The sequence below is a fragment of the Humulus lupulus genome, chromosome 8, assembly GCF_963169125.1.
Source record: "Humulus lupulus chromosome 8, drHumLupu1.1, whole genome shotgun sequence".
Taxonomy (NCBI): domain Eukaryota; kingdom Viridiplantae; phylum Streptophyta; class Magnoliopsida; order Rosales; family Cannabaceae; genus Humulus; species Humulus lupulus.
In genome coordinates, this window is record NC_084800.1 from 61,011,156 (window position 1) to 61,083,244 (window position 72,089).

The following is a 72,089-nucleotide window of genomic DNA, read 5'->3' on the forward strand; positions in this document are numbered from 1 at the left end:
GCTCCTGCACGATGATAGATAGAAGGCTCTCAAGGAGGAGGTCGACAGGTTAAAGGCAAATCGATTCATACGAGATGCCTTTTATCCTGATTGGATTGCCAATCCAGTGTTGGTTCCAAAGCCCAACGACAAATGGCAAACCTGTATTGACTACTCAGACCTTAACAAGGCATTCCCTAAAGACTGTTTCCCCTTACCTCGGATAGATCAGCTCGTAGACGCCACTGCAGGTCACGAAATCATGTCATTCACGAATGCTTATTCTGGATATAACTAGATTTTCATACACGCGTCGGACCAAGAACATACGAGCTTTGTAACCAATAAAAGGTTGTACTGCTACAATGTCATGCCTTTCGGGCTAGAAAACACTGGAGCCATATACCAAAGACTGGTGAACATGTTTTTCGAGCAGTTAGGAAATATCATGGAAGTTTATGTTGACGATATGCTGGTCAAGTCCCAACATAACAGTAACCATGTGGATGATCTCGCAGAATGCTTCACTGTACTACGAAAGTATAACATGAAACTTAACCCACAAAAGTGCTCTTTCGAAGTGTCTTCGGGAAAGTTTCTGTAACGCACTGGTTACCCTAGAATAGTTACGATGAACGATGAACCGGAAATTTAACTCGCTACCCGAGTTCTTTGGTTAAAAACGTGTTTCTAAGTGTTATTAACAGGCTGAGGTAGAAAACCAATCAAAAGGAAATGATATATTTTATTTAAAACATAAAGTTGTTCATGGGCCCATAAGAAAATATTTACAAGTTATTTACAACTCAAAATGGTCATTACTGTATAAATTTTACAACCTGCCGACCTAAGCGGCAAAAATAGGGTAACCCCTTAGTTCCTCTGAGAACTCCTTGGCCGTGGTGGTCAAGCGGCCGCATATGTACACAGCACCACCTAAGCTCTCCACTCAAGGCTGGGTGAGCTTATCTTTCCCTTTACCTGCACCACATAGCACCCATGAGCCAAAGCCCAGTAAGAAAACACAATATATCATGAATATAATATTAGTCCAAAACAGATGAGTGAAAGTTGCAAAAGTCAATAAGGTGGGTTTCATTCCCTCTAGCCATATGACGATAGGGTCACCGGGGCTTTACAAATAAGTGATCCCTTCACTAGCTTAAACATGATATGTGCTTGATGACTAGTCACCAACATAACCTACCTCATGACCATAGAGTCATAACCATGGGATTCCGCTCCCTAGCCATGTGACAAGCAGTCACCTAGGCCTTAGGCCCTGGATCTGAGTAACTAGTCTTAGACTAGTCAAGCGCTTACAAGTTTCATCGATCTTAGGGTCGGTCCAGCATTAATGCCCCTAGATTCATTCAACGCTGATATCGATTAGATCTAATATTTTATTGGCCCTGCGTTCAGGACGCTTATGCCGTTTCTGAATCTTAGGTCAGTAATATGCGACCAGTGCCATACACAAGCAAGCAAGCTCTGCTAAGCATTTAATATGCAATCAATGTCCACATTTATCAACCAACATGCCTCAACAACAATCATGCATGTCATATACACAAGGTGCAATTTTCTTACCTCTGATTCGAGCGAGAATGAATAAAAGAACGACCCCTGAGAATGATCTGACTTTTAGTCCTTTAGCGGTCACCTAGTCATAACCAAATATGAGACACCATCAATAAAATGAATGATAAAATATTCCCGGACCAAGACCTAGCCTCCGGGACATAGAATCCCACTAAATCGGGTAGTAGGATCGATCCCGAGGCCTAAGGTTTGAATCCCTAAGTCAAAAACACACTTTTGGCCAAGATAGCCCTCAAGCGCCGCGACCCTTCCCCAAATGTCGCGACCCTTCCCAAAAAAAATAGAGGCAACAGCCTCAAGCTCCTGCACCCAATGTCGCGACATTGCCTCCCAAGCGTCGCGACATTGCCTCCCAGCCGCCAAAAACCCATGTTTTCTCCCATTAAAACCTCATTTTTTCCTTCTTTCAATCCTTCCAAAAACTTACTCAAACATCTCCAAATCGAAAACCAAGTATTACCACAATACAATCAACATACCAACAACAAAACCCAAGCAAATTTTCTCAAAAACCTCCATGAATTCCCAACTAACCACATCAAAATCTCTTGACTAAAAACCATAAGAAAAACAGAGCAATTCTTGAAATTCATGGATAAAATCTTACCTCAAACTGGTTTTGAATCCCTTTCAATGAATGAATCAAGTTCCTAAGCTCGAACCTTTAGTTTCCTAGCTTAATTCCTCAATTTGGCTTCAAAAATTCCTAAGAAGAAAATAGAGAAAATGATGAATGTGAGGAAGAAAGCTTGGCTCTGTTTTGTTCTATTCTTTCTATAGGTTTCTACAGCCAATAAATCATATATATCCATGCCAAATGACCTTAATTCCCCTAGGTCATTTAAAAGCTTCTAAAGTCTCCCCAAGGGTAAAATTGTCATCTTCCACCTATTTCGTTAATCATAATTAACACTCTCCAATTCTCGTTATTCTCGATATTCTCAAATACCAATAATTCAAATCTCGTTACCCTTTTATTCCCGGTAACGCTCTAATCACCAAAACACCCCGAGACTCACCCCGAGCCCCGATCTTAAGCCTGGTATGACTAAACCGATAGTTTATACTCAAAGATCGTCTCATGCCGAATAGCTCGAAAAAATCCACATTATAATGTGGCCTCAACAATATATCACAAGCATGCACCAAAATATACAAATATGCCCTCAACGGGACAAATTACCAAAATACTCCTGTAATCAAATGTGGACCCACATGCATGCATTTAACATCATATTATAATATAATTCACATAAACATGCATATAATCATTTAATGCTATAATAAAACAATTATGACCCTCCCAGCCTACTAATCCAGCCATTAAACCACATTAGGGATTTTTGGGGTATTATAGTTTCTTGGGTTTATAGTAAATGCACGAGGAATAGAGGTTAATCCAGACAAGATTAAGGCATTGATTGATATTCCCTTATCTCGAAGCATAAGGATGTCCAGAGCTTAACTGGACGGATGGCGGCATTAAGTAGGTTTATTTCGAAATATACAGACCGTTGTCTTCCTTTTTTCAACCTTTTAAGATAGGGCAAAAAATTCGAGTGGTCAGAGGAGTGCGAGCTCGCATTCCAAAACCTGAAAAATGAACCTCGCCGAACCACCAGTCTTGTCGAAACCTGTCACGGAAGAATTCTTGTATTTATACCTCACTACAATCGAGCATGCCATTAGTGCGATGCTCGTCAGAGAAGAGAAGAAGGTATACAAACCAGTATACTATGTTAGCAAAAGGTTACTGGAGGCAGAATCGAGACACCCGTTAATGGAAAACTAGCTCTCAGCCTGATACATTCATCTCGAAAGCTCCGACCTTATTTCCAAGCACACCCCATTCATGTGCTAACTGACCAACCACTACGACAAGTATTGTCCAAACTAGAGGCGTCCGGAAGATTGTTAAAGTGGGCTATCGAACTCAGACAATTCGAGATCACATACCACCCGAGAATGACCATCAAGGGATAGGCCCTGGTGGATTTCATTGTCGAGTGTACTGGAGTGTCTAATGATGAAGTTGTAACCCCAGCCCGCGAGCTGTGGAAACTTTATGTTGGCGGTTCCTCAACTAAAAATGGATCGGGGGCAGGAATTATAATGATTACTCCAGCAGGAAATCGATTCCACTCCACTTTAAGGTTCAACTTCGAAGCGTCAAATAATGAGGCTGAATACGAAGCATTACTAGCAGGACTTCGAATAGCCAAGGAACTCAAAGCAAAGGCTATACACTACTATAGTGACTCACAGCTGGTGGTCAACCGAGTTTTAGGGGAATACCAAGCTCCTGGCGTAAAAATGGCCGCATACCTAGAGAAATCCAAGGTTGCTCTCGAACAGTTTGAATTCTACACTATAGAGCAAGTTCCCCGAGAATAAAATTCAAATGCAGACGTATTAGCTAGGCTCGCTACAACCGGCAAGGCCGATACATTAAACGTGGTCCCGGTAGAATTTCTATCGACCCCGAGTATCAGCGAGCCTGACAAAGAGGATGTATGCATGGTCGATTCCAATAGTAAATTACCTCGAAATCGGAAATCTCCCAGCAGAACGGAACGAGGCTTGGAAACTGATGTATTAAATCTCGAGATGCACTATTGTGGAAGGAAGGTTGTATCGAAGAGGGTATTTTATGCCATTACTCCGATGTGTAACTCCACCCGAGGCGAAGAAAATTTTGGAAGAAATTCATGAAGGATTTTGTGGAGATTACATTGGGGGCATAGTCTATCCAAAAAGGTGATAAAATAGGGATATTTCTGGCCCACCGTCAAGGCAGACGCGTTTGAATAAGTCAAAAGATGTGATAATTTCCAGCGATTTGCTTCAATTCCATAAGCTCCACCTACCGAGCTTACCATGTTGACCTCCCCATGGCCATTTGCGGTGTAGGGAATCGACCTTATAGGCTCGTTACCAACTGGCAAAGGTGGAGTAAAGTACGCTGTGGTCGCGGTCGATTAGTTCACGAAAGGGACCGAGGTAGAACCCCTGGCCACTATTACCTCGAAGAAATTTTTAGACTTTGTGGTAAAAAATATCATCTGCCGATATGGGATGCCAAGAAAGATAGTGTATGACAATGGTACCCAGTTTGACAGTGACCTGTTTACCAATTTCTGCGAAAAAATGGGATAATAAAAAGCTTATCCTCCGTCGCCCATCCCCAATCAAATGGCCAGGTCGAAGCAGTCAACAAAACCCTAAAAAACTCCATAAAGAAAAGGTAAGAGGAGGCTAAGGGAATGTGGCCCGAGGAGTTACCTCAGGTTTTGTGGGCTTATCGAACCACAACTCAAACTTCATGAGGCATACTCCATTCTCCCTAGCATATGGATGCAAGGACATGTTGCCTATTGAAATCGAAATACCTACAATACGGAGCCATGCCTACAATCAGGCCTCGAACCAATCCTAGCTTGAAGAAAGTCTAGACCTCATTGAAGAATGACGAGATGAAGCTCATTTGAAAAATGCTGCATACCAGCAACGAGATACTAGGTATTTCAATAAGAGGGTTCGAGATAGAAAGATCGGATTAGGAGACCTGGTATTAAGACGTGAATTTCTGGCTACACGAGACCCGTCTGCTGGTGTACTCGGACCTAACTGGGAAGGACCTTACCAGATCGAGTCCGTCATTCCGCCTGGGCTGTATAAATTGGCGAGATTAAACAGAGAGTTGGTTTCGCGAGCTTGGAAATGTGAACATCTGCGACCTTATTATCAATATTTTAGGAATGGTGTTTTCATTAGAACCAAGCGAGTTTATTTTTTCTACTTTTTGCCAATAAAGTACTAAGTTTTGTTCAGATGTTGTATCCTTTTTCAATATTGTATTTTTTGCAAACTCTCTTAATTCAATAACCTATGGTCACACTCATAGGTTATTAAGGGGGCATCAGTGGTATACAATTATACCATAAGTTTGAAAAAAATAAATAACATAAGAACAAAAATGTCTGAATCTAACTCGACATAAAAATTATAAATATATGGATTAATAACCAAACACGCGAGCTAAGATGGTCTGGACATAACCAGATTATAAAAATGAGAAGTGTATGGATTAATAACCAAACACGCGAGCTAAGATGGTCTGGACATAACCAGATTATAAAAATTATAAGTGTATGGATTAATAACCAAACACGCGAGCTAAGATTGTCTGGACAACCAGATTATAAAAATTATAAGTGGATGGATTACAAACCAGACACTAACTAAATAAGTTTGGAACAAACCAGCTAAAACTAATCGACAAGAAGTTGGAGTGTAAATACACCAACTACGAATTAAGTCGAGCCCGAGGCTGGAAATCTTTGCAAAAATTAGTTTTGACCTCACAACCTCGAGGACATGCTCGAGGATGAGAAAAAGTGACTAGAAAAGAAAGATATAACTAAACTACTAAAATTACATGCCATATAAGTACTTTCGAGTACATGGAAAAAATAAGGTTCGACCTTGATAATAACGAGATTGGACATGGTTATATCGAGTAAACTGTGCATGAATGCATTGAAACTTGAGATTAAATCCAACAAATGTGTTTGTATGCATAAACAAACATAAAACCAAGCCTTTAGTATAACATGCTTGAAATATTTTCACCCAGAAATGTAAAGCAAAAATATTAAAGCAAAAGCTGAAATTAAAATCAAATCCAAGCCAGTCATGACCAACTTTACTCAAACCACTGAGGAGTCCTTTCATAACCCAACTCATCACTTAAGTTGCCAATTCCATGCTGTGTTCCCATCACAACATAACCATGCGATCAACATATCCACTTTATGCCTCTCTATATGCAACAGACAAAGGAACAACATGGCACCAAAACCAATCAGCATAATACAAAACTTTGAACTAGAAAACTGACATGCCACTCCCGAGGAGCTAGTTTCGGTCTCAGACTCTGACTACCTCAGAAAAAACACTCGAGCTGGAGTCGAGCTGTCTATCCCCTTTTGTTCATGCACTCTTAGCCTTGGGCAATCCTTTTTTAAATGCCTAACCATGCCACAAGCAAAACATGACCTTGCTCGGCATTCTCCCAAATGATGCCTCTTACACCGAGCGCATTCTGGGTAAGGCTTCCAACTTTTCTTCTTACTTGCTCCAATAAGTGGAGGTACCACTATCTGAGCTCCATGCTCCGTGGCACTCTTCTTCTCATCTCTGATGCTCTCAACAACAAGAGCCTTCTCTACCACTTGAGCATAGGTAGAGACTTCATGCACTGGGGCAACTCTAATGCCCTGAGCTATTCTAGGATTCAATCCTTGAACAAACCTTTCCTTCCGAGCTACATCTGTGGGTACCATGTCTAAAGCAAACTTGGTCAACCCATAAAATCTGTTAACATACTCGGATACTAATGCCTTTCCCTGAACGAGATTCAGAAACTCATTCATCTTAGCAGTCTTAGCTGCATCACAATAGTATCTTTCGTTGAACAGCTGCCTAAACTATTTCCAGTCCATCACAGCTGTGTCTCGTGTCTGGGATACTACTTCCCACCACGTCCGGGCATTATCCCGCAGTACATATGTAGCACAGATCACCCTATCGTGACCTACCAGTCCCATACTGTCAAGAATGGAACTGATCATGCCCATCCATTGCTCAGCTTCGAATGGATCTAGGCCTCCCTCGAAAACTGGAGGGTAATACTCCTGGAATCTTCCACAAAGAAATTCCCATCTGCTCTCAACCCTAGGCTGAGCCAAAACTGGTGCCACTTCTGGCACAACATAGGAAGAGGTGCTCCCCAACAGATTCTGCTGTTGCCTCAGTCACCTGATCTCTTCCTCATGCCTCTGCAATCTCGATTGCAAATCTGTGAACATCTGTTGAAAACTCTGAGGGGCAGATGAAGAACTTAACCCCTGGCTGAAACTCCCAACCTCTGTATAACCACCATCAGGCCTCATTATCTGCCTTGGCTATAAACCTGCTGATTGAATCTGTAGTCAATACTTAACCCATTAAACATGATGAGCATATCAAAAGTTTTCCCCCACGGGATCAATCTTACCACACTACAATCACAAACCACTGCAGTGCTATAAACATTCCCATGGCATTCATACATCAATCAAAATCCCCGCTCTTCCAACATTCACACCATGCCTCCAATTGAGTTGTCTCCAACTAAATCCTCCGGTTAATAAGCTTCTAATCTTTCCTAGGATCACTATGCCTCAATCTTTGCGTGAATCCAAGTCCTAGGACTCAAGATACCTTCGAAAATGTGATCGGGAGACGAAAATGGAACTTTTAGGGAGAGAGAGCGTACAGAACATTCTTTTATTCTTTTAAAAGGTTACTTCGAGCTTAAGTAGCTTCCAATAAAACCTAGTGCTCGGGGTCCCGAAAACACCCCTGGGGACATTATAGTCAAAACTTCCAGAATTTCCCCCTGATCTTACTAACTCCCAATTTATCACCAAATATTAATTCCCATTACCCAATAACCCGGTAATGCTCTAAATACCCCTTGACTTACTCCAAGTCAAGCTTAAATCTCGTTGTGACTTTCCCACTAGCTTACCTCCTAGGATCATCTTGTACTGGGTAACCCTGGCATAACCAAACAATAATAAAGCACCACACATGTAATGCCCCAAATTTCCTAATAAGGTTTAGGACCTTGATTAGGAGGCCGGGAGGGCCATAATTGATTTAATATGTTATAAAATGAATATATGCATGTTAATGTGAATTATATTATTATATGATGATAAATGCATGCGTATCGGAGTATTTAAAATGATAAGGGCATTTTGGTAATTTGGCCTGTTGAGGGCATATTTGTAAATTGGGTGCATATTGTAATATGTGAATGAGATTTCATTATTATGGAGATATATTCGAGCTATGTGGCATGAGACGATCTTAGTTTATGAGTTAGCGGTTTTACCATAACGGGGTCAATTTTGGGGTAATAGAAATGTTATTTGGTGATAGATTGGGAATATTTGAGATCATGGTGAAATTCTGGAAGTTTTGACTATAGTGTCCCCGGGGGTGTTTTCGGGACCCCGAGCACTAGGTTTTATATAAGGTTACTTAAGCTTGAAGTAGCTTGACAGATAAGAACGTACGTTAGAAACTTCTCGTTCTCTCTCAAAACAGTCCGTTTTACCGTTTGAGCCTTTTTGAGGAAATCTTGAGTTCTGGGAGTCGAAATCAAGCGAGGGTCGAGGCATAGAGATTCTAGGAAAGATTAAAAGCTTCTTAACCGAAGGATTTGACGAGAAACAACCCAATCGAAGGTAATCTAAGTTTGAAGTTTTAAGTTTTTAAAGTTTTAAAGCTTAGAATTGGACTTTGTTGATTGTTGAGTTTTTGGTCGGTTTGAGCTTTGGGTTTTGAGGGTTTTGGAGTATTGGGAAGTTTGGGAACTTTGATTTGATGATTGGGGAATGTTTGGGTATGTTTTTGGAGGATTTGGAGTGTTTAAAACGCGTTTGGGAATGGCCCAGGGTTAGGGGCCGCGGCCCTGTTCTTGTGCGCCGCGGCCCTAGTTCGAAGAAGCAGGTGTCAGAAAGTGAATCTTGCTGGGCGCCGCGGCCCTAGATGGAGGGCGCCGCGGCCCTTGCCTCAGAGAACCCTGGGGGCCGCGGCCCAAGGTGCTAGGGCCGCAGCCCTTGCCCTGTTTTCGCCCCGTTTGCTCGTTTTGACCCCGGGAACTTAGTTATGGGCCTCGGGAGTGTCCCTACTACTTGGATTAGTTTGGATTGATCTCTTGGGGGCTAGATATTGGTGTGGAACCTTTTATTATCATGTTATTGATGATGTTCCATATTTGGTTATGATTAGGTGACCGCTAAGGGCTTAAAGGTTGATCGTTCTCAAGGGTCGTTCTTATATTGGTTCTAGCTCGAATCTAAGGTAAGAAAACTGCACCCTGTGTATATGTGACATGCATGGCTATTATGATGCATGTTGGTTGATTAATGAGTATGACGTGCGTGGTTATTATATGATGCATGTCGGTTGATTATTATGTATGACATGCATGGCTATTCTTGATGCATGTTGGTTGATTACGAAACGTGACATGCATGGCTGTTATTGATGCATGTTAGATTGCTGGATATTGCATATGATGCATGTGAAACATGTGATTGGGACATGCTTTATATACTGAGTATGACATCGTTCAGAGCTTGAGTCTCTGTGTTGATGCATGGCCCTAATAGTACTAATACTTGTTTAGTAAGCATGCTAAATACCTCGTTTATGGATATGGAATATGTGATATGTGATTGGTGGCATGTCTTACTAGTGAAAGACACTGACTAGTCAGGGACCAACTCTAAAGTCGAGTATCACGCATTGAATGGCTCTATAGCATTAATGCGGGACCGACCCTAAGGTCGAAGAACTTATAAGCGCTTGCCTGGTTACGACCAGATGACTATAGCCAAGGTATATGACCCCGGTGACCGTTTGTCACATGGCTAAGGGACGTTGTCCATAGTTTCGACTCTAGAGTCGTGAGGAAGGTTATGTTGGTGACTAATCACCTTGCACCTATCCTAATCAAGCTTAAGACGAGAATCATCCATTGAATGGCTCTATGGCATTAATGCCAGACCGACCCTAAGGTCGAAGAACTATTAAGCGCTTGCCTGGTCTACGACCAGATGTTTATGGCCAAGGTGTATGACCCCGGTGACTGTTTGTCACATGGCCAGGGACGCTGTCCATTGCACGACTCTAGGGTCGGGAGGAAGGTTATGTTGGTGACCATTCACCATGCACCTGTCCTAATCAAACTTATGAAAGGATCACTTGTTAGTTAAGCCCTGGTGACCCTATCGTCACATGGCTAGAAGGAGCGATGCTCAGTATTGTGACTTTTGGCTATTGTCACCTATTTGTTTGGACTGATAGTCCTGAATGGTTATTATGATCGTTGTTGATATTATATCATGCTTTATTATGTTTTCTTGCTGGGCTTCGGCTCACGGGTGCTACGTGGTGCAGGTAAAGGCAAGAGGAAGCTGGACCATCCTTGAGCTGGAGAGCTTAGGTGATGACGTGTACATATGCAGCTGCTCGTCCGCCACGGCCGAGGTTTAAAGTGGAACTAGGGTTGAACCCTGTTTTGCCGCTTAGGACGGCCTGTTGTAAATATTTTCTGTAATAAACTCTGAGACTTATTTTCGGGATCCCAATGTATAAATTAAACGTTCTAGTGAAACGTTACATCCTAACCAAAGTCTTTAATCCCTAAACCGCTAATCATACTTAGTTCACGATTTTGGCCAAATGACTCGATTAGCGAGTTTAGCACTGTTTACAAGGCACACCGTAACGGTCCCTGGAGTTTGGGTCGTTACAACACATATTTCACATATATGCCAAAAATGCCCGAAATGGCCAAAATATAGAAATCACCCAATTAATCACAAATGGGTTCACATGCATATTTAATACACCTAAACATGCATATTATCATTAAATAGTATAATAAATCAATTATGGCCCTCCCGGCCTCCTAATCAAGGTCCTAAACCTTATTAGGAAATTTGGGGCATTACATTTACCTTCGCCACCCAAGCTTGAGGCCTCGTTTTGGGCTTCGTTTCCCGAGCCAAGCTGATCATTACGAAGAGCCACCGGGGGACCGACCTGTGAGCTCGAAGACCTCCGTCTCGGGGGAAGTCTCTCAGTGAGAAGTGGCACATTGTAATGCCCCAAATTTCCTAATAAGGTTTAGGACCTTGATTAGGAGGCCGGGAGGGCCATAATTGATTTATTATAGTATTTAATGATTATATGCATGTTTACGTGAATTATAATATTATATGAGGGTGAATGCATGCATATGGGAGTATTTATTATTATAAGGGTATTTCGGTAATTTGGCCACTGTGGGCGTAATTGTGTATTTTGGGTGCATGGTTGTGATTAACTAATATAGCCACATTATAAGGTGGATTGATTTGAGCTTTTTGGCATGAGACGATCATGAGATGTAAGTGTTCGACCTAGTCATAACGGGTTTAAGTTCGGGGCTCGGGGTGAGTCTCGGGCTGAATTTAATGATTAGAGCATTACCGGGAATTAAAGGGTAATGGGATATGATTTATTGGTATTTGGGAATATTGAGAATAGCGGGAATTGGAGAGCGTTAATTATAATTAATGAGAAAGGCGGGAAAGGACGGTTTTACCCTCGGAAGTTTTTAGAGGGATTTATTTGGCTTAAGGGCATTATGGTCTTTTGACCTTAAGGATTTATATGACTTGAAGGCTCTAGAAAATACATAACCAAAACAGAGACTTATCCTCATTCCCTCTTCTTCCTCTCCCGTACATGTTTTCCCCTTCACTTTTCTTTGACTTTTGAGAGCCCAAATTGAGGAGTTAAGCTAGGAAATCAAAGGTGGAAGCTTAGGAACTTGGTTCAACCATTGAAGGAGGTTCAAACTCGGATTTGAGGTAAGTTTCAACCATTAGTTTCTGGTTTATACTCTGTTTTAGTTTAAGATTTCAGCTTGTGAATTCTTAGTGGATAATTGGAATTAATGGGAGTTAGGTGGATGTTTGATTTGGGTTTTGATGAGGGTTTGATATAGATGTTGTTTAGAGGTTGAATTGAGTGTTTGGGGAAGGTTTGGAACTAGTTTGAAGGCTTGGTTCTAAGGGAATATGCAGGGGAGGTCGAGCTGGTGCGTTGCTGATTTTTGGCTGATCTGGGTAATGAGCCGCGGCCTGGCTTTTGTGTGCCGCGGCCTAAGGTGGATTCTGAGGCAAATATGCCTCTGTCAAGGAGATGAGCTGCGGCATGGCTGTGGTGAGCCGCGGCCCATCAGGGCATTTTTGGCTAAAATTGTGTTTTTAGCTTAGGGATGCTTACCATAGGCCTCGGGGTTGATCTTACTACTTGGTTAAGTGTGGATTGATGTCTTGGAGGCTAGATTTTGGTTCGGGAACTTATGTTGATCATTTTTATTGATGATACCTTATATTTGGTTATGACTAGGTGACCGCTAAAGGACTAAAAGTTGATCGTTCTCAAGGATCGTTCTTTAAATCATTCTAGCTCGAATCTGAGGTAAGAAAACTGCACCCTGTGTATATGTGACATGCATGGCTATTATCGAAGCATGTTGGTTGATTATTGAGTATGACATGCATGGTTATTATTGATGCATGTCGGTTGATTATTGTGTGTGACATGCATGGCTATTCTTGATGCATGTTGGATGACTATTAAACGTGACATGCATGGCTGTTATTGGTGCATGTTGGATTGCTGGATATATTGCATATGATGCATGAGGAACTTGTGATTGGGACATGCTTTGTATACTGGGTATGATATTGTTCAGAGCTTGTGCCTCTGCGGTTATGCATGGTCCTAATTGTACTAGTATCTGTTTAGTAAGCATGCTGAACACCTTGTTTACGAGTATTGGGCATGTGATATATAATTGGTGGCATGAATTACTTGTGTATGGAACTGACTAGTCAGGGACCGACCCTAAGGTCGATGAACATGCATTGAATGGATCTATGACATTAATGCTAGACCGACCCTAAAGTCGAGAATCATGCATAGAATGACTCTATGGCATTAATTCTAGACCGACCCTAAGGTCGATGATCACGCATTGAATAGCTCCATGGCATTAATGCGGGACCGACCCTAAGGTCGAAGAACTTATAAGCGCTTGCCTGGTCTAAGACCAGATGTACTTAGCCAAGGTATATGACCCCGGTGACTGTTTGTCACATGGCTAGGGGACGTTGACCATAGCTACGACTCTAGAGTCGAGAGGAAGGTTATGTTGGTGACCAATCACCATGCACCTGTCCTGATCAAACCTATGAAAGAATCACTTATTAGTTGAGCCCTGGTGACCCTATCGTCACATGGCTAGAGGGAGCTATGCTCATTATTGTGACTTTTGGCTATTGTCACCTATCTGTTATGAACCGTTGGTTCCGATTGGCTAATATGGTTATTGTTGATATTATATCATGTTATATTGTCTTTTCTTGCTGGGCTTCGGCTCACGGGTGCTATGTGGTGCAGGTAAAGGCAAGAGGAAGCTGGACCATCCTTGAGTTGGAGAGCTTAGGTGATGATGTGTACATATGTAGCTGCTCGTCCACCACGGCCGAGGTTTAAAGTGGAACTAGGGTTAAACCCTATTTTGCCGCTTAGAACGGCCTATTGTAAATGTTTTCTGTAATAAACTCTGAAACTATATTTTTGGGATCCCAATGTATATATTAAACGTTCTAGAGAAACGTTACGTCCTAACCAACATTTTTAATCCCTAAACCGCTAATCATACTTAGTTCACGTTTTTGGCCAAATGACTTGGTTAACGAGTTTAGCACTATTTACAAAGCACACCGTAATGGTCCCTGGAGTTTGGGGCGTTACACACATGCTCCCACTTGAAGTACTTGTGGTAGGCAGCGTCGTCTGTCGACTGGTCTTGCTCCAAGAGGTCACAGGCTCGGAGCCGCTCTTCATGAAGAAGATAAGATAAAGAACGTCGACCGTATGGTAGTTGGAGCAAAGCTATTTTGTGCTCCACCATCGAATATGAGGGTGTGAGACGGCGATAGTTGGCTGAAGAAAAAGTCACATGTTATTATTATGAGCCTAGTCATTAAACGAAAAGGAAAGGGATATGTGTGGGTAGTTACAGATGCGTTGGAATGAATAGAATTTAGGAGTGAGGCCATCTGTCCAAAAGAATGCCAGCTTGAAGTTTGGGGGATGGTTTGGCATATCCTCAAAAAATTTCTTCTCTTTCGAATAGCTCGACAAATAATAGAAGCCATCCCCTCCCCGAGCTCGGGAGGGGTTGGCTTTGAGATAGAAGAGATACAGAATCTCTTGTGGTGAGGGTCCTTCCCACTTCAGTTCATGGTACAGGGACTTAAGGGCGGAGAGAACCCTATATGAATTGGTTTGGAGTTGGAATGGGGCAAGCCCAACAAAATCCAAAAAACCTTAAAATAGGATTTCAGGGGAAGCAGAGCCCCTGCCTTCATGTGCTCGCGACTCCAGGCTGTGAGCTTAATCTTGCTGTCAGGGTTGCCATCACCTGGGGCGAAGCAGCTCCGCTCGTTCGGAGTCGCAGGTCGACACATCAGTGTGCCAGAAAGTTTCAGGCAGTGGCAAGCTAGTATCTCAGAAATTTGGCCTGTTGAGGTGACTGAGCTCCAATAGTGCTCAGCCTCGAAAAAACCCTCTTGCAGGGTGGGAATTGATGCAACTTGAGAAGTGGAAGGAAGGTTCGAAGGGCCCACCTTCAGCGAGAAGGAAAGTGCACCAGGCTCGTAAGCAACATTGACTTTAAGTTTGGGATCGAGCGGGATAGGTCTGATCTCAAGGATCGGATCTGGATAAATCGCGACCTGGAGTATCTTCCTTTTAATTTCCTCGGCCTCGTCAATCTGGCGTCGAAAATGGTCTCAGATGTCCTCTTGTTCGCACATCTCTTGGTGCTCGCGTATCAACCGCTGGTTCCTAGTGAAGGGAGACTCCGGATTGGGGGTTGATGGAGAGTAAGGAATTGTGAGCATTGATCCCCATCGATTCTCAGAGTTCTACGACATCTAACAAGAAATAAAAGGGTGAGGGCCAAGCATACAAGAAATGACAGAGTAGAATCTTGGTGATTCGAGCTCGAAAGCACAAGATCACGGAGTAAACTCAAACGAGACCGAGGTCTCGAGAGGATAAATCAAGTTTGAAGTGGAACCCCAAACTATTGTAAGGTTCGGGCTTCGAGAGTGTACTTAACACGAGGGTGGGGAAGTTTGGATTCATTTTAAGGATCCCAGATTTTTAGGGATAAAGCTGACAATTACCCAAAAAGGTGATAGTTTTGGGATTTGTGCAGTTAAAAACCCTAATTTAGAACCCCCATTTCTTGGCTTACACAATACGCTATTATTAAAAAATTCCTACCTTTGCATTTTTTTTTCACTAAATCTGGGTTTGGAACCCATGATTGAAATTTGTTGAATCCTAATTTTATGTAGTATCAACTAAACAATATTGCTAAGGCTACTGACTAGTGCATATGTTCATATGGAAAGAAAGTATGTAAAAATGCATGAAGAAATAAAGATTGAGAAATCAAGAAATGAAACTTACACACAGATGCTTGCGGGTACAGCGACATAATCAACTGAAAGACCGGTTGCAAGGATGATCTCACAGAGTCGAAAATGCTGAGGTTGCTTTGTCTTCTTGGTTTGGAGAACATGCAAAGAAGCAAAAAGAGTTTTGGATATGGTTTTTTCTTTGTCTCTGAAAGCTGAAATGGAAAATGTGTTGAGGAAGATGAAGTGGGCTTATTTATAGACCCCAGAAAATCAAGGGTCATAGTGATCTGGACCGTTGGTTTAATTTAGGAACTGATCTGACGGTCGGAGTACAAATATGATAGTGGCGGCAAAAAGCTGAAACGCAAAAAAACGTGGGCAGATAAAAAGAGTACTCGAGTACTCTGACTGCGCAATCCGTGGCTAGCGCGTGTCCACACTCGAGTATGGTGGGTGGCTCGATTTACGAAAGTAGCAGTTCAAAAGTTTCCTTCTCATTGGATTCGAACTGATACTTTTGAAAGGGCAAAATGTTGCACCCAAATATTGAGAATAGAAATTTTGTTCTCGAAAGTTAGGCTCGTAAAGTGTAAGCTCGGAATAAGCGGGTTCTTCATAATCAGATTGAATGAAAATATCAAAGACAATCTCGCTAAGCAGTAAATGAGACAACATCGAAATTGGTGAGCTTGTAAACTACGTGGTCTCGGAGAAATTTCGAGATTATAAGCTAAGCTCGAAGCCACAATGACAATAGTTTAACATTTGAATAAATCTTCTGGTTATTTATCAATAACATTACTCAATAGGAAGAAACTTAAACAAAGATAGAAAATTTGACTGTACTGCAAAATGAGCTCTTATGGTGTAAATTTTTGTTTTAAATAACTATTCTCAAATGATTAAAGAAATGCTATACTATTTTATTTTATAGAAATATTTGCAATGAAAATACTTAAATTATTGTATTTGAATCACTTAAGTAAGTTATTTTTATGGTGGCAAAAGTATCTTCCGTCCATGTTTTGGTGCAGTTTAGTACATATGTTTGTTTCACCGTTAAGTCCGCTATCATGACATGAAATTTACTTATAACTTTGGTACTAAATTGAGTACTTTTGCCACAAATATCCCTTTAATTAGATATTTTCGCCGCAAATATCCATTTAATTAAGTATTTTTGCTTACGTGTTACAATCAAACTTAATGGTGAAAAATTATAGTTGTACTACACTGCACCAAAACATGGACAGAAGATACTTTCGTCACTAAAAAATAACTTGAGTACTTAACTGCTACAGTATAATAAATTAAGTACTTTCACTGAAAATATCATATTTTATATTAAAAAAATTAAAAAAGTTAGAAAATTAAAATTATTTTAAAAGGCCTCTATATAAATTTGTGTTTGTATTTTGTTTGAAATGATCATGTTTATTTGTTATATATATTACAATGTTTTAAACTAAACAGATTAAATGTAATATATAAATTTACATTGAAGTACATAATTAAACACACAATTATCCTTCATTAATATAATTTATAACAACAAACAATAAATAAGACTCAATAATAAAACGAAATATATAATAATTGTGATTTTTCAGCTCAAACTTAACTGTATTTTTTTTTTAAAATAAGCTCAAACTTGTATTTGTAACAAAATCATTAAAATCTATTATTTTGATATGTATTTAAATTCAAAGGTCATTATAGAATGAGTTTATATATTTTTTGACCTTGTGTTTTGTCTCATTACTTGTTTGAACTCTGTGTTTTGACAAATTATTTTTTAGACCATATGTTTTAAAAAATGGCTAAAATAGAACCCTAAACTCAATTTTGACGAGGAAAAAATTGAATATAACAATACAGTTTTTAAGCAGAATGATTTTATTTTTGTTCTGAATTGTTAATTTGGTAATTTATTTGTAATTTTAGTTGAGAAAACATTGACCAAAATCGGGTTTAGGGTTCTATTTTAATTATTTTACAAAATATAGGGTCCAAACAAATAATGAAAAAAAATACAGGGTCCAAAAAGTATAAACCTTATAGTAATTTCGTATCAAACCTATCATTTTTATATCAAATTGACATGTGCAACAATTTTTCCATGTTAATCTCAATTGCATCAATACAATTGTAACACGTATCTATTTTCTCAATTCTAATATATATCTATAAAAACTCGCAAGTTATTTGATTTTAATTGATCATTGTCACTGAAGATTGGTCACTTTCTTAAAAAAGAAAGAAAAGTTCATCTCTCAAGAAAAGTAGTAGGATAAATAGAATGCACACAAAAAAATCATTATATTATATATTTGGTACAATTTTTAGTATTATCAATTTAATTCAAAATTATAAAAATTGTTGTAAAATTTAATATTTCATTAATGTTAATTTTATATTATTAAAAATATATAAAAAATAATAATTTTTATTTATTGTTGATAGTATAAGATGATAATAAAATAATAAAGTAAAAAGTATAATATTTAATGTAAATAGATAAAAATAATTATAAAATAATATAAATGACATAAAAGTAAATAAAAAGATGTAGTATTTATTATTTATGGTGATATAAAATATGTATTATGTTATATTGTGTGTCAAATTTGGTCTAAATTTTTTGTAAAACGAATTGTATTTTAGCAATGCATTATCAATTTAACACTTCATTGGAGATGTAGTTAAAATTATTGCTTACTATTTCAAAAGTAAAAATTAACCAAAAATAGTTTCAACCGACCCTTAATAAAGAGAAATAAATTATGATCAACCCAAATTTCATTATGTGCGCATACAGTCAAGAGAGTTACGTGCATAAGGAATACATAAACTAGAGATCTTTTTAACTCATAAGATCTTTGAACAAAACAAATGATTTGAATATGTTAAATATTTCATATATATCTTTTATATAAAAAGGGTAGACTTTAATAGAATATTTTAAATATTTAATGAAATATATATTTAAAATTAATTAATAGTAAATATTTATTAATTATATTAATATAAATTTAAATATTATAAAATATCATTATATAATAATATTTAATATAAGACTATATATATAATAATTAAATTAATATAAATTTAAATTTAAATTCAAATATTATAAAATATCATTATTATAATAATATATAAAATAACAATTTAAATGTTATAAAATATTATAATGATAATAATATATAATTCTAATTTTTTACTAATTATATTAAAATGAATTAATATTATAAAATATTATCATAATAATATCTAATACTTATATTTACATAAATTTAAATATTATAAAATATTATTATAATAATAATATATATTACATAATCTTAATTTTTATATAAAAAAATCATAAATAATGTTTTTATTTAAAATGCACAATCAAACAAAGTGAATTAATGTACAAGGTTAATATATTTATGTTATTATTTTATATATAATATTATTTATTTATTTAAAATTTATATAACAATAATATAAGTTTAATAAAAATAATTAATAAATTCTTTAAATAAACTTACATAAACAAATCCGCAAGTAGAAACTTACACAAACAAATCCGCAACAACAAAAATCAAATAAATTAATATGGATCTACGAAGACTACGATCATTAGTCAAAATTTAGTTTTGGATGGAGTATATATTTTGAAGAATTTGTAAAACTATTTTATCTCATTGTGTAAAAAAAAAACCTTGTATCCAAATCTAAATATGTTTTGCGCTTTAATAAAATTTTAAGAAAATTAGCGACTTTAATACCAATCTTAACTTTCCTCAAAAAAAAAAAAAAATACCAATCTTAACAAAAAAATTTAGTGGTGGGAAACCAAACGTTACAATATTTGTTAAGTGCTGCAAATGGTTGTCAAAATTAGTCACGTGTCAATATGACTTATAGATGAAAGATGGGGTAACCAGTTTTAATTATTTGCACTACGATTCTAATATATAGGGAAATTTTATAGATGAGTGTCAGTTACTATACAGATAGAAGTATTTTGTTTCCGATATTCACATAAATTATAATTTAATTTTTTTATATAAATATATATTATAATTATAATAAGTATCTCACTAATTTTTAGAAAATTTTAAATATTTTATAATACTGACAATTATACTTCAAACGTATTTGAACTCTATCATAAATTATTCAGATTTAAAAAAAAAATAGTGGGATATCTCCCATAAGTATAATTGTACAAGATATCCTACTCTAACTCTCACCAGTACTGTATAATTTCTCTATATATATAAAATAATCAAAGAAAAAAATGTTAATTTGTTATCTCATGTTCTTTTCGAGTAAAACCAACTATAGAACCTTTACGATGAAGTTTAAAAAAACATGAGATAAATTGAAATAGATATATATTTATTTTATTTAAAATCAAAGAAACGTGTGGGCCATTCTTAAATAAAAGCCACGTCAGCCAATGTTGATTTTTTATTAAATTCCATCCCCTATAAATACCATCGTCCCCTACCCTTTTATTTTGCTCAAAGGAAGAAGTAGCACTCACTGAGTCTGAAACCGAAACCGCCTCTTCCTCTCTCTCTTCTTCAATTCAATGGCTTATCTCTTTTCTGCCATGAAAACAGACATAGAAAACCTTTGGGTCTTCGCCCTCGCGTCCAAAACATGCAGAGCCTTCTCCCAAGAAAGCTTTGCATGGCTCGTTCTCATCGTGGGCCTCACCTGGCTCGCCACCTCCTTAGCTTATTGGGCTTATCCTGGCGGTCCAGCCTGGGGCAAGCATAAATGGATGACAAACCCCTTTAAGCAGCTTAAGCCTGTAATTCCAGGCCCTAGAGGGCTGCCCCTCATCGGCAGCATGAGCCTTATGGCTTCTCTGGCTCACCACCGCTTAGCCGCCATGGCTAGAGCATGCAACGCCAAACGTCTAATGGCCTTCAGCCTCGGGGAGACTCGTGTTCTTGTGACGTGTCACCCTGACGTAGCCAAGGAAATACTTAACAGCCCCGTTTTTGCTGACCGGCCGATCAAAGAGTCGGCATACGGCTTGATGTTCAACCGTGCAATTGGGTTCGCACCCTATGGGGTTTACTGGAGAACCCTAAGGAGAATCTCCGCCACTCACCTTTTCTGCCCCAAACAGATTAAGGCCTCCGAGTTTCAGAGGCAAGAAATCGCCGATCAAATGGTATCACTAATGCTAAAAGACCGGTCAGGACAACTCGGCTTACGAGTTCGTGAAGTTCTGAAACGAGCCTCGTTGAACAACATGATGTGTTCCGTTTTCGGGCGAGTTTACGATCTTGACTCGGCCAACAATGAGTTGCACGAGCTGCGTGAACTCGTCGACGAAGGATACGAGTTATTGGGTTTGCTGAACTGGTCCGATCACCTTCCTTGGTTGGCCGATTTTGATGCCCAGAGAATCCGATTCAGATGCTCCAAACTCGTTCCCAAAGTGAACCATTTCGTGAGCCAAATCATCTCGGAGCACCGCTCCCGAACCGACCCAAAAACCCGAGATTTTGTTGACGTTTTGCTTTCCCTGCAAGGACCCGATAAGTTATCCGACTCTGATATGATCGCTGTTCTCTGGGTGAGTAATTACCACTAATTTGTTATTTAAACTAAGAATGATTGCAAGTACGTACTATCAGTACAATACAAAGTCTGTTTAATTTAAAGCTAACAATAATAATAATATATTCTTACATAAAATAATAATAAAAAATGGCCTTTAATTTGTTTGTTTTTGTATAGTTGTGTACGTGGTTTATGCTGATATCAGAATATGTTTTTGGTCTTTTTGTTTTGGCAGGAAATGATATTCAGAGGGACTGATACTGTAGTAGTACTGATCGAATGGATTCTAGCAAGGATGGTGCTTCACCCTGATATTCAATCAACGGTCCACGATGAACTAGACAAGGTGGTGGGGAGATCAAGATCCGTTGCCGAATCCGACATGTCCCAATTAGTGTTTCTGACGGCCGTGGTGAAGGAAGTACTGAGGCTGCACCCACCTGGGCCCCTCCTCTCGTGGGCCCGCCTGGCCATCACCGATACAACCATTGATGGGTATCACGTGCCCAAGGGGACCACCACCATGGTTAACATGTGGGCCATATCTAGGGACCAGGAGTTTTGGGCTGACCCACTTGAGTTTATGCCCCAGAGATTCGTGGCGCACGAGAACGAGGCAGAGTTCTCCGTGTTCGGGTCGGATCTTCGGCTCGCTCCGTTCGGGTCGGGCAGAAGGACTTGCCCCGGTAAGGCTTTGGGGTTGACCACCGTTTGCTTTTGGGTGGCTTCACTTTTGCACGAGTTTGAATGGCTCCCAATCCCAAATGGTCAGAGTGGGGTTGACCTATCTGAGGTTCTGAAGTTGTCTTGTGAGATGGCTAATCCACTCACTGTTCAGGTGCGCCCCAGGCGCGCGTAGGATACTAAACCCTTCGCAGTCCTACTAAGTAAGAAGAGAAAAAATAAAAAATATTACCATGTATAATTAATGTTGAAGAATTAATTAAGTTTCCATTTAGGTTATATGTTATGTTTGCGTGGGGACTTGGGCTATTACTATTGTGGATCTCCACTACTTGTATTTTAATAACTATAATTAAGGTTGTTAAGTATATATATATATATATATGAAGATGTTATAAATTACTTAAAATAATGTAAATATGGTGGTGAATTGAATGATACAAGTTTCAATTGCTCTTTACATAAAGTTTTGTTAACTAATAATAGTGATTTTTCTATCATGCATGCATATGTATTTTATAGTCACTTTACACATAAGAAGTGATTCATTAATTACTACAATATTGATTTTGATAAATTTAATCTCAACACTAGTATGAAAATTCAGGAGAGGAAGTATAGTTTAAAATGTTATGTTTTGTGGAAGTTGTAAGTGTCTTCTAGTTAATCTTACAAAATTAATTTTAGACTAAGGCGTATTAGGCATGTAAGGACATCCCAGCTTATGAAGCTCAAAGTTTTATCTAGCATTATTTTAACTTATTTAATAAATTTTTACATTACTTACAATAAATTCAATATCATTTTTACAATCTTAAAAAATATTTTATTTCATAATTTAGTTTTTAAGTTTTTTCAAAATAAGAGATATTTGCACATGATACCAAACATTTAAACATGTATTAAGCATATACTGAATATATTGAAATATATATATAAGAACATGTAGAGGTGATTTCCTACAATTGATTAGATGGGCACCAGCAACCTGTCAAGAACAAAGAGAAGAGAGACGAGAGTTCAATTGGGAGCACCGGTGGGGTGTCAGCCAAAGGGACTCCGACACTCAAGCCAGTCGGGTTGTAATGAGAGCTAATAGAAAGCAATAAAATTAAGATATAAATAATCGAAATAATGATGGATGGAGGAGTCGTAAAATGGTCAGAGTGACGGTGGCGATGACGGAGGGGTCAAGCGACAAGGTCAGGTCCAATCAGACTGACTAATTAGTCTTGCTTGACTGGATTGCTCAGAAATAGAGTAGCCTTCGTTTCAATTAGAGAGTAAAGAAAGTTCAGTGATTATCTCATGCCTTTTCTCAACATCTGATGGTCTTATTTATTGTCCTCTTTCTCGTTCCGTCCTCCTCCGTCTTTCTGATTCGTTTGACTCGCTCCAAGTGGTTTCGTTCCGAGATTCTTGGCGAACGTGATGGGAGCCTTGACTGTTTCAAGGTCCCTGGCTGACTGAGTGTATCCGAATTCGGGTCCGGGTATGATTTTGGGCATTTGGATGGTACTTTGTATATGCGAGCCTATTTTACATGGGCTTTGGGCCTTATTGGCTAGTTAGATAGTTTATTGGGCTGACTGACTGCTTGTTGGACTATTATTTATCAAGTATACAGATTTTTTCCACTACAGAACGCATCTCTTTTATATAAAAAAAAATCTGTATTTAATAATTTTTTATGGTTTTAATTAATGATTTTTTTGTTAACTTGAATGATTTAATAAATATTTAGTGATATTAATATAAATTTTAATATTATAAAATATTATTATTATAATAATATTTAATTAAAAATTAAATATTTAATAGTAATATTAATATAAGTTTAAATGTTATGAAATATAATATATAATAAAAAACTAGATATTTAATAATTATATTAATATTAATATAAATTCAAATATTATAAAATATCATTATAATAATAATATTTAATATATTTATTATTATTATTTATTCAAATGTTATAAATTATTATTATACATTATTTATATTTTAAAAGAAAACATATTACTTAATCTAACTTATATAAATATATAATCATATTAAATAACAAAAACATTATAAATGAATTATATATACGTGTCGTGTATATACAAATAAAATGACTACGTAACTACTAACTACATAAGAAATTAGAATAATATTTATCTTCTATTAAGAATAAACAAACTTCTTCTCCAATCATTGAGATGTATTTTGAATAATATCATGAATGTTTTGTACATTGAATAATGTACTTTGTGATATAATATTATTATTTTTTTAAAATCATAAATAATGTTTTGGTTTATTTTTTTTAGAGTAATTAGTGGCAAATCCCTCTCATCTTTGTATTTTCTTACACTTAACCCTCAATTCTTTATTTTCGCCGATGAAACCTTCCAATCTACGATTCCGTTAGCAAATGTACAGTTCAGTCTGTTACACTCTATTATCCGCCAACGTGGAGCTACGTGGCAATTTAAACTAATGTCATCTCATAAATTTTTAATTATTTAAAATGAAAAAATAAATAATTAATTATTTTAATGAATTAAAACTAATAAAAAATATTTTTAATTTAAAATATACCAATTTAAATTAACAAAATAAAAAACAAAGAATGAAAATATTAAAAAGTAAATATTTATTTTTTACTTCTTTCACTTCATCTCCTTTGACACTTCTCCATCAAAATTATTCTCATCATCATCATCAATAAACCTAGATAAAATATGTACCATTCTTCAACAAAAATCACAGCTAAGAACAAAAAATCTCAAACAAAAGTCCCACCAAATATATGTATTTATACATATGATATTCCCAACACAATCACACATGAACATCAAGAAAAAAAATATTGCAGATCTATTGTTGACCACCCCTGCAAATTTGCTCAAAGGGAACCACCCCTGCTCCTCGCCCAACACCGACCGCCCCTGCTCCTAGCCCAACGCCGACCACCCAGATCTATCCCACGAAGCCCCAAACCCCGCTGCTGCTCCTTTCCCAACGTCGGCTGCCCAAATCTCTCCCACAAAGCCCCAAACCTCGCCGTTAATTCCTCACCCAATGCCCACCGCCCAACTCAAATCTCGCTGCCCCATCTCAAATCTTCATGTCTGTCGGCACTATAGAAAAAAAAAAATGGAAGGGGAGGGGAGGAGAAGAAGAAAAAGAAGAAGCTTCAGCAGCCACCGTCGACTTCAAATATCTCAAGCACCACCGACTTCAACTCCCAGCCACGATTGATGTGGCTCTTGCGTCCCAGTCAACGTCAACTTAAAGCACCCAAAAAAAAGGAGAATAAAGAAGAAGAAGAAGAAATTATGTTTTGTTTTTTTACAATTTTGATTTTTTATAACATTTAAAAAAGAAATTTAATAGGTTTTAATTTACTTTTTTTATTTATTTACAATGATTTTATTTTGAATTAATTTAAATATCTTTATTTATTTATTTTAATTTAAAAAAATTAAAAAATTATAATGTGACATTAGTTTAGATGGCCAAGTGGCTCCATGTTGGCAGTTAACAACCATAACAAATGAATGCCTTAGATTTGCTAACGGAACTATGGAATGAGAAGTTTCACCGGCGAAAATAAAAAATTGGGGGTTAAGTGTAAGAAAATGCAAAGATGAATGAGTTTTGCCGCCAATTACTTTTTTTTTTAAATATGTTTATGTCATTCTTTTGTATATAATATTATTTCTTTTTTTCAAATTTATTTAACATTCATAAAACATAATAAAAATAATTAATAAATTTTATAAATAAAATTAAGCAAACATGCATGATACATTGCTTGCAACTAGTGCTAATTAAATATATATCTTAAACATACCAACAAGCATAAAAATGATATTGTTTTTACAGAATAGGTATAAAAATATTTCCTTTTTTATTCCATAAAAAAATTATTAGATGTCAATTTCTCTAAATTCAATTCTTCATTATCAAATTCTACTCTTTTAAAATCTCGAAATATCCCGATCGGGCGTGAGTAGCTACAAGAAATTTACATCATATTTTAAATTTGCTAATTATATATAGGACCATTATATTTGTTTTCAAAAAATATATATAGGCACCCTAAATTAAAAAATTTAATTTTTTAAAATTATTTTTAATACTTTTTCTCAATATATTTTTTGACATTATTTAATTTCTATTTTTTTTTGTCAATTTTAATAATTTTATTTTATCTTGTTTTCATAATTTTTTAGAAAAAAAAATCATACTTTAACAAGTTTTTTATATTTTTTTCTTTTAATTTTTATTTTATTTAAATATTTAAAATATATATTATTTATATGTATTTTTTAAAATATTAAAAAGAAAAAAAAATTAAAAATGTGAGCATAAATTGAAAAAATATATATTATATATTAACTTTTAATACAAATTAAGTGTATTAATCAAATTTTGGGTTCCCAACAGTTGACATTAGGTTTAACTACAAATAATTAATAATTACATGGGGTAAATTTTATTGTGTGCATTTAGTTAGAGAGACAATGCTCGAAGCCTCGATCCATTTGTTGGGATTGTTAATTTATAAATTAGCTAAAGAATAATAAAAATAGGAGAGAAAAAAAATCATTTATACAAGAATTATGTTGTAGTTTCGTCAGCTAATTAGAAAGATAAATATAATATTTGAGCTAGTCAAATTTTTTTATTTTGTTTATTTCCTTGAAAAGTCATGGGCTTATGTAAGATTAGAGTTGTATATAAACAGAATATTCTTTGCACGACAAATTAAAATGTTGTAAATGATTTGACACGTACTCCCATATCTCTTATAAATTTTATTCAATAATATCATAATAGAAACAAAACTATAAACAAATTTAATTATCAATCATATATATCTGAGTATCGAATAGTTTAACTGTTAAAACAAATACTAATATATGACATACCATAACTTCTAGATATATATTTCGTATTACACTGAAAATTGTACAAATATAATTTTGATCCATGCTATATTAAACCGAAATTGAGTTATGATGATGAAATGAAAAACAAGGGGTGAATTGAGAGCAAATTATTATTACAGAGTTATTTCAGAACAGAGAGTTTGAAATAAATAAAAAACACTTTTTCTTAAATAATGACTTAGTATACTAGCTAGCTAAACCAATACAAGTTATCATCTTTTAGTTTTCGCTTATTTCTAATAAGTTTTATACTTCATATGTCATTGTCTCATTATTTATTTGAATTTTATATTTTGAGAAGGTCAATTTTTTTTTTGAGTTAAAATCACGACGATTTTACCAAATTAACAATTCATAACATTATTAAAAAAAATTAGAATAAAAGCACAAACTTTCTGTCTAACAAATGTATTGTTATATTTATTTATTTTTTTATGTCAAAATTGTGTTTGGAGATTTATTTGAATTATTTTACAAAACATATGATCCCAAAATAATTTATCAAAATACAGAGTCGAAACAGATAATGAGACAAAATATGGCTCAAAAAATATAAAATTTATTAAAAAAGTGTAGGGAATAAGGAGTGCATGCTGGTTTTATATTCCCACATAAAACAAATATATAATTATTTTCTTAAATTCAAATGACTAGATATATAGTTTATACGGTTAATTGCGTAGATATAAAATAGTATTAAACTCTCTTAACTAATAATATTAGAAATAAAAGACCATTTAAAGCTATATATATATAGTTAGTTATATAAGTGTTGTTTGGTAACCCTTAAAGAAATAGTTTTTTATTTAATTAATTAAAAATTTGATAATTAAACATAAAATGTATTTGGTAACTCTATTTTTATTTATTATTTTTATAAATTTTCACTTTCAAATTTTTTTTAAATAATTTTTAATTTTTTTTTCTTCTCTTTTTCAAATCAACACATCAGATTGTTAAACAAAAAATAAAAATAAAAGTTATCAAAGAGGTTTATTATTTTTTGTTTTTAAAAGCAAAAAACAAAAATAGTTACCAAACATATTTTTATTTTTAAAAATAAAAAAATTAAAATAAAATAATATTTTTATTTTTGTATTTAAAAAATTCAAAAATAAAAATTTTACCAAACAAAACAATAGTTTTCTAACAAGTATGCTTTCAATTCACAACAAGGGATTGAGTCAGTTGACCATTTTTATAGAACGTTGAAAAGGTCTTTTGAACTAAGATCAATAATGGACTTTATTATCCTCCTTTTTAAAAGTTGAGCATGACAATTTATAGACATGTTTGATGCTATCAAACTCTTAATCTTACACATGGATATATATTATATGATCATCAGCTAGGTAGCTCTAAACTAATTACGGACTGAATAAACATTATCTATATATAAAATCAACTACTAATAATCTGATTTAATTAATATTAGAGGAGAAACCAGATAGTTTTTTGCTGGTTTTGCGATGTTTATTTTTTTTATATATTATGATTAAGAAAATTCAGTTATATAAAAAAAAATATTTTGTATGAATAAAGTCTATGGCGTTGCCTGCATCACATCATTCCCATTGCTTCCTTCAACTTCTAATTAAGACAGATATAGAATTAAGATATTCTATAATGTAGCCATTAAGGGAAGCAACTTGACGGTTTATCTCTGTTAATGTTCCCGGATAGAAGCAATCAAAATTTTGTAATTAATTAGCAAAATATATATGTATATATATAAAAGAGTAGTGATTACTCTCATCATCAATTTATTAATCATAATATATAATATCTCAACTTGATTAGTATAATCTATGTAGTAGTAGTCAATTATATATGAGCAAAAGATTTGCTTCCAGCTATAGACAATGGTATTGAATAAGGGCATTTTTTATAAATCAAAATAGAAAATGAAAAATGTCACTTAATTAATTGGGTATATATATAGTTTATACAATTAGGGCCCGAAAACCAGGAAAATAGTGACAAGAAATGAAAATTCAACAGGAAATCTTACGTGTACATTGTGAAAAGAGTTGTTGTTGTCTATTTGGCTCAAGTAATTTAAGAGGAACTTATATATGGAAGCATCGACAAGGATCTGATATCAAACAATTTTGCAGCATTTAAATTGTCTCTTAATAATAAATTATTTGATTAAGACTCCTTACCTGTTCAATTAAGGGTTAATCAATTAGGCTCGAGGAGAGGTAGTATTCATGGATATATAGCCACAATATAGTCCCAAAAAAAGATTGCCTTGAATCATATATATGAGACTCTAGACAAAGATTGTGACATGAAAAGAAATCTAAACACAAGGAACAAAAAATTAAGTGACATGTCCTAATTATGGATAAGGAACACTAATTGATACCCAATTATATATAGTGAATGTTTCTGGCATTATATATACACATATAATTATTGTCCTCATTAACATTTTGATACCTCATCTGAAACTTAACGTTATGTCTTGTTTGTTATACTTTTTGTTTAATTAGTCTAAAAGTGTTGAATGGTTCTTTGTGATTAATTAATCTTTTTTTTTTAAAGTGTGTTAAGTAAAAACATCATGTTAAAATTATTACCTTAGAGCATCTTCAATAGAGTATTATAAAAGTGGTGTATAGCCATTTTTTAGCCGATCTTCATAAAATTGAACTCCAATAATAGTCTAAAATATGTGCAAAATTTAGCTTATACTAAAAATTGAGTCAAGTTTGACACAAAATATAACATGAGCCAAATTTGACCCACAATAAATATCACTTTTCTAATTATTTCTTTGCCACTCATTAATATAAATTATTTATTTATCTTTAATAAAAAATTAATTATTTTGTATATTTTCAATAAACATTAATAGTTATATTGACTTTTTTAGCTAGATCACATTGTGCATTGAAGCACAAATACAAAAATAGGCCAAATATATCATTGACACATATATTTGACCAAATTTAGCACAAATTATACAACATCCATCAATTAAAGATAATCTTGTCCAACAAGTAATGTTAATTACTATCTTATTTTGTAAAGAATTTGTGCATAAATAAACTTCTCACAAATTAATTATTTCAAAAAGTTTACTTTTTACTAGCTTTTTTTTACTATTATATTCATCACTGAGAAATGCCCACTTGTCAATAATTGAGAGAAGTGTATACTATATAGTAAGTGTGTAGCATATTTATTTGGAATAATTTTAGTTGAGATATGTACATGAGAGTTTGTACTATTATGTTGTGAGAGTAAGGACCACCTCATCACTTGTTTCTGACAAGTTACGTGTTAAATATGAATATATTTTTTATTTTCTCCACCATAAAATTTTTCCCACTTATGATTGGAACGGTAGAAAAGCTTAATTTGTCCCATTACATAGTGTTATGACTTATCATCTTTTAATTTTTGCTAGCTAGCTGTTGAAATTGGGTGGAGTGACTTAGTACAAAGCCGATCCCACAAATCTTGCCAAATCACACAAAAAAATGTACCTTTTAACCAAATGGGTTTTCAGTCCCGACAATATTCATAAATGGTACACGACTGCATGTGATTTTGTAAGCATGTACAATATAAATGGTTGTGAGCCGTTAAGTTTGATGATGTTGGTGTACTATATTCAATTATTTGATTATAGTCTACGCATGATGATTTTGAGATATGATATCAAACATTAATTATAAATACATTTATATATTTATATAAATATATATACTTGTACTTGTTATATACGATTGCTGGAGAAGATTGCAAATAGTCTCAATGTTTTTATGGTGATAAAGAAAGAAGAGCAGAAATAATTCGTAAAGAGATTTTGCTACCACACATTGTCGGACTGATAATGAAATAGCAGCAATAGACGAGATATCAATTATGATCAGCTGTTTTCATGGGCCCTAACACTTTTCTCTTTTATCTTTATCCATTGCCCCTTTTTTTTTTTTAGAAAATTACTGTTTTTTTTTTGCCTAGAGAAAAATGTTACTCGTGTTGAATGTTGTTTATAATATCGAAATGAGATTCTTTTGTCCAACATGATGGCATGGGAAAAGGCATATATATATAACTCATGCATGTGATGTGGTGTCCTTGGATTGCATCCATATCATTCTGTGTCTGTCTGGTCTGGTCTGGTATAGTTTTCTCAACAATTCTCTCGTTGTTTGGGCATGAAATGGACTTGGCACATGACATCCTTATCTCAGTCCCAAACATGTTCTGTTGGTAGATACCAGGCCCAGTACCAACCGTACCAAAAAGCCTTCATTTTTCTTTGGATCCATTTCATGGCCTAGTTCTCATGATTATATAATGACCATCTTATTACCTCACACACCAGATTTTCCTGTTTTTTAATGTTTTTAATTTTTACGGTCTTGAGCTTGACATATATATATTTCGATTTTAGAGGTCAGAAACTAGGTAATATTTTTTTTCCACATTTTTAAAACTCAAAGTTTGATTTAAATAATAATAAAAAAAAGTGATGAAATTCATTAAGAATTCGTGTCATAAAGTTTTTGGGTTGAAAAATGTTGCATTGATGTTTTACGACAAAATTTTTGGTCTGGTTTCGTAAGACTCAACCCGGATCGAACGGACTTGGTTGGTGGTTGAAGATGACTGAAATGCCATCAATCGAGATTGATTGATAATATTTTTGTTGGGTTGATGTTGGTTGATAGTTTTTTTTGCTTAATGTTACGCTTTTCATAATTATGTTTTTAGTTGATGCAGTTAATATATTTTGGTTGTTCAATTTTTTTTTTTGTACAAAACATCAATTTTTTCTTTAAAACTCTTTACTGAAAAATTGAACCATCAACTAATGTATGAAAAAATTAACTTTTTACGGCTAGACTGTATTTTCAAAAACAATGCTATACTTTATTTTTTTTAATAGAAAATTTATATAAAAGATAAAAAAATCATAAAAAAATATATAATTATGAAAAATCCCCTTATATAATTTCAATTTGAATATGACCAAAATAAGATATAGGAAGTGCACGGTGTACTTGACTTTAATTATTTAATAATGGGATTTTTGTTGTGAAGATATATAAATTATTATGTTTGTAGCACTTAAGTATCTAAGTAATTTTTTTGGCGGCGAAAATACCGTCCGTTCATGTTTTGATACAATTTAGTATATCCGTTTGTTTCACCGTTAAGTCCGCTATCATAGCGTGTAATTTATTTATAATTTGAGTGTTTTTGCCGTAGATATCTCTTAAATTTGATACTTTCGCCGCAAATATCCATTTAATTGGACAAGTTCGCTTACGTGTCACAATCGAACTTAATTGTGAGAATTGACGGATATACTAAATTGTACTAAAACATAGATAAAATACATTTTCACCGTTAAAAAAATAACATTGACACTTAAGTGCTACATACATAATAAATTTGTTAGTGCAAATATTTAATAATAGTTGTATAGCTATATATAAAGAGCCTCGGGATGTTCACCTTTGAAATTTGAAAGAAAAAAAAGATAAAAAAGAAACCTTAATTAATTTCGGGTACCTCCTACATATCGCATGTACCAACAAAGTTATGATTAAATTAAAAAAGACAAAGTTATTATTTTTAAATAATAAATAAATAAAAAGAACTTAAACTGTGAACTTAATATTTTGTTTTTGTTGATGTCAAATATAGAAAAATAGCACCTGACAATACCATTTGTATTAGAGAGAGTCCTTAACAGTTAACATCTTCTAATTTCATTTATTTTCTGAAAAAAACTAGTCTTATTTATAAACATCAAGAAAATATAAAAATAAATGGCCATAAGCATAACCATATGTGACCATACTCCTCTCTAAAAAATGAGGTCCAAATTTGGACTATAAATAAGCTGTTTATTTATGGGTAACACACTAGTAGTGATTACTACCCATAGATATTTTTAATACTTTTAGTGCATAAATAAGTTATAATACAAATTTTTAAAGAATTATGAATAATTTATGATATAGAAATCAAGATTCAAATAGTTTGTTCCATGTATACTTGTTTTAATATTTATACACGTGTACAATAGACTATTTAAATATTAATTTTATCATTTTAAATTTCCTAAAAATTTGTGAGAGGTTTTCTGTAATTATATTATACAGTATTATGTAAAAAAATAGAATTACAACTTATCCGTATACCAAAAATACTAAAAAATTTATATCGGTAGTTATATTAAAAATAATCACTACCCAAATTCAAAGCCTCTGCTTAATAGATTATAGGTCGAGTAACATTTCTACATTTATTAGTTACTTATTTTCATCTAAGTTGCATACCATTCCCGAACATGGTCATCTTCAACGCCATGTCGTTTATAACAAGCACATACAACCTAATGTTATTTCGAGCGACATGTCGTTTATAACAAGCAGATGCAGATAAAGTTGTTCTTTCGAGCGACATGTCGTTCTATCATGCCAGAAGACCAACATTTCAGACCAATCCATCTACATTTAACACCATATATACTTGTGCAAAATTAGAGGCACATAACAAGGAAACGAGTATATTGGATTGGATTATTTTGAGTTCACATATAGGATTAATAGTACAAAAACATTTCAACACAACAATGGACCAACTAGACTTCCATTATTAATTATCACTGAGCAATTTATAAGCTCAGATGAACACTTTGAACTATTTCTTTTTACTATAGAATTGCAGAGCAAAAGCAATGGCCAAGATCAACAAAGGCAACGAAAACTGCAATATCTTGACTGCAATCCCAGAAGACTGGTCGGAGTGATGATGAACTGGTTGTGGTGGCTTGTAGTTTGGCTTCTTTGGCAGAGTGGAAATGTCAACCTCTCCCACGTAGTACTTTTCCATCAGTTCCTTTGCATTGTCACTGTGGCCTATATCTTCGAAATCATCGGTTGCATCCTTCTCTGAAAGAAGTTGGAATCAAATTTTAATAAAATGAACAGAGTTGAAGAGAAGAGAACATTGATTAATTACTGAGATTTTACTACGAGGGATTAATTAATGGACATTCATACCTGTTGCTAGTTGCAAGACTTCATCGCCACCAGGATGTTCTTCCAAAAATGGAGTGACATCATAGGCCTGAACTAGTGTAGTGGTTCAAGATACATTAGCAATAAGAAAATGAGTAACTCAAAGGGCAGAACATGATTATTGTAGGCCATCAAAATGGAGCAAAAATAATTGTTGATGATGAGCAAAGAAAAATCAGTTTGAAGGAAATAAATCAAGACATAAGAAGACCAGAAAACACACAATTAAAGGTCCAAAGTAATTCCAATATCGTTTATCAACTATAATGCTTCTCTTTCTCCAATGTATTTACCAAAAGTTCCAAGCAAACTTAGCCATGCAGATATAGTAATAGCAATCAGCATATAGATGAGAAGCTAGAGTACATTTCTCTGTTATTTTTACTTGTCTATAGTTCCTACATCAGGAACAAGAATCTATTAGAAAAGTGTGTTGTTAAGATAGAAAATGGTGGTGCTTAATTTAAATGGTATGCAAATCGAAACAGTTCAATTAGGCAGACTTTATTAAAACCGAACTCCTGAATTCACAAGTTCCAATGTATTTATTAGAAATTATGGACTATATTTACAAACAAATGAGGAAAAATTTTGGTGGTCTTTGTATAGATTTATGAACATATATATTCTTCAGTTTGACTCAGTGCATCTCTAAATCCATTTGCTTGCCAGGGGTTCTACTAAACTCAAAATAAATCTCTGAATAGCTTAAAACCAATTATGCTACATGACTCAAAGAATCAGAAAAATATCATCATACATATCAAATGATATGAATTGGTAATTTGGGATTATAGCCTGTAATCTTCTGTAAACTCCAAGCACAGAAATGAAAAAATCACTACTGGTTTGGGTTCTTTTCTTATTAGTCTAAGCACAATATATTTCTAATGCATGAAGAATTATAATTGCGTACTAGTTTTCAGTTTTCACTACTTAAGAAATAGAATTAAATATATAATAATAATAATATATACTCGGCAAGCAATAGAAATTGATATCTTTGAAGAAAATAAGAAATCAGTCATTTACAATAACTTTTCTAATAATCCGCTAGAGTCTCCATCACATCCACAGATCCACATATACATGCATACATATATATATATATATATATTTTTTTTTTCTGTACAAGTTTTTGACTTTAAGCTTTAACAATCTTTAATCTAAAGCAAAAGCAACAAAAACTACACATGAAAAGGCAGAGCTATAGCACATGTAACCAGCAAAAAGGCCTTGCCTTAACCAAAAAAATTCTATATGAAAATGAATAGACAATCAGAAAGCAACCGAATTGCGCCCAGAAACAAGGGCAATTCATAAGCCCACTATTCATAGATAAACAACCGTAAGAGATTAATACAAACAAATTAAGATCTGACCTTCCCAGAAATTATAATCCAGCAATCTTTCTTATGGTTATGCTGGGCCACCTCCTCAAAGGAAAACTTCTTAGGATCTGATGAAGTCATCTTGGACCAAGTTCTGTCACACAAAGTCAACGGTCACACAACCCCCCCAAAAAAAAAACCCAAAAACAAAGAAAACCCAGAAATCTATATGTTAATAAATTACATTATATGACTGGTATGATAACAATGGTGAAGTTGCCTTACATGAGAGTGATAAAGATGACCCCTTGGCAAGAGCTCCCTTGAAGCTTATAAAACTTTAACTGAATATTTGGACTCTGACCATTGGTGTACTTTATTATATATTTATTTATAACAATTGTATACTAGCACTGAGCTGATAATGACCCTGGATCTATAAGACTACAATTAGAATAAAATATTGACCGATTATTTATTATGACCAATTATAATAATAAATAATCTAGACCCTTCTTTTTAACCCTTTTTAATTAATTAGTCCAAATTCCACAACTCTCTTTTCAAAGAAGTCCAACCTGGGGTGCTAGTTTGAAATGTTCAAAAGGCAAGGGTTCACAAGAGCCTGAAATGTGATCAACCAACTTCGGTTCTAAGCAAAGTTCTAAGTTCTAACTATTTATATATATATAAAAATATATGTATTGTAATTAGAATTATTCTCAATTGCGTTGAAATTTAGGTTAAGGGGTGGGTTGAACGGTCCAACTATAAATGGAAACAAAAAGTTATGTAAGATAACGTGTGATTGTTATTAATTATTAGGATTATCTAATCTTGATAATAGGCCACAAGACGTTAACCTAATTACTATAATAAGTTTGCATTATTTTACATTTACAAAAGTCTTTGACTATTATTTTTTTGTTGTTGCATATTTTCACAATTTTCTCTCAGAAATATCCTTTTATTGAAGGAAGTAATCATTAACAAAAAAAATTAATAACTACTAGTATAACTTAAAATCTTCAGTTGCCTTCATATATAATTGCAAATTAGAGCATATTACCAATTTTTAAAACATTATTCAATTTTGGAAATAATTAGCGTACGTTGAATCTAGTTTTTCTTTTTTCCCTTTTAAATATAATTAATATAATATAGTTTTGCTATCGATATAGTCGTCCTTAAAAAAATGAACAAATAATAATAAAAAAATGGGCCCAATTTCAACCAAACTAATGTAGTAATATCTGCACTCAAAAAACACAAATGGCAGACAATTTGGACAATGATCATCAACTTTCTGTTTTCAGAAGTCAAAACATATATAATTCACACTCATCGTCTTCCTTTAACACCTCAAACTCAAGGCCTCAAACGATGACCTCTTTTTTCAATGCTCGAACGATGACTTTCACGAAAACGTTTTCAAGAAAAAAAGTTGTCAATACGGCATGTCGTTTCCATAGTTAAATAACTAAATAAAAAGAAACTTTCATTTTTTTTTCCTAATTACATAAATTTGTACTATTAAACAGGCATAATTATTCTGTTGTAATGTGGTATCTGTTGTTTAACTATAATTTTTTCAAAAGTGATAGTAACCCTTAAATTAATTATGTATTATTACACATGTGATAGTCTCCAATTTATATTTTAGAGTATTTTAATCTCTATTTTCTTCTAAATATATGCTACATATTAGTCATTCCCTTCACTTTCTATCTAAAAAAAACATTAAATGAAAGTGAATGCGAGTAATAATTAGAATATACATATATATTAGAACAAAGACTTTATTATAGCTTCAAGACACAATTTCCTTAATAAATATCATCTTTTGACAACCCACAAATAAAGTGTTTTTTTTTTATTGATAAATGAAAAAAGCTGAAAAACTGATTGTTCACGAATAACTATATTTTTTAAATTAAAATACTTTTGGGTTTTAATGTTACTTCTAATTAAGTTTTTGCATTATATATGTTCTATTTCAAGTCACTTTTGATTTTGGTTCAAAGTAATAATTTTAAAAACTAATGCTTTAACCTAAACAAAACATTTATTAAAAGAAAAAAAAATGAAGAAGAAAAAAATGTGTAAAATGATAAAATACCATAAGGAATAGTTATTGAAAATTAAGATTTATTTTATGAAAAATAATTAGTAATTATTAAGATTTTAATTGTCAAAAGATGGTATATTTAAATTTAAAAAAAAACGAGATGGTATTTGTTTAAGCAAATATTTTATGAAATTATTGTTAGACTTTTATTTGGGCTTACATTATTTATTTTAATGTTTTATAAAAGAGAAAATTACATTTTATATGAGATTTTAAATAAAGTGTGCAAAAATAAGGTTTTTTTTTCAAAAATTAGATTTTTTTTTCAAAAAAAGTTAATCTATGGCATTTTTTAAGAATTTTTACTTTTATGGGTTTATTTTCCTATATTTTTGTATAAAAGTTGGTTTATGCCATAGTTTTACTTTTAATCAAGTTTTATTAATTTGGAAGTGTATGTTTGCAATTTGATTATTATTTTTTTAGCTTATTTGTTTTTTTATATTATTTTTATATTACTAATTTTATATTAAATTTTTCTTTGGTTGTTTTGCAATTTTTTTTTTTGTAATATGAATTGTTTTTAAAATTATTTTTTATTTATTATAAACATGTTTTTTTTTATAGATTGTACGTTTTTTTTCAAATCCTGGGTAAGGTAACCAGTTACTTGATTGATCTTTGACAGTTATGTAAAAAAAAATCCTAGAGCTAACCAGTTATCCTGAGAATAGTAATTTTCTGCCATAAGAGAGGTAACCAGTTACCTAAGAGTGGTGACGAGTTACTCATATTAAATATGAAAAAAAATATCAAATTTGAAGGAAAAAGTGGAAGAACACTTCATTAAAAAAGAAAGAAAAAGTAACTATGATTTAAGTAACATATGTAACCAGTTATCATAAAGAAACCATAAATACACACACACCAGAACGTGAAGGTAACCAGTTACTCCCATAAATATACACACAAAGAACGTGAAGGTAACCAGTTACCCATTCACGTTTTCATATTTTTATTTGTTTTCTTTCCAAGTTTTGGTATTCCTATAAGTGTTACAGTAAAAAGAAAATGTTGAAAAATTTTGATTTGAATTTTTTTTACATATAATGGAAAAAACTAGAAAAAAATTACAATAATAAAAGATAATAAATAAAAAATAGTAAAATAATTATGTAATGTTAAAATATGTGTGAAAAAAATGAAAATGGAATGAGAAAAGAATAAGTACAAAAATGAAAAAAAAAATAGATCAATAAATAAAAATGAAAAAAAGAAAAAGAAAAATAATAATGGAAAAATGAAAAGAAAAAAATATGAATGAAAAAATTGGTAGAAAAAAATGAAAAATGGAAGAAGAAAAATAGCTCATGTGTGTGAAAAAAGAAAAAAAAAATAGACGGAGAAAATAATAAATACCAAAATGAAGAAAAAATAGAATGAAAAAAAAACAATACAAGTAAAAGAAAAAAAATAGATAAATGAATAAAAATGAAAAGAAGAAGAAGAATGGAAAGATGGAAAGAAAAAAAAAAGAATTGTGGAAAAAATTGGTAGAAAAAAAAAAAGAAAAAAAAAGTAAGAAAAAATAACTGAAAAAATAATAAAAAAATGAAGGAAAAAATTAAAAATTAAATAAAATTACCTTCAAAATAAAATAAAAACATGACTATGATAAAAAAAATGTGTCATTTTCATATTTTAGTTAGCTACTAATTGTGTTTCTCATACTTTAACTTTTTCTTTAATAAATTTCCCCATACAATTAAGAAAAGTATAATTCTCATATTTTTGCACATTGATGGTATAAAAGCCATATTTTTTAAAATTTCCCTTTATAAAATATGGGTTGATAAATAGTTTTTTGCTGATCTAGCCCATTTAATTTTAGTGATCTCTTGTTTATGAGCTTAGTATGTACTATGTATAGTAGTCTAGTTGAGACAGAAGTGTGAGCTTTCTAGTTAACTGAAGCCTTTGATGAGGAGGTTCAGTCCAACTAGGTTAATATAAGCTAAGTTTCCTCCCTAACTTTATACATACGAATAGTCTCATCGCTATTGTATAGTCTAATAATATGCTTCAGAAATAGAGATCCGAGGAAGGAAAGCTTAGTTGGTTAGTATTGCACTAACAATTCACGTTTTCTCCATGGCTGAATTAGGTATGTTTACTATATTCTTTAATTGTTTATTGTGTTCTAAGTTGTATGCAAAATTATTGATAAGATGTTGTATGAATATCTAACATGTGGTATCAGATTGTCAATTGTATACGATTTAGGACCTATAATTTTTTTTGTTTAACCTAAATTGAGATTAATCATTGATAAACCCCAAGTAATTTTCGTTATTATTTTATGTCCGAAATTTTTATAGTTAGATCCTAAAATATTAGGGCTTTTGTTTATCTCGAAATTACCTTCCTGTTCATATATTATATGATTAATTTCGTTACATGAAGAATTTTATATTTAAAATTTTAGGGTTTTTTCATAAATTTCGAAATTGCAAAATTGATATATCTCAATTTAATGGTTATTTTTCCGAATTCAATTATTGCATGTATTCATTATTTCTTGTGGAAGATATACCATGCTTCAATTTTGTATAGATTCAACCATTACACATACTTTTATCCGAATTTTTCATGCATTTTTTTCCGCATATAATCTCTAAGATCTACACTTAGTTTCTTATTTTTACTCCATATAAACCCCATAAATCAATTGTTCTTGATCCTCCGACGAAAACCCCTAATTAAATGCTCAAAAAACACCATTTTTCTATCTGGAAATCCGGCGGACCCGACCGGGTCGCACGACCCATTTCACAGAAGCTAGAGGTTGAAGACAGCCACTTCCAACAACACCCACTCGCGGCAGGCGGCGCGTGCAGCGTCTTCCGGCGTCATTTTTTTTTCCAACATTAATATAATTTAATTTCTTAATTTTACATTATTTTTATTTAATTTTTTAAAATGTTAAAATAATTATTATGGAATTAATCTCATTTCCGCTGTCATAAAAAAATAATAAATAATTTATAATGTTTTTTCAAAAATTTTGAATTACAGAAAAATATTTGGATATTTGTTCGTTCCTTTGAATATACTCACTCTCTGGAACAACTAATTTTTTTGTATATACTCTCCGCTACAACAATATGAGATGATTTTCATTAAAATATATATATGTATATTCTTTGTTGTTTTAAAGTGACCAACTTGATTATTTGATGACTAAATAATGTGTTTGTTTAACGCCCAAATCGTGACAACCACTAAGCGGTGGTTGTAGTATAATCGGGCGGTCGATCCACAAGGAGGTAACCTAAAATCAAAAGATTAGTAGAAAATAACACAAAAAATTAGTAACAAGAAATAAATAAAAAAATGGAAATGAAAAGAGATTTGAGATTTTAGTGTTGTCTTTATGATGAAATGATAAAATGAGATAAGTGAAATAAATGTAAGATGTAATCAAGAGTTTGAGAAATAGAAAGGTTTCAAGAATCATTCATATGCTTGTTTAGTTACTTGGTTACTTGATTTACAAAAATACACAAGTAAATAGTTCACATCCCAACATTTACTTGGAAAATGTAACATTAAAGTCCATATTATTTTCTAACAAAAGTTCATTTGAGTTATAAAGTTCTTTGCTTTAAAAGCACAATGTTAATCTTATGAAAAATCTAAAAATGACAAAATACCCAAGGGCAATAATGCAATAAAAGATTAGACATAAAATTATGTATCAATATTACTTTTACTAATTAGAAGCACATAGAAAGAGCAAAACTAATCATATATACTATTAGCATAAGTAAATAAAGATAACAAAATAGAGATGGAGATGAAAGAACATAGTAAATCAAAGTAGCAAAATAACATCACTAGCATATGGAATCATCCCTAACCTTCCTAGGAAGATTAGGCCATTATGCTCATGATTCTCACAAAATTCTAAGAAGAAAATATGAGAAGAAAGTGAGTAGAAATTTTGCTATAGTTTCTGTTATACCCAGATTTCGAGCCATAGTAAATATGACCTCGAAAGCTGAGTTCGCAGCAAATGGTCTCGTGAGGATTAGAGTGATCTAGGATTGTAAGTCGAGCCTGTAAAGTATGATATATGATCTCGAATGCGGTGATCTCGAAATGATTTCGATCTCGAAAGGTAGCTCCGAGAACACCTTCATCTTCAGGAACTTCGGAGCATGGGTCTTGAGCTCGATATCCCATCTCGAAAGCAACGTTAGCTCGGGAGATGTCAGTGGCTCGCACAATGACATGAAACCTGAAATGCTGAAGCCTCGAAGATACGCTATAACCACCTTGAATATCTACAAGTATTATAACTATGAGATGTAACCCTCATTAATTGATGTAAATCCCCAAGAATTGTGGATTATTATTTATTCAGTTATACGCCCCCTGATCTTTGGGGGACGTTTCCTTTTATATCTGATTATTGGCATTTAAAGCCATTTATTTTTATTCACAAAAGAGTAACTACCCAAAATATGTGGGATAGTATTCTGCATCCTTCTCTATAAATAGAGAAGCCATGCACCATTGTAAAGGACCGAAATTCTGATCCTTGAGAGAAAACTCTGTAGAATTCATGCTAAAGAATTGTTCAGAGATAATCTTGAGGTTAATAACAGAGATTCGTGGACTAGGCAGATTTAACTGCTGAACCACGTAAAAAACCGTGTGTTTGATTCGTTTGTTTCTTTTGGCCATTGTCTTTAATTGTTTACGTGCTCTCTTCTTTTATCTGTTGGCGAAAAACGGCGTCAACAATTTCTTTACTCTAAAAATTACCTACCTATTATGAAGAAAGAGGTCCTATTTATAGATGGAGAAAATGACTAAAAAGAAATTAAACAAAAAAATGGGGTTTACAAAATAAATCTGAAATATTAATAATAAAATATGGTTTTGAAAAATCAAATCTTATTATTAATATTAACCTAGCTATTTTGGTGTATGGTCAAAATGCTCTTTTTCAAATACACCAAAAAAAGATGAGCTTTAAAGCTCAAAATGACAATTTTGCAAGGCCCAATACCCACAAAATATGGGTTGAAGGTGGCTGGTGGCAGAGGTGGGTTTTGACCCATTTCCAGCCAATGAGGAGGTGACACGTAGGCGGGCTGCTGAGCTGAATTGGGCCTTGAGGATTACATTGGGGTGCTGGGCGTGAGAGGCTGCTATACTTGGAGGAGACGCTGGGCCTTTAGGCTTGGCAGTCACGTTGGAGCAACTGAATTGATGGAGAGAAGCTGAATTGATGGAGTGAAGCTGAATTGATGGGCGTTGCTGAAGATGCTACGTGGCGCGAGGAGGTTGGCTGGCTGGGAGAGTTGCTGGGACGCGTGTCGCGAGGAGAGCACGCCACTTGGCAGCTGGGGGAGAGAGGAAGGAAGAGCTGGGCCTTTGGTTTGGGCCTTCGGGACTGGGCCAAATTCCTCAAAAATGCCACTTACTTCATTTTCTTTTTCAGTTTTAACCATTCTTTGTTTTCTCTTTTTATTAATGTCCAAATGCAATTTATTTCCTGAAAATTAAACACAAATTAAATTTAAAATTAATATTTTCAATTGTAAAATATATTACAATAAATTCATAAAAATATTAATTAAAACTTAATTTATTTTACACTTTAAAACCAATAAATTTGCATTTTTGAGCACTAATCAGTGTTATGGTGGGACACATTGTTTTGATCATTCATTCATTTAATGAATAATAATTTTTAATTTTTTGGGAATTTGATTGAAAATGTTATAATTATTATCATCAAAGTGATTTAATTATATTATTTTTCAATGATTGTTTTATCGCCAAATATCATCAATTTGTAGAAAATATTTTTCTTGAATAATTGATATGTATAATTACTTACCCAAAGGAGGTAATTATATATATTAATTAATGTCTCATGTAGTTGTTGATTATAATGCATGTTTAAAATTATTTGCCCAATGGTAATAATTTTTTATGTGTATTTTGTTTGGTTTGAATTAATATATATGCTTTAAGAATTTATTTGCCCAAAGGTAATAAATTTTTAATTTATATATATATATTTTATTTAACTTCGTGGAAATAGATTATATATGTGTTATATTCTCACCCCAAAGGGGAGTTTCTCATGACCATCTTGACTATATTTATATATTTTATTGATATGCTCATAGTTTAATCAAGTTTTGTCATTTTCTTTTTATCTTGTAGTTTCTTTTTTTGTGAAAAACAACAATGCTTCAATTCAAATTCAAACTGGGTCCAACCACTACAACGAAATGCAATATTACCGGCAGAGGATTCCATTGGTAATAATAGACTATTCCGCCGGTAATGGGTATTACCGACGGGTGTCCGCCGGTAATGCTCCGCCGGTAATTAGTGGTATTACTGGCGGACTGACACCCCGTCGATATTCTATTAATACCGGCGGATTAATAGAGGCAAGACTCCGCCGGTGTAAAATAACGCTCAACCTCGTTTACCACATTTAATACCAGCATATCTCACCTCTATTAATCCGCCGTTAATAAATTAATAATATTAAAATATAATAATTCATTTGATTTTATTTCATAATAAATATACATATAATATTTATTTAAAGATAATAATATTTAACATAAATTAAAATTAGTAACATAATTAATATTCATCAAACAAAAATAGCATTATTATTAATCATAAAATTAACATAATAAAAAGATCAATTGTCTTATTTTAATTACATATAAACTAATTATAAAATAAACATAATAAAATGTCAATTGTCTTAATTTAATTAAAAAACGTAAACTAATTATTATTGTTTGGATCGGGTCAACCAGGTGTAAAATATTCATTAACATTCAGGTCAATATCTTGATCACCAATGTTAGGGCGCGACTATGGTGGTGAAGCAAACTGTGGTGCTGGTGGCGGAGGGTAATATGCTTGTGGAGAGTGATGCTGCGAAGATGATCCAAATTGTCGAGTATATGGTCACGCCGAGGGAGACTGATGCAATAAACTCTCAAACTGATCATACCTCTGTTGCTACGACGAACTCACAAATTGACCATATATCTGCTGCGGTAGCTGCTGCTGCGATGAATCCCCAAAGTCACGACGCCTAGGATGTGACGTCTGAGATCTTGCAGGGACGTCGGGGTAATAAAAAGGAAGGGACTGGGAGGAGCGTCCATACATGTACTGAAATTGTTGTGATGTACCTCTATACATGTTAGGAGAATTCAGTTGAGGTGGATGAAAATGTTGTTCTTGTTGTGGCATCGACCAAGGAGGTGGACTTTGAAAAGATATACCACCTTCAGGTTGTGATGGTAAATACCGTTGCAGAAGGCTGTCAAACCGCGACTCAGTTTTTGAACTGGTATGATGAGGATTACCAAATGGACCTTGTTGAGATCTCAACATCCGGATCTCTTCACGCATTGACTTCATCATCTCCGCCATAGTAGCCATGTCTTCTTGAGGCGTATAAGCAGGTTGGGCTTGTGACTGACTTTGACTTGTGGAGCTGGAAGCTGATTTTTTCCCTTTGCCTTTGCTGTAACCCACTCCTCTTTGAAAGTTAGACCTCTCCCTAAGTACTTTACTCATAATCTTGTATTGATCGATCGACGAGGAATCAGGAGCACATCCAGTTTCAGATCCCTCCGTCGGTCCTTGAGACTAGCTTTGAAGTCGTTCCCCCTTTCAATCACAAGCATACCAAGACAGAAAAAATAAATTAACTTCTAATTAAATATTAATTAATTTTTTTTAATAAGTTCAATTAATTATAATAATACTAATTAACTAAATTAAATAATATTCATTACAATTCTCATTAAATTAATCATTATTAATTTTCAAAACTTTTATTAAATAAAATTATCAATTTCTATATTTAAATAATTTAATACTAGTTAATATTAGATAATAATATTTAATAAAAAAATTAATAATTTTTCTTAAAATAATTTATTATTTATTACTAAATTTTCAAACTTTTATTAAATTAAATTAAATTATTTAGTTAGATAATGTTATATCAAACTTTTATTATTTATTTGATAATAATTTTACAAATAAATTATTATTTAACTTTTACACAATTTTTTTTTAAATAATTGGATAAATTTTATTAATCTTTTCATTCATTATTTTATAACTAGAACAACAAACAAACCTAGAATAACTATAACAACTAAATATGTATTAAAAGGCCAAAGAATGCTTCTAAGGTTAGAAGTTTCCTTGGATTGGCAGGTTATTATAGGTGTTTCATGGAAGGGTTCTCAAAGATTACTACTGCATTGACCGAGCTGACACGCAAGAATAAAAAATTTGTGTGGTCAGACAAGTGTGAGAACAACTTTTAGGAACTGAAGCAGAGATTGATTATAGTTCCGATTCTGAGTCTTCCAACAGATCAGGATAAGTTTGTGATTTACTGCGATGCTTCACATCAATGTTTGGGCTGTGTTCTGATGCAGTTAGAAAGGGTAATTGCTTATGCCTCACGACAGTTGAAGGAGTATGAAAAGAGATATCCCACTCATGATTTAGAGTTGGCGGCTTTGGTCTTTGCTTTAAAGGTATGGAGGCATTATCTTTATGGGGAGAAGTGTGAGATCTATACAGACCACAAGAGCCTAAAATACTTCTTCACACAGAAAGACCTGAATGTGAGACAAAGGTGTTGACTGGAGTTAGTAAAAGATTATGATTGTGAGTGTAACGCCCTGGTTACCCCAGAACAGTTACAGTGAACGGTGAACCGGATATTTGACTCATTGCCTGAGTCCTTTGGTTAAAAACGTGTTCTAAGTGCTATTAATAGTTGAGGTGAAAACCAGTAAAAAGGAAAGGATATGTTTTATTTGATACACAAAACTGTTCATGGGCCCACAAGAACATTTACAAGTTATTTACAACTCAAAAAGGTCATTAATGTTCCAAAATTTCAAACCCCGCCGACCTAAGCGGCAAAAATAGGGTAAACCCCCTAGTTCCTCTGAGAACTCCTTGGTCGTGGTGGTCAAGCGGCCGCATATGTACACATCACCACCTAAGCTCTCCACTCAAGGCTGGGTGAGCTTTTCTTTCCCTTTACCTGCACCACATAGCACCCATGAGCCAAAGCCCAGCAAGATAACATAACATTATATGTAAACATCATCAAATGATTATCATTATAATCACACTGAGCTCAAAGCTTTCAAACAAATGAGTGAATATCACTTGAGGTTCTGGTAAACCATACTGAGTGACTAACAAGCAAGTCACTAGTTCAAATGGAAGAGTGGCTGCTAGGTAAGCCACTAGCCTTCAACAGGTTCTGGTAAACCATACTGAGTGATTGACAAGCAAGTCACTAATTCAAATGGAAGAGTGGCTGCTAGGTAAGCCACTAGCCTTCAAGCGCTCATAATATTCATCAAACTTGAGGTCGGTCCGACATTAATGCTCTTTGAGTCATTCAATGCATAAAGTCGATTAGATCTAATCTTTATTGGCTTACGTTGAACACGCTAAGGCCGTCCCGACTAATGAGTCAGCACAATGTGACTAGTGCCCAGTACCACTGCCGAACCTGACTAATGAGTCACAGCTTCACAGTCGATACTAGCACCTTTGCCAAATCTGACTAATGAGTCAGTACCATGCACAAGTGAGCAACATTTGCTAAGTATTCCATAATCAATTCATGTCCACATTTATACAACCAACATGCCTCATGAATAACCATGCATGTCACACTCGGGGTGCAGTTTTCTTACCTCAGATTCGAGCTAGAATGAACAAAAGAACGACCCTTGAGAACGGTTTAGCTTTTAGTCCTTTAGCGGTTACCTAATCATAACACATTATAGGATACCATCAATAACATAATAATCAAAGGTTCTTAAACCAATATCTAGCCTCTGAGAGATCAATCCAAACTAATCCAAGTAGTAGGGACACTCCCGAGGCCTAAAACTAGGTTCCCGGGGTCAAAACGAGCAAACAAGGCGAAAACTGGGCAAGGGCTGCGGCCCTAGCACCTTGGGCCGCGGCCCCCAGAGTTTCCTGAAGCAAGGGCCGCGGTGCCCAGCAGGCACAAAAAGCCCCACCTACTTCTTCAAGACAAGGGCGCGGCACCCCAAGAACAGGGCCGCGGCCCCCAACTCTGGGCCATTCCAAAACACGTTCTTAACACTCCAAAGCATCCAAAATCATACCTAAACATTCCCCAATCATCAAATCAAAGTTTCCAAGCTTCCCAATGCATCAAAACCCTCAAAACCCAAGGTTCAAATGAACTGAAAACTCAATAATTCGCAAAGTCCAATTCAAAGCTTAGAAACTCTAAAAACTCTAAACTTTAAACTTAGATTACCTTCGATTAGGTTGTTTTCTGTCAAATCCGTCGGTCAGGAAGCTTCTAATCTTTCCTAGGATCACTAGGCCTCGATCCTCGCTCGATTCCGACTCCTAGAACTCAAGATTTCTTCAATTATGCTTCGGGTGGCAAAAATGAACTAACGAAGGAGAGCGAGAGGTTTTCTAATCGTACGTTCTATCTGATAGCTACTTCAAGCTTAAGTAACCTCAAATAAAACCTAATGCTCGGGGTCCCGAAAACACCCTCGGGGACATTATAGTCAAAATTTCCAGAATTTCACCCTGATCTCAAATATTCCCAATTTATCATCAAATAAACATTTCTTTATCCCAAAATTGACCCCGTTATGACAAAATCGCTAATCCACTAAAAATGACCGTCTCATGCCGAATAGCTCGAATATATCTCCATAATGATGGAATCTAATTCACAAATTACATCATGCACCCAAATACGCAAATTTACCCTCAATGGGCCAAATTATCAAAACAACATAATATTTCAAATGTGGACCCACATGCATGCATATATCATCATATTATAATATAATTCACATAAACATGCATATATTCATTTAATGGTGTAATTAAACAATTACGGCCCTCCCGGCCTACTAAACCACCACTAAACCATATCGAAGAATTCGGGGCCTTACAGTGAGATTTTGTATCACCTAGGAAAAGCCAACACGATAGCTGATGCTTTAAGCCGGAAGGGTCCGGGACAGATTTATAGTGCGAGGCTGATAGCCAGAGAGTTAGCTTATGATATGACCAGAGCTGGTATAGAGTTGCTGGTGGGCCAATTGGCCAATATTACGCTACAGTCTACACTGTTGGAAATGATCAAAGAGGGTCAGTTGAGTGATCCACAGTTGATCAAGATCAGAGAGGATGTTTTGGCTGGAGCTTCCAGAGATCATACAGTGTCTGATTTGGGCCTGTTGAGATACAATGGGCGGATATGTGTTCCGTTAGACACTACTATGAGGTGAGATATTTTGGATGAATCTCATACTACACCTTACTCTTTGCATCCAGGCACCACGAAGATGTATCGGGATGTGAGATCGTTGTATTGGTGGCCGAGGATGAAGATGGATGTAGTGGAATATGTGGCTAAGTGCTTGACTTGTCAACAAGTCAAGGTTGAGCATCAGAGGCCAGCAGGGTTATTACAGCCTCTAGATATCCCAGAGTGGAAATGGGAGGACATCACGATGGATTTGGTGGTGGAATTTCCCAGGACTGTTGGTCAGCATAATTCTATCTGGGTTATAGTGGATCGTTATACCAAGTCAGCTCACTTCTTGCCAGTGAGGACTACATATACAGTTGATCAGTATGCATATCTCTATGTGAGAGAGATCGTGCGCCTCCATGGAGCGTAAAGGTCGATTGTGCTAGATCTAGACCCTACCTTTACTTCCAGTTCTGGGGGAGTCTATAGAAAGCCATGGGAACATAGTTGGAGTTCGTAACTGCTTATCATCCTCATACAGATGGGCAATCTGAGAGGACGTTCCAGATAATAGAAGACATGCTGCGAGCATGTGTGCTGGACTTTGGTGGATCTTGGAGTAAGTATCTACCTTTGATAGAGTTCTCCTACAACAACAGTTATCCATCTACCATTGGAGTTGCACCTTATGAGATGCTGTATGGTAGGAAATTCAGATCTCTCATTCATTGGGAGGAGACAGGTGAAAGAAGATACTTGGGTCCTGAGGCAGTGCAGAGGACCGGTGAGGCTATTGAGAAGATTAGAGCTCGAATGCTCGCTTCTTAGAGTAGACAGAAGAGCTGTGCATATCCCAAGCGCAGGAACGTGGAGTTCCAAGTGGGAGACTATGTCTTCCTTAGAGTCTCACCATGGAAAGAGGTGAGAAGGTTTGGGAAGAAGGGCAAGCTGAGGCCTAGATTTGTAGGTCCATTTGAGATCCTGGAGATGATTGGTCAAGTGGCTTACAGATTGGCTTTGCCTCCAGCTTTGTCAGTTGTGCATAATGTATTCCATGTTTCAGCTCTTCGGAGGTATGTTTCTGATGTGAGCCATATTTTGAGTTATGAAGATCTGGAGCTTGAGCCAGATCTCTCCTTTGAGGAGCAGCCTGTTCAGATACTTTATAGAAAAGATAAGGTCCTCAGGAATAAGACAATACCTTTGGTTAAGGTATTGTGGAGGAACAACAAGGTCGAGGAAGCGACCTGGGAGCTGGAGTCCGATATGCAAAGTCAATATCCTGAGCTGTTCAGGTAAATTTCGAGGACGAAATTTATGTAAGGAAGGGATAGTTGTAATGCCCCGAATTCTCCGATGTGGTTTAATGGCGGGAATAGTAGGCCGGGAGGGCCATACTTGTTTACTTATGCCATTAAATGATAATATGCATGTATATGTGAATTATATTATAATATAATGTTAAATGTATGCATGTGAGTCCACATTTTAATTACAGGGGTGTGGTGGTAATTTGGCCCATTGAGGGTATAATTGTATATTTGTATGCATGTCGATGATATGTGTTGAGTCCACATTATAATGTGGGTTCGTTCGAGCTATTCGGCATGAGACGATCTTGGAATATTGATTAGCAGTTTAATCACAACAGGTTTAAGTGCGGGGCTCGGGATGAGTCTCGGGGTGATTTTAATGATTAGAGTGTGTACGCCCTGATTTTCCCACGGGCTGATTAGCGAGCTAAGTTGCGGCCAGGATCATGATTATCTCATGGACATCCCTCAAAACCGGAGCTGCCGTCATAAGGTCGTACCTCCTTAGCTCGAGGCAACCCAAGGGTTTGTCAAGATTGCCCGAGACTTGAGTCCGGACTCTGGAGGCCGAAGGTCGAGTTAAGTATCCAGTTCGTGGCACGAGCTGGATATGGAGCTATGACCCTTTGTAAAGTCAACACACGCAAGGTAAACGTGCATATATCAGAGTGCACGTGTCTGATATGCCCCTGACTTCTCGAACACGCAGCAGGAACGTGCGTATTCAGACACCCACGACTGGGTTAGGCCGTGCAGCCCATTATCTCCTTACCTATTGATTTGACCACACTTATGTGTTAGGCTTAGGAATTAATCATGAATGTCACCGAGTTAATATGATAGGTAAAAATGTGACAGTCAGAATCCCGTGATCCGTAAGGGGAAAGACCGAGTAAGCTGTGCAATCCCACACCGCCTGGGGAAGGACAAGTGTAATGATTCTAAGACTGTGTAGGTATGGGACTACACAGTTGAAGAGGGCTTAAATGGATTGATGGGTACTACCTATATCAGGAAGGTGCATCTTCTTTTCGGTAGCCCATCTCTTGAGAACTCCATGGTTAAGCGTGCTTAGCCTGGAGTAATCTAGGGATGGGTGACCTCCTGGGAAGTTTTCCCAGGAAGTGTGCGAGTGAGGACAAAGCACGCTGGAAAGACTTGTCTTGGTTTGTAGGGCCAGTCGTCATTCCAGAAAGCAGCCATAGTGATGTGGGGCGCCACATAATGGTATCAGAGCCTTGACCCAGCCGGAAGTGTGGCCGACGGGGACGTCGGGCCCGTAAGGGGGGGTGATTGTGACAGTCAGAATCTCGTGATCCGTAAGGAGAAAGACCGGGTAAGCTGTGCAATCCCACACCGCCTGGGGAAGGACAAGTGTAATGATTCTAAGACTGTGTAGGTATGGGACTACACAGTTGAAGAGGGCTTAAATGGATTGATGGGTACTACCTATATCGGGAAGGTGCATCTTCTTTTCGGTAGCCCATCTCTTGAGAACTCCATGATTAAGCGTGCTTGGCCTGGAGTAATCTAGGGATGGGTGACCTCTTGGGAAGTTTTCCCAGGAAGTGTGCGAGTGAGGACAAAGCACGCTGGAAAGACTTGTCTTGGTTTGTAGGGCCAGTCGTCATTCCAGAAAGCAGCCATAGTGATGTGGGGCGTCACAAAAAAGGTCACGGGATGACCTTCTTACCAACTCCCAGGTGCCTTCTCCTATAAATATGGAGACCCTGGGAATTGATAGGGGTTGGATTATCTCTTGTAAGAAATGTCCTGTAATCATATACCCAGAATAGAGCAATAATATTGACTAGTGGAGTAGAAGGATTTTAACCTTTGAACCACTTAAAAACCGTGTCTTGAGTCACCTTTCCATTTTCTAAGATCATATATCTATTTCGGTTCATTATCATCACTAATCCCTTTCTCTTCGTTTCTTAATTACCTGTTGGCGAAAAACCGCGTCAACAGTTTGGTGCTTTCATTGAGAGCAAGTCCGATTCAGTGCTGTCACAAACATCCAACTATGGTGACAACTCGATCCAGGCACGGTAACGAGACAGAGCAGCATGATGGGCAGGAGGCTCATCATACCGCCACCCCTGGTGAACAAGTTCCTGAAGTCCAGCAGCGGCCAGGAAAGCAGCCGGCGGGCCAAGACGACACCGAAGTTCGGCGCCTCGGCCGCCTAACCCGAACCCATGTTATTACACTGCGGTGGAAATGGAGAATGCTCAGCTGAGGAGCCAACTAGCAATAGCTAGTCAGCAGATCAAGGATGTGCTGGCTCGACTACCCGCTCTCACAACCGACGTTAACGTCGGAGAGAGGCAAGGCGAGGCTTCTAAGTCTCGCCGGGGTAATCGGTCCAGGCGTAGCCGTTCAGACAGACTTCTGACGCCCAACTCCACTCCTTCATCACACCATCGAGAGGCAGACTTCAGAGGAATGCCTAGAGCCGAACAACAGCAATACAGCCATTCGGTCAGAACATCGACTCCTAGCTCCCAACCATCCTCGAGCGCGCCCAGGAGAGCTTGAGGAAATTCCCGAAGGAGATCCGGAGAGGGCTCACAGCATCAGCCCGTCCCCAACAACCGTCCTGCGCCTCGTCCAGATCATCAGGCGCGGGACCAGCAGGTTGGCAGGGCCGAAAGGCCCCCACCAAACTTGATCCGTCCTGACGGAACTAGGATTGCCTCTCCAGTCAGGCATCCTCCTTCTCCAATTAGATATCCGTCTCCTCCTCGGCCCGTCCAAGACATCCCAGCCTATGGGAGTAGTAGAAGAAACCCGCCATCAGCTGGACCTTCCCGGCGTAGTAGGGCGCCAAGGGAAATATCAGATCCTCACCACCAAAGGCGGACTCCAAGCCTATCCAGCAGGAGCCACTGAACCGGCAGTCGCTGGAGTGATCTCTCTGGGGGAGACCTGCGTCAGCGTTTAAGTTCGGCACAAAGTCATCAAACCACCCAGGGAGGCAACCTGCGAGATCGCCTCAACTCTCATAGAGGGGAACAAGCGGGAGGAGATGGCCATGCTCGCTCAGGGGGGGGGGGCTCTGTCCGAAGTACGTAAGAGAGGGAATGTCCCAAATAACTTATCTCAAGATAGGAGGGGCAATAACCCACCAAATATATACAATGGATCCGGAGCTGTTGAACAGCCCCGGAATAACCAAGGACATCAGGACCAAACCCTCGAGCGCCTGACTCAGATGGAGGAGCTGATGAGGAAGCTCCTGTCAGAAAAAGAAAAAGACGAATATGATTCAGGGGACGAGATGGAACTCTTCGCCCCCAGTATAGCAGCAACGGCGTACCCATCTGGTTTCTGTATGCCTCACTTGTCAAAGTTCAATGGGGACAGAGACCCATCGGACCATCTAGGGATGTTCAACACCCTGATGATGGCCCATAACATTGGCCCCGAGCTGAGATGTTTAATCTTCCCTTCCACACTGACTGGACCTGCCAGGCAGTGGTTCAAGCAAAGTAAAAGACAGTCAATCAGTTCCTGGAAGACCTTCTCAGCTGACTTCAAAAGGGCATTCCGAGCCTCCCAGGCCGCGCCCGTGTTCAGGTCAACTCCCTGGCTAACGTGAGGCAGCAGCCTGGTGAGACTCTGAAGGCCTACCTGAGCAGATTCGCGAACATTGCTGCTCGAGCTAGAGACGCGGATGATAGCTCCAAGCTCATGGACATGAGAACTGGAATCCTCGTCGGAGGAGACCTCTAGAAGGATATACAAAGGAAGGGAGTCAGCTCGGTTAACGAATTCCTTAACAGGGCCCAAGAATGGATAAACTTGGAAGAAGCCGAAGCTTCAGCTGCGGGAACCAGCCAGGTCCCCGAGCAGCCCGCTGGAGTGGGGACGGAGGTCGTGGCAGCGACCCAAAACGTCACACAGAACAACCAGCCCGGTGGAGGCAAAAGAAAGGGAAATGGCGAAAACAGTCCGCACGGCCAGAAGAAAAATAAGTCCATAGACAAGTTTAAGCCCGTCTTCGCGACTTATACCGAGCTCACCCAGTCTAGGGAGAATATCTTCCTAGCCAACTCTACTCGAGTCGCCTGGAAGAGGCTGGAGCCATTAAAGCACCACAAGGGGAAGAGAGACACTTCCAAGTTTGGCCGTTTTCATAACGATGCCGGCCACAATACCGACAATTGTAGGCATTTAAAAGATGAGATCGAGACTCTCATCCGAGCCGGCCCCTTGGCTCAATACACACAGAACAGGGTTCCAGCAAACCGACCAGCTCCGGAAGTCCCGACCATTCAGCCCGGGTCTCGAGTAGACCAGGATGTTCCTCCTCCTGTGGTAGGAGGAGAGATATCCACCATCTCTGGAGGTCCGCACATGGACGGCACGAGCAGAGGCGCCCAGAAGAGATACATGAACGAACTAAAGGCTCATAAAGGAGTGGAGTTCGCCCCAGAACAGCGCCAGTCAAAGCAGCAGCGATTGGAGAGGCAACCAATCATTTTTACGGAGGAAGATGAAGGCCATGTCCAGTTCCCTCACAATGATCCTCTGGTCGTAGCACTCCCGCTCGCCAACCGGAGAGTGAGGAGGGTGCTGATAGACAACGGGAGTTCGGTGAACCTCCTATTCTGGTCCACCTTAGAGAAGATGGGCTTGACTGTCGCCGAGCTAAAGGCTACCTCCATGATGTTGTATGGATTTTCGGGAGAAGGATCAGCAGCGATAGGGACGATCGAGCTGGTGATCACCCTAGGAGAAGGACCTCGGACAGTCTCCAAACTCCTCGAGTTCGTGGTCATTGACTGTTCCGCTGCCTACAACGCCATTTTGGGATGACCTACGCTCATGGCCTTCGAGGTCGTCACTTCAATTCGCCACCTCGCGATGAAATTCCCTACTTCCACGGGAATATGCACTATCCGTGGCGATTAACTAGCTGCCAGGGAATGCTACAACATTTCTATGAAGGGAAAATCTAAACTCGGGCAGCTGGCAATGGCCATTCAAGATGGTGAAGAGGAATCTCAAGAACCCTTAGCTGATCCTGAGATTGAAAAACCTCAAGGCGCCGAAGGGGAAAATGTCGTCTTAAGTGAGGATATTGACCCCCGAATAGGCGACGACAGATCCGAGCTCCAGGCAATTAAGGAGCTCGAAGAAGTGAACATTGATCCGCAGAATCCATCACGGATGGTCAAGCTCGGGAAAAACCTCTGTAGTGAGAGGAAGGCGGAGCTGACTAAGTTCCTGCGCAATAACATGGACGTGTTTGCCTGGTCCCATGAGGACATGGTGGGAATCAGCCCGAGTGTCATCATGCATACACTTCATCTGGATAAAAGCATTCCCGCCAAGTCCCAGAAACAAAGACGCCTAGGAACAGCTTGAGCTGAAGCCTTGAGGGAAGAGGTGACCCGGCTCAAGAAATGCGGCTTTATCCGTGAAGCCAAGTTTCCAATATGGGTCGCCAACCCCGTGCTAGTTCCAAAGCCTAACGGGAAATGGCGGACCTGCATCAACTTCTCCGACCTGAATAAAGCGTGCCCCAAGGATTGCTTTCCATTGCCCAGGATTGACCAGTTGGTGGATGCCACGGCAGGGCACGAGCTCATGTCCTTTATGGACGCGTACTCGGGCTACAATCAGATCGTGATGAACTCGGCGGACCAGGAACACACCAGCTTCATGACCCCGACTAACGTCTATTGTTACAAGGTCATGCCATTCGGGCTGAAGAATGCCGGAGCTACCTACCAAAGGTTAGTAAATAGAATGTTTGCCAACCAGATCGGGAAAAACATGGAAGTGTACGTTGATGACATGCTAGTCAAGTCAAAGACCGCCGATGACCATGTTTCTGACCTGGAAGAATGTTTTAAGATACTACGGGAGTATGGCATGAGGCTCAATCCACAGAAATGCACTTTTGGAGTCGCGTCGGGGAAATTCCTGGGGTTCATTGTCAACACTCGAGGAATCGAGGCAAACCCCGACAAGATCAGATCACTTCCTTCGCCCAGGTCGCGAAAAGATGTCCAAGGCCTGACAGGAAGAGTGGCAGCCCTCAACCGGTTTATTTCCAAGTCCACCGATAAGTGTTTGCCCTTCTACAACCTGCTCTGAGGAAACAAGAAGTTTGAATGGACAGTAGAGTGCGAAAGCGCATTCCTCGACCTGAAGGCACATCTAGCTGAGCCGCCTGTGCTATCCAAACCCAAGGCAAGAGAGCCTCTTTTTCTCTACCTGGCTGTCACTGAGGATGCAGCTAGTGCCGTATTGGTACGAGAAGAGGACCAAGTTCAGAAGCCAGTCTACTACATCAGCAAGAGACTTCTCGGGGCTAAATCCCGATACCCGCTGATGGAGAAATTGGCGTTCTGCCTTATCACGGCTTCGCGAAAGCTTAGGCCATACTTCCAGTCCCACTCGATTCACGTCATGACCGATCAACCTTTAAGGCAGGTTTTGCAAAAACCTGAAGCATCGGGGCGTTTGTTGAAATGGGCGATCGAACTCAGTCAGTTCGAGATTTTTTACACTCCACGAACTGCTATAAAAAGTCAGGCCCTAGCCGATTTCATGGCAGAGTGCACAGGATTCCAGGAGGATCCCGCAGAAAACTCACCCCAAATCATCTCGCCCCAGGCTTCGTGGAGGGTCTTTGTAGATGGTTCATCCAACGAGAACGGCTCCGGAGCTGGAATCATTTTGATATCCCCCGAGGGACATAGATTCCACTCGGTGCTGAGATTCAGATTAAAAGCCTCTAACAACAAGGCTGAATACGAAGCTTTACTGGCCGGGCTAAGGGTAGCCCAGGAGTTGAAGGCGAACTCCGTCCAGTGCTTCAGTGACTCCCAGCTCGTGGTAAGCCAGGTTCTGGGCGAATATCAAGCACGGGGACCCAGGATGGTCGCCTATCTGGCAAAGGTAAAATCTGAGCTGTCCGCGTTTGAGCGAGGCTCGATCAAACAGATACCTCGGGAGCAGAACGCTAACGCAGACGCTCTTGCCAAGCTCGCCACCTCTGAGGAAACGGAGACCTTGGGGCTAGTACCAGTCAAATTCTTGGAGAAACCAAGCGTAGAAGATGTCAGGACAGAGGTCGAGATGATCGATGCCAGATCGACCTAGATGACCCCCATCCTTGAGTATCTCGCCGAAGGCAAGCTGCCTAAAGGACGTAACGATGCACGGCGGGTCCTGTACCAAGCTCCTAGGTATACGATAGTCGATGGGGTGTTGTACCGACATGGGCACTCCCTACCTCTCCTCTGGTGTGTTCTTCCAGGCGAGGCAAAGGCCATCCTGCAGGAAGTGCACGAAGGATTTTGCGGAGACCACACTGGGGGAAAAGCTTGGCCTTAAAGGTCCTGAGGCAAGGATATTACTGGCCAACTCTGTCCAAAGACTCGATTTCATACGTGAAGAAGTGCGACAAGTGCCAGAGGTTCGCCGCAGTTTCCTGAGCTCCTCCAGTCGAGCTAAAGATGATCTCGTCCCCATGGCCGTTTTCCGTTTGAGGGATAGACTTGGTTGGTGCCCTCCCCACTGGAAAGGGCGGGGTTCGTTATGCCGTGGTAACCATCGACTACTTTACGAAGTGGGCTGAGGCAGAACCTTTGGCAACAATAACGTCCAAAAAAGTGCTCGACTTCGTGGTTAAGAACATTATCTGTCGATTCGGCCTGCCCAAGAAGATCGTTTCCGATAACGGCACTCAGTTCGACAGCGACCTGTTCACCGAATTTTGTGAAAGGTACGGAATTGTGAAAAGTTTCTCCTTCGTGGCCTATCCTCGGGCTAATGGCCAGGTCGAAGCTGTCAACAAGACCCTAAAGGCGAGCCTCAAGAAGAGATTAGATGAAGCGAAGGGGGTCTGGCCAGAACAGCTCCCCCAGGTCCTATGGGCATACCGGACCTCGCATTGGACTCCTACGGGTCATACTCCCTTTTCCCTAACCTTTGGGAGTGAGGCAGTCCTCCCCGTGGAAATTAAGGTACTTTCGCATAGAGTTCAGTCTTACGACCAAGATCGAAACCACGAGCTCCTGTGCAATTCCCTCGATCTAGTTGATGAAAGGCGAGAAGATTCGCAACTCCAGCTCGCCCACTATCAGCAAAAGATCACTCGCTATTTCAACTCCAAAGTCAAAAAGCGCGCCTTCAGCGTTGGCGACCTGGTCCTGAGGAGAGTCTTCTTAGCCAGTAAGGACCCCAAAGATGGAGTTTTGGGACCAAACTGGGAAGGACCATACCAGGTCATCGAAATCATTAAGGAGGGAACTTATAAGTTAGTTCGGCTTGATGGAGGGGCAGTCCCGCGAACTTGGAACGCCATCCATCTAAAGAAATATTATCAATGATTCACTTGTAAGGCCTAGGAGGGTCATTTTTTATGTATTAATGAGAATCGGCTTTTTATGCATGTTTGCAAGTGTAATCTAAAGTAACCACGAAAGACCCTTTCCCAGTTACTTGGGGGGCATATGGTACCTGGATATAACCAGGTCTCCTTAATGACTTAGAAGTTGATTCATATCGATTGACCGTTGTTTTTCTTAAAAAACGCGAGATATTGATAAGGATTAACGCTGACTAAGTCCCATCCTGGATATAACCGAGTCATAAAACTTAGAAGTTGATTTAAATCTATTGATCGTTGTTCTTCTTAAAGAGCTCGCGATATGGATAAAAGTTAACACGAACTAAGTTTTCAAATTAAGTTCCTGGTCCTAATCGGGTCATAAAACTTAGAAGTTGATTTAAATCTATTGATCGTTGTTCTTCTTAAAGAGCTCGAGATATGGATAAAAGTTAACACGAACTAAGTTTTCAAATTAAGTTCCTGGTCCTAACCGGGTCATAAAACTTAGAAGTTGATTTAAATCTATTGATCGTTGTTCTTCTTAAAGAGCTCGAGATATGGATAAAAGTTAACGCGAACTAAGTTTTCAAATTAAGTTCCTGGTCTTAACCGGGTCATAAAACTTAGAAGTTGATTTAAATCTATTGATCGTTGTTCTTCTTAAAGAGCTCGAGATATGGTTAAAAGTTAACGCGAACTAAGTTTTTCAAAAAATTGTAACCAAAATGCGTAAAGGCAAGAAAGAGGATCAATTAAAAGCATTGAATCAAATTGTCTCAAGGTGGAAGCACCTCATGCAAAGGTTACATAAAAAGTATTTAAAAATATTGAAGGGCACAAGAGAAGAAACGCCCTAACCTCCGCCAGGTGGCCCCTTGGAGGTCGCCGTCTCGCCTTGCTCAGCTGCGCCAGAGCCTTCCCCAGTCTCAGAGGGCGCCTCTTTATCAAGGCGAGCTTGGAACTTCACCAACAAGCGCTCCCAGAGGCTCGCTGACATGAAGGAGAAGTCTGCATCTGGATTGTAGACCCAGCAATGATAGAACAGATCTTCCATGGACTTTTCCGAAGTTGTCCGCTCGGCCTCTAGGGCAGCCTGGGGACCTGGACCTCAGTCTTTGCGGCATCTAGGTCTGTCCGCAAGATGGCGAGAGAGGCCTCGAGCTCTTGGACCTTCGAGTGGGTTTTTTCCAACTCGACCTGCGAGGCCGCCAAGGCATCCTTGGCTGCCTGCAGGGTAGTCTGGTGCTCGCTCCTCATGTCCTTGAGCTGAGTTTTGGTCCTGACGATGCTCCGGTGAAGGGCAACGGCGCTCTGCGAAGTTGAAAAGACAATTTCCTTAGAAAAAAGGGAAGGAAAAGCAGAGCAAAGTGTAATGATAAAAACCACAAAAAAAGTAAGTTAGCTTACCGTCATGGCCATGCCCAATGAAGACTCCAGCACGCCCATCGGGCTTAGTGTCTCGATGGTCCGGAGCTCCTTCTCGGTGAAACTGTATATGTGGCTGACGGCGTAGTTCCCCGACTCATACATTGTTCCCCGGAAGGCCTCGGGGACCTTCTCCAGGTCCTGGAGATTGACTGGGATGCGTACATCGGAGGGTACCACTGCCGAAGCCCCGAGCTCCGTTCCTGCGTCCCGGGCGGCGGCTGGAGCTCGCGGAGGGGGTGGAGGCATGTTGCTTCCCCCTGCAGCAGGAAGAATCGCTCCCGCGACCTGGGCAACCGGGATTTGCTCCTTCCCCTTTGCCGGAGACTTGGTGGGGACCCCAGCGGTGTTCTTGGACGTCCGGAGCCTTTTCATTTTTGGCCCAGCTGAGGGGTTCCCCCCGAAGACCGCACCTCGCAGGCTCTCCTCGGGCTGAGACATCTCTTCTGTCAAAACAAAAACATGGTTAGTACGAGTTAGCAACCATACAGATACAAAAACAAAGGGGTAAAGATAAAGTCAAGTATATGAATACTAAGGGAATCCTACCCCCCGAGCTAGAAGAAGAATCTAAGTCGATTACTTAACGAGCTGGCGCAAGTCCTGGGTCCGAGTCTGACTCAGGGCTAGATTCCTTTACATATTGCCTAAGCCCCAGAGCTACGACACCCCTCCAGAGTGATGTCCATGTACGAAGGTTGGTCCCATACTCCTCGAATAGGATCGACCTAAAGGCTAGGGTGTTATCTACTACTACGGTACCCCTAGGCCGGCTATCTTGGTAGTCCAGCACAAGCCGGTCGACACAATGGAGCAGGGTTGTGTTCAGGTCCGGATCACTTCGGTGACGATGAACGAGCTGCCTAGGATTGAACCTAGCCAGCTGGGGGTCGGCTGTGGCCCTATCTAGACTCCTAAACATGTAAGGGTTACCTTGGCCAGAAGGACCCGCGGCTGCTCCGGACTGGGTCCTCTCCTCGCCCGTCCCCGAGGCGACCTCCAAAGCCCGCTTCCTATTCCTCACGAGAGGAACTTCATTGTCCTCGTCCTCCTCGTCTTCATCTCCCGCGACCTCCTCCACGATGATGGTTCTGGTGTCGCGAGCTGGGGGAAGCCCCCGGGGCCTTTTTAGGTTCAAAGTCTGATTTGGGAAAATCAGCTTGCAGGCCACCATCGTCTCGTCTGTCACGAGCAGGCGATAATCTTTCTCACTGGGGGGCAAGCCCGCCAGTGTCTCGTATTGGACCCCGAGGGTCACAGATTTCTCTGTCCTCGCGAAGATGGCTGCAGGATTAATCTAAGTCAGAAAGGAATACACGAGGAACTATATGATACTTAACGTACGAGCTAAAGTTGGAGAAAACTTACGAGGGCGATTGAAGTAATGGTGCTCGCAGCTCCGGAACCCTGTTGACATAAAGAATTGATCTTTGAAGTCATTGGGGTGGCTGGGCAGCTCGATGACCGCAGCCGTATTGGGAAATCGGGTTAAGTAGTAAAACCCGTCGCCTCGCCACCGCTGATCCGGACTGGCCTTGAGGCAGAAAAAGTATAATATGTCCGCAGGAGTGGGGACCTCCCACTCATGCTTCTGGAACAAGTATTTCAACCTCGCCAGCAAGCGGTAGGAGTTGGGGGGGAGCTGAAATGGGGCCAACCCCACGTAATTGAGGAAGTCAGCAAAATACTGATCCAACGGGAGGAAGGCCCCCGCCTTAAAATGCTCGCCGCTCTAGGCCGCGAACGACTCGTCGAGCGGCGCGCAGCTCAGCTCGCCTTCCGCGGGAGGTCGGGCAATCACTGACGTCCTCCCCAGCGCAATGTTGTGGGAGAGGAATATCTTATTGATCTTCGCCAGGTCAGTAATTTTTGAGACGATCCTCTCCGCCTCGAAAAATGCATCAGGAACCACCTCGAGCTCCTTCTCCACTGCCGGCCCAAAGAGGGGGATCGGGGAGTCAGGCATCACCGCTTTTCCTTTATCCTGCTGGGAAACCGAGCTGCCGATGGTCTTCTGTGGGGCATTCCTCTTTGGAGCCATCTAGTCGCCTAACGAACAAAAGAAAAGACTTTAGAAAAGGCGACCTAAGCATGAGGAAGAATCAAAGAGTTATTTGCACGAGCTGAGGTAAGCCCAGCCCGTGGAGAGTGAGACCACGCGGTTCTATGAACACGCGCCTGTGCTCCCAACAGATCCCAGATTACTCGGAATTCGTGTGTCAGGAGGGTCAGGGTAAAATTTTCCTTGGGGGAAAGTTTCAATAGGCAAGGAAGGCAAAACCGCCTGTGAGGCGTGTCCCCTAAGCTACCCGGTTTTGCACCCAAAATATGTCAAAAATCCTACCCAGAAATTGTCCCCAGAAAAAACATCCTGTAAACCATACTCTTAAGTGATTTCCTACAGCAAAAATACCCTAACCTAAAAGGCTTTCACCCTCCGTATCCACAAAACCCAGTAAACCCTTGCATGCGGCTACAGTAAAATATTTACCTAAGCTACAGTGAAATATATTTTCAAAACACACATGGTCAGGGAACTTACAGTGTTTGGTTGGGAGGTGGATGAAGGTGTCGCCTAGGTGGGAGCTTCGTCGGAGTGTTGGCTTCCAAAGCTTTGAAGAAATCCTTACGGCTGAGCTTCTTGAACGCTGAAAATAACAGTCACAGAGAATAGGGTTTTTCTTCTGAGATGAAGAGAGAAGAAGGAGAGGATTCTTGAGAAATTTCAAATGAAAGGGTGGCCCATGCTTGGGGTGGCCATCCCTTTTATATACGTGAAGGATCACGTAAAGAGGGCCGTTGGATGGCCCTGACATGGGATCCAAGGCCCTTCACTCGAAATACGAAACGACGGCTGGGCATAGGCTAGGCCATTAAATGCGGTTCTCGGAAGACGTACCGTCACCAACCATGATGTTCCACGTATCAGGCGCCTGCGTAAAGGGTGGAATATGAAGAGTACGTGGGGAAGCCTAAAAGTCCCTACTGTAGCCTTATACGACGTCGTATGCCACGAGCAAGGGCTTGGGGGGCAGATGTACGCCCTGATTTTCCCACGAGCTGATTAGCGAGCTAAGTTGCGGCCAGGATCATGATTATCTCGTGGACATCCCTCAAAACCGGAGCTGCCGTCATAAGGTCGTCCCTCCTTAGCTCGAGGCAACCCAAGGGTTTGTCAAGATTGCCCGAGACTTGAGTCCGGACTCTGGAGGCCGAAGGTCGAGTTAAGTATCCAGTTCGTGGCACGAGCTGGATATGGAGCTATGACCCTTTGTAAAGTCAACACACGCAAGGTAAACGTGCATATATCAGAGTGCACGTGTCTGATATGCCCCTGACTTCTCGGACACGCAGCAGGAACGCGCGTATTCAGACACCCACGACTGGGTTGGGCCGTGCGGCCCATTATCTCCTTACCTATTGATTTGACCACACTTATGTGTCAGGTTTAGGAATTAATCATGAATGTCACAGAGTTGATATGATAGGTTAAAAGGTCACGGGATGACCTTCTTACCAACTCCCAAGTGCCTTCTCCTATAAATATGGAGACCTTGGGAATTGATAGGGGTTGGATTATCTCTTGTAAGAAATGTCCTGTAATCATATACCCAGAATAGAGCAATAATATTGACTAATGGAGTAGAAGGACTTTAACCTTTGAACCACTTAAAAACCGTGTCTTGAGTCACCTTTCCATTTTCTAAGATCATATATCTGTTTCGGTTCATTATCAGCACTAATCCCTTTCTCTTATTTTCTTAATTACCTGTTGGCGAAGAACCGTGTCAACAAAGTGTTACCGGGAGTTAAAGGGTAACGGGATATGAGTTATTGGTGTTTGAGATTATTGAGAATAGCGGGAATTGGAGAGCGTTAATTATGATTAACGAGATAGGAGGAAAATACCAATTCTGCCCTTGGGAGCCTTTAGAAACTTTAAATTGACCTAGGGGTATAATGGTCATTTCACCCCTAGGATAGATATAACCATTGTTGGCTGAGAAAGAGGTAGAAAAAATAGAGCAAGTTTCTAAGTTTCTCCCGTACCTTATTTTCTTCATCTTTCTTTGTGATTTTTGAACCATTCTTGAGGATTCAAGCTTGGGAAGCAAGCCTTGGGAGTTTGGGAGTGTGTTCCTCCATTGAAGAGCATCATAAGCTGAGTTTTGGGTAAGTTTCTAACCATAGAATTTCTATGGTTTGCCCTGTTTTAGTTTTGTTTTACAGTTGAGCTTTCTAGTTTGAGATCTTGGTTTTGTTGGGAGTTTTGGCTAGGGTTCCCATGGTTAGGATGTTTGGGGTATGCTAGGATGGTTTTTGGGTTTATTTGGCATAAAACATAGGTTTTGGAAGCTTTGGAATCAGGTGGGAATCGAAGGAGATGAAGAAGGTCGATTCAGGGGATTTCTGGTCTGGAGGTAGCGCTATAGTGCCCACCCTAGGGCTTACAACGCTACTCAGGAGGCTTGTGGGCGTGTTGGAGGTTCTGAGAATAGCGCTGGGGCGCTAGGGGTCAGCGATGTAGCGCTACCCTGTTCCTTCAAAGTCCTGTTTTGAGTGTTTTTAAGGGTTTTTGACTTGGGGTTTCAATCCTTAAGGCTCGGGATCGAATCTACTCACCGTGTGGGCATGTTTCGAGGTCCCGAGAGTGGTGCTTAGGTTAAGACCCTATCCATGATGATTCTCATTAATGGAGGTTATAATTGGTTGTGATTAGGTAACCGCTAAGGAATCAAAAGATCGATCGTTCTCAGGGGTCGTCCTTATTATATTTCTCGCTTGAACTTGAGGTAAGAAAACTGCACCCTGTGTATATATGACATGCGTGATTATTATTGAGGCATGTTGGTTGATGAATGTGGACATGGATTGCATATTAAACGCCAGTGAATGATGATTACTTGTATATGGCACTGACTAGTCAAGGACACTGACCTAAGTGTCAGCAACGACATAAGCGTCCTGAACACAGGGTTGAATGAAGATTATATCTAATTGATATCAGTGTTGAATGGATCTAAGGCATTAACACTGGACCGACCCTAAGGTCGATGAACTTATAAGCGCTTAGCTAGTCTAAGACTAGTTACTGAGAGCTAGGGCATCAGGCCCAGGTGACTGCTTGTCACATGGCTAGGGAACGATGTTCCAGGGTTATGACTCTATGGTCATGAGGAAGGTTATGTTGATGACCAGTCACCATGCACCTATCCTGGTTAAGATAACGAAAGGTTCACTTACTTGTTAGGCCCCGGTGACCTTATCGTCACAAGGCTGAAGGGAGCTATTCCCTATTTAGTGACTATTGCGACTGTCACCTATCTGTTTTGGACTGATAGTCCTGAATGATTATTATGATCATTGTTGATATTATATCATGTTATATTGTGTTTTCTTGCTGGGCTTTGGCTCATGGGTGCTATGTGGTGCAGGTAAAGGGAAAGAAAAGCTCACCCAGCCTTGAGTGGAGAGCTTAGGTGGTGATGTGTACATATGCGGCCGCTTGACCACCACGGCCAAGGAGTTCTCAGAGGGACTAGGGGGTTTACCCTATTTTTGCCGCTTAGGCCGGCGGGGTTGTATATTTTGAAATAGTAGTGGCCATTTTGTATAATGAACAACTTGTAAATGTTTTGAATAGCTCACGAGCAGTTTATATACTTAATAAAATATATCATTTCCTCTTAATTGTTTTCACCTTAACCTGTTAATAACACTTAGAACACGTTTGTTAACCGATCACCGTAACTGTTCTGGGGTAACCAGGGCGTTACAGTTTCAGAATTGGTTCCCACATATTTCGGGAAGATATTCTATAAATCAAATAATATAATGCCTATAAGTACATTATTTACTACGCACGCGGTAACATCCCATAAAATGTGGGATTGAGTAACAAATTACATCAGATCCCTTAAACATAGGTGTTATCCAAAAAATAGGCACGGATGACGTGGTAAGTGATTTCTGGACACGTGGCTGACACCTGGCAGAATTCTGTTAGGGTATCGACCAGTAAAATGTTGCAAGCGTGGGCAGTTGAGCTTTTCCTACGACCAGCATGGTCGTACACTCCGCATATTTCAAGATAATTTTATAAAGATCTTAGTCAATCCCGAGATTGTCTCCAATAATTCCTGATTATCTGATTAATTAGGAAAGAATATCTGTAACAAATTAATGTAATCTTCCTTGAGCCTATAAATAGAGAAAGATAGCTCAAGGAAGGGACTTTTGGCTTTCTAATTATCGGAGATTAGAGTTTTACGAGTGTATTAGAGCTATCATATTTGGTATATTGTTTTGTTCTTCAGAGGTTGGTGAAACTCATTGAACCCTAGTTCTTTGATCACCCCTTTGAAATATTATATCAATAACAACTCAAGTGGACGTAGGTTATTACTAGATTCTGGGGCCGAACCACTATAAATTCCTGTGTGTTTTATTGTTTGTCATTATTCTAATTTCAACATATTTGTCCACATTAAGCAATTTTGACTCCGTGTCAGTTGACCAAAATTAGGGTCAACAATAGGGAATTTATAACAATACATACATTCACATAGAATCAACGAGCTTAGACACTAAATCCTCCAAGACCATCTGCCTATTACGAATTTGTCATCTTGCCTCGCCTATGTTTCCACCAAGTAATCATTGACAAAGCTGTCACATTCGAGCCTAGAGCTCGAAGCATCTTGTCTGAAAGCAAGAGATGCATCAAGAAGTTTATACAAGTGTTGAACCCTTGCTAACGCGAGTTGCAAGCCTACTTTATAAGCTCGGAGCATCTTCGAGACTATGTACTGCTCGAGCTTACGAGGTCGTCATTTACACCAAACTGTCTGACTGGAAGATCACATGATGATTGTGCTTATTTCGAGCTCATATCTTACGAACCTAAATTTCGAGATCAAGATTTCCATCCTCGAAATCTGGGTGTAACCTGTTTATTATACATAATTTTTTTCACTTTTTTTTTTTGTTTTTCAAAATAATTAATTAAGTATTTAACAAGTGACCCAATAATTTATTGTCATGTGTGTCCCGATCTAGCTGACACTTAATAGTTAAAAGTGCTCATATGTTGAGGGGTTTTGTCACCAATTTTTTTTATTAGGATTGTGAGTATATGTGCAATAAACCTAAAAGATCAAGGGGTTAATAACCCTTCTAATTATTACTCCAATTCATTTTATATTTAATGTTTTTTAGATGGAAAATGAAAGAAAGAACTAACATATAGTATTTAGAAGAAAATGAGGATTTAAGTACTCTAAAATATAATTTAATAAGGACTTAAGTGATCAATGTGGATAAAATAAGGAGTCCAAGTGTTATAATCCCTACGAATAAAGATAAATGGTTAGAATATACATATGTCATTTACTTCCTTGTAAATTTACATGTGTCATTTTTTTTTCAAAGAGAGTATTTATTAGGGAAATTTTATGTTATATACATGATAACTTAGTAAAAATTTTTAATATGCCAACATAAGTTATTATCCCAAATATATGATAATTTCAATTTTTTAGACAAAAATACTCATAACATTCAAACACTCATTTTCTCTCTCAATCCAAACTTTCTCTTTTGAACATCTCTCATTCTCTCACTCTCTCACTCTCTCTAACATTCTTATTTTGTAGATCTCGAAAAAATACCAAAATTAAAAAAAAAATCATCTAAACCGATATTTGAGTGAAAAAATATGAACATCCAAAGTTTTCGTCAAATTTCAGTGCACAACATCGAAATTGTATCGAAAAAGTATCGTTTTGGAAAAAAATCAAGCTTTCATGATTGCCTCGCAACAGCATCGAAACACCATCGATTTTGCATTGAAACACCATCGATTTTGCATCGAAAAAACATCGTTTTGGCCAAAAAACAAGTTTTCATGTTTGCATCGCAAAAACATCAAAACACTATCGATTTTGCATCAAAATTGCATCTAAATTGCATCAAAATGATGCATTTTCGATGCTCTTGCGATGCAATCATGAAACTTGATTGTTGGTAAAAACAATATTTTTTCGATGCAAAAACGATGGTGTTTCGATGCAAAATCGATGATGTTTCGATGTTGTCGCGATGCAAATATGAAAATTTGTTTTTTGGCCAAAATAATACTTTTTCGATGCACAATCGATGGTGTTTCGATGTTGTTGCGATGCAATAATGAAAACTTGATTTTTGGCCAAAATGATGCTTTTTCGATGCAAAATCGATAGTGTTTCGTTGCTTTTGCGCTGCAATCATGAAAACTTATTTTTTGGTTAAAACGATATTTTTTCGATGCAAAATTGATGTTGTTTCGATGTTATTGCGATGCAATCATAAAAACTTGATTTTTGGCCAAAACGATGCTTTTTTTTATGGTGTTTCGAAGTAATTTCGATGCAAAATCGATGGTGTTTCGATATAAAATCGATGGTGTATCAATGCTCTTGCGATGCAATCATGAAAACTTGTCTTTTCGCCAAAACGATGCTTTTTCGATGCAAAATCGATGGTGTTTTGAAGCTATTGCGATGCAATGATGAAAACTTGATTTTGGCCAAAACGATGCTTTTTCGATGCAATTTCGATGCTGTACACTGAAATTTGACTAAAACTTTAGAGGTACATATTTTTTCACTCAAATATCTGTTTTAGATGATTTTTTTTTTTTAATTTTGGTATTTTTTCGAGATCTACAAGATTAGAATGAGAGAGAGAATGTGAAATATTAGATAGAGAAAATGAGTGTTTGAATATTATGGGTATTTTGTCTAAAAAATTAAATTTGTTATATATTTGAGATTATAACTTATATTGGTATATTAAAAAAATTTATAGGAGCCGAATCACCCGAAAAAAAAAATCTGATGTTACTTGTTGCAGCTGCACGTACGTGGACTAACAACGTAAAGATTATTTTATTTTATTTTATAATGATCTCTTTCTTCTTCCTTCACTCCACTTTCAATTTTTTAACATTTTCTCCAACTTATTATTCTACTTTAGAGCAACTTTAGCTTTATTTTATTTTATTTTTTACATTTATCACATTAAATTATTATTCCATCTCTAATAATAACTTCAATATTTTACACCAATTCTTTTCTAGAAAATATACCATTTTATATATATATATAAAAGCAAAATACTAAAAATACCTCCAAATTTTCATAAATACCAAAATTGTACCTGTGTTTTGTTACTCGTACCAAAATGGTATACCCTGAATTTTTGGTCAAAATTACTTAAATAAAAAATAATACTTTAAGTTTATTTAAGTTAAAATTAAATATTAAATAATAATAAAATGTAATAATTGATATTATTTATTTTATTCTCATTTTTTTTTTATTATTTCTCTAAGTTTATATGTTTTTAAATATAAAGTTTAAGTATTATTAATTTATTAAAAGAATTAAAAATAATTATAATTATAGAAAAAATATATAGATGAGTGTAAAATGGAATTTGAAAAAATAATTTTGACTAAAAATAGGTCTAGGGTACCGTTTTGGTATGAACAACAAAAAAGACACTACCACTTTGGTATTTATAAAAACTAGAAGGTATATATGGTATTTTGTATAACCTCAAATGACCAAAATGGTATATTCCCATTTTTATATATATTATTTATAATTCTCAATAATTAAATTAATTAACAAATGTTTATATTGAATACTAGAATAATTTATTGTTTAAGTAAAAATAAATTGTATAATTAATTTTAAAATAGACAATGATGTTATATAAATATTAATTCAAATAATTAAACAATGAGTAATTCATTAAGTAAATTTTCTAGTTTAGTTAGTAGTAATAGTTTTTTTTAATAGTGTTAATGTAGTTTTGTATTTTCAAGTTTGTAATGTTATCGGTATTCTATTTTTATTATTGGTTTTTGTCTTGTGTATTTTTCTTTTCATTTGAATTGTTCGTATGATACTTATTCTAAAATTTAAAAATTAAATATCTTAACAACACACACACAAAAAAAAAAAATGATTAAATTAAATTTAAAATATTATATATATATATATATAAGATCATGTATATGTCATCAAGATAAAATAATAATTAGCTGGACATTTTATCTTTTTGCTTTAAATGATCAGTAGATGGACCATTATTGGCACAGCACATGTTCAACTTCATATATGTTGATAGTTGAAGTTGATGTGTGCATTGAAGCTGATATTTGCTCCAAAATGGAGTCAAAGTGACTTTGGCTGGAGATGCTCTCAGGCCTCACCACACAGTTTCGTTTAAAAAATAATTATTCAATCACAGCAGTACCAGACTTTATAGTAATTTTTTTTTCTTCCTTGCTAAATATAATTGAGGTTCTTGGATGAAAAAATAGCAAAGGAAGAATAGAGTCAGGTTGAAAGTTTTATGTTTTTTATTTTTTGGACTTGGCACATTTCATTTATGTATTGTTTGAATATTGCAAATCATTCAAATAATAAGTTTCTCAATTTATCTTTGATCTCTTTTTTGTTTTTGAATATATATATATATATATTCTAAAGTTTTATATCATTATAAAAAGAAGCCAATTAAAAAAGAGAAAAAGCTAGATAAGTACTTACAAGAAGAAAATTTAAAAAGAGAAAGAAATAATAAAGATAAATAATCCGACCAGTTTGACTAGCGTAAACATAAAAGAAAGAATAATTAGGAGTATTATAAAATCATGGTTACATAGTTGTAAGAAAGAAGAAAAAATTATACAAAGGAGCTTTGAGAGCCTAGATGGGTGTGCCTGAGGTGAGTTACTCGTTTTCATTACTAAATTTTTTTAAAAAGCAAATGAAAAGTTTAGACTATTTTAATATACAAAATATGCAAAACAATTTACTTAGGCCAACTCCAATGCTACTGCAAAACACTAATTTGGTATTAATCTTATAGTATATATCACTCCAATGATACTCTAAATGGTACTGCAAAATGGTGGAGAAGAACAGTGCCCCAATTTTTTTTTTAGTTTTTGTGTTTTATATTAATATTTTATATATATCTCTTTTATATAATAAGTGTATAGATAATGAAAATTTTTGGTTTTAACGGTTTTTTATTTTTTTAATGTTAATTTTAATGAAATATTCTTATATTTAACAGAATATTCTTATATTTAACGGTAGTTTGTAAAAACTTAAACTTAAATAAAATAAAATAAATAATTAAAAAAAAAAAAGGATATTTTTGAGATATTTTATAATGATAATTATTTAAAAATAATAAATAATTAAATAAATTAAAATATGATATTTTTAAGATACTTTACAATGATAATTATTTAAAAATAATAAATAATTAAATAAATTAAAATATGATATTTTTGAGATATTTTATAATGATAAATATTTAAAAATAATAAAATCATACGTTTTATAACTTAAATAAAATTTAATTAAACTTAAACTCACTTGTTAAAATAATATCATATTAAACATATAATAAAATCTATTGTGAATTAGCAACAAATTGCTTTTTTTTTTTAAAGAAAAAACAGCTAGAAGCTTAAATTTAAAATCCATGTATAATATTTAATATTACATTAAATATATAATATATAATCTCTTGTTGTTACTCCCAAATTCAAAAACTAGAACAAACATAAACTTAATAAAAAATAAATAAATTATTTAATTAAAATAAGATATTTATTTCTAAATTTACATGACATTAATATAAATTTAATAAAAATAATTAATAAATTCTATAAATAAAACTAAGCAAACGTGTATATTGCACATTGCTTGTATCTAGTATATATATAAATACTATATACAAGTAATGTGCATATGCAATATGCACATTTGCTTAGTTTTATTTATAGAATTTATTAATTATTTTTATTAAATTTATATTAATTTTTTTACGTACCAAAAACAACAATTTAAGTTTATATATTATATCTTTAATGTAATGCGTGAATTTTAAATTTAAGTTTCTTGCTAGTTTTTTTTTAAAAAGTAATTTGTTGCTAATTCACGGAAGATTATATTATATATTTAATATGATATTATTCTAATAAGTGAGTTTAAGTTTAATTAAATTTTATTTAAGTTATAAAAAATATGATTTTATTATTTTTAAATAATTATCATCGTAAAATATCTCAAAAATATCATATTTTAATTTGTTTAATTATTTATTATTTTAAAATAATTATCATTGTAAAATATCTGAAAAATATTCTATTTTAATTTGTTTAATTATTGATTATTTCTAAATAATTATCATTGTAAAATAT

The 72,089-nt window shown here is 36.8% G+C and overlaps 2 protein-coding genes across 3 annotated transcripts; one reads left to right on the top strand and one right to left on the bottom strand.

The window, feature by feature from the left end:
* Positions 1-20,217: 20,217 nt before the first annotated feature.
* Positions 20,218-22,422, top strand: LOC133797446 (cytochrome P450 78A3-like). Its single transcript, XM_062235341.1, has 2 exons — positions 20,218-21,285; positions 21,508-22,422. The coding sequence occupies exons 1-2, from the start codon at positions 20,284-20,286 to the stop codon at positions 22,129-22,131; spliced, it is 1,626 nt and encodes a 541-aa protein (XP_062091325.1). The 5' UTR covers positions 20,218-20,283; the 3' UTR covers positions 22,132-22,422.
* Positions 22,423-33,421: 10,999 nt separating this feature from the next.
* Positions 33,422-35,729, bottom strand: LOC133797447 (cytochrome b5-like). Of its 2 annotated transcripts, none has more exons than XM_062235342.1 (4): positions 35,574-35,729; positions 35,340-35,442; positions 33,940-34,006; positions 33,422-33,828 (listed from the first exon to the last, which is right to left on the bottom strand). In XM_062235342.1, exons 2-4 carry the CDS (start codon positions 35,427-35,429, stop codon positions 33,578-33,580), a joined length of 408 nt encoding a protein of 135 aa, XP_062091326.1. In that variant the 5' UTR covers positions 35,430-35,442; positions 35,574-35,729; the 3' UTR covers positions 33,422-33,577. The 2 variants fall into 2 exon arrangements, with proteins under 2 accessions (XP_062091326.1, XP_062091327.1); XM_062235343.1 differs by having other exon boundaries at positions 35,533-35,651.
* Positions 35,730-72,089: the final 36,360 nt, after the last annotated feature.

Coding starts and splice junctions, on each gene's coding strand:
- LOC133797446 (XM_062235341.1), top strand. CDS start 20,284: ATGGCTTATCTCTTTTCTGCCATGAAAACAGACATAGAAAACCTTTGG. Junction 21,286..21,507: donor ATATGATCGCTGTTCTCTGG/GTGAGTAATTAC, acceptor TTGTTTTGGCAG/GAAATGATATTCAGAGGGAC.
- LOC133797447 (XM_062235342.1), bottom strand. CDS start 35,429: ATGACTTCATCAGATCCTAAGAAGTTTTCCTTTGAGGAGGTGGCCCAG. Junction 34,007..35,339: donor GGATTATAATTTCTGGGAAG/GTCAGATCTTAA, acceptor ACACTAGTTCAG/GCCTATGATGTCACTCCATT. Junction 33,829..33,939: donor AGTCTTGCAACTAGCAACAG/GTATGAATGTCC, acceptor AACTTCTTTCAG/AGAAGGATGCAACCGATGAT.